The sequence below is a fragment of the Arachis hypogaea genome, chromosome 18 (genome assembly GCF_003086295.3).
Source record: "Arachis hypogaea cultivar Tifrunner chromosome 18, arahy.Tifrunner.gnm2.J5K5, whole genome shotgun sequence".
Taxonomy (NCBI): domain Eukaryota; kingdom Viridiplantae; phylum Streptophyta; class Magnoliopsida; order Fabales; family Fabaceae; genus Arachis; species Arachis hypogaea.
Window position 1 is genome coordinate 27,820,029 of NC_092053.1, and position 70,685 is coordinate 27,890,713.

The following is a 70,685-nucleotide window of genomic DNA, read 5'->3' on the forward strand; positions in this document are numbered from 1 at the left end:
TATGCTCCAATTTGGTGAGTAAGAAATTTTCTTTTGGGTATAATAAAATGCATGTTGGATCCTCATCAAATGCAAAGGTGAAGTCTTTATCAAATTCAAAGGTGGAGCCTAAGGAAAAGAAAGATCCTCCATCCACGCTTAGCTCTTTGGGAACAACTCAGGTGGCTTTCAAGGATCAGAGTACTCATTTTTTTTAAAGCATGGCACAAAAGGCAGCGTCCTATTTCGCTTCAAAACTCACCTACTGAAGCATTGTCAATGGATTCTCGAGTACAAAAGGAGCTTGATAAAGCTAGTGCAACAACAAACTTGGAGAACCAACCTCAACAGAAGAATGATGGTTCTGCGACGCAAGTCCACCAGAAGACAATTGGAGACAGGGGTCCATCAACGTGAGGTAGAATGATTATAAATTCCAATTATTTAATTTATTTTTATGAATTGTGACCATTTAAATATTATTAGTTGGAATGTAAGGGGGCGTCAAATAAGATGTCTCGGTGCACTGTAAGGAGTTAGTACGAAAATTTCAACAAACTTTTTTTATTTTGGTGGAAACTCATATTGGGTTTGAAACTATGAAAGAATTTTGGGGGAGATTAGGCTATTATCCTGTAGGGATTGTAGATGCTGTTGGACATAAGGGAGGAATTTGGTTCCTCTCTGCTAATTTAAAATTTTCTTGTAAAATTCTTTGGGTTATGAATCAATGTGTAACTTTGGAAATTGATGGTGGTGGGCGAAGATGGATTTGCAGTGCGGTTTATGGCAGCCCTCAAGCCACTAATAGAGTAGAATTATGGAGTCATCTGCTTGATATTGGTTTGTGCATTCAGGACCCATGGGTGGTGGTTGGGGATTTTAATGATATTTTGAGTGTTCATGAGGTGAAGGGGGGTAATTACTATTCGACTCGCAGTAGTGTCTTTACAAGTACTCTAGATTCTTGTGGTCTTTTTGATCTGACAACCTCTAGAAGACGGTTTACTTGGTTCCGTAAAATTCAAGGAAACAGAGAAATTGCAAAGAGATTGGATAGAGCTTTCTATACTGCAGAATGACGTCTTCTTTTTCCAGAAACTTTTGTTGAAGTTCTTAACCGTTCCCACTCTGATCATTGTCCCCTACTTATCCGATGTCAAGGAGTTCCTATCAAGAAAGGAAACCGGCCTTTTAGATTCCAAGCGGCATGGGCAACGCATCCTGATTACAAGGCCATTGTTCATAAATCTTGGAATAGTACAGACTTTGGCATCCATAGGAAGTTGTTGGGGGTTCAAGAAGTTTCGTTGGAATTCAACTCTACGGTCTTCGGCAATATTTTTATTAAAAAGAGGAAATTGGAGGCTTATTTGAATTGTATTGAACAGAAAATGGAAGCTGATGATGATCCGATTTTGAAGCACAAAGAGGAAGAATTGAGAGCTGAGTATAATCTAGTTTTGGCCCAGGAAGAATTGCTTTGGTACCAGAAGTTAAGAGATCAATGGGTTCGGTATGGTGGTAGAAATACTAGCTTTTTCCATATGCAAACCATCATTAGAAGAAAATCTAACAAGGTTCATGGGTTGCTGGTCAGTGATGGGTCCTGATCTGATGATCCGGAAGTTTTGCAAAGAGAAGTTGTTCTTTTTTTCAAAAATATTTTTTGCTCTACTGAGCCTGTTGAGGTTAATTGCATGGGAGAAATTCCTATGGCATCTCTTAGCCAGGATGCTTGTGATAATTTGTCTACCCAGTAACAATGTTGGAGGTTAAAGAAGCTCTGGATAATATGAGCTCGTTCAAAGCTCCTGGACCGGATGGTTTTCAAGTTTTTTTCTTCAAGGAATATTGGGATGTGGTGAGTCATGAGGTGTGGCGTACTGTTCAGAAAGCATTCTTAGGGGAGACTTTAAGCCATTCTTTGTTGGAAACTTTGATTGTTCTTATCCCTAAATGCGACCCTCCAACTAGATTGAAGGATTTTCGGCCAATAAGCCTTTGTAATGTAATTTATAAGCTAGTGACTAAAGTGCTGGTTAATAGATTACGACCTTTTTTGGATGAGATTGTTAGCCCAACTCAGGGAGGGTTTATACATGGTAGAGGAGCGCCTGATAATATTATTGTAGTCAAAGAAGTTCTTCACTTTCTTAAGCAGACAAAGTCTAGAAAAGGAGCTATGGCTTTTAAGATTAATTTAGAAAAGGCTTATGATAGAGTTGATTGGAATTTTCTTGAGCACACTCTTGAATCTTTTGGCTTTCCTTCTCTAATTATTCGGCTTGTAATGAATTGTGTTCAGCCTTCAAATCTTTCCATCCTTTGGAATGGGAATAGATTGGACAGCTTCCAACCTCGCAGAGGGCTCAGGCAAGGAGATCCAATTTCTCCTTATTTATTTGTTTTGTGCATGGAGAGATTGGCGTGCTTCATTTCCAAACAAGTTGACAAGGGTATTTGGGATGGTGTGGCTGTTTCTAGAGGAGGACCTAGAGTTTCTCACTTGATGTTTGCAGATGACCTCCTCCTTTTTTGTAAAGCGAAGAAAAATCAAGTTTAGAATGTTGTGCACACCTTGGAGTTGTCCTGCAAAGCTTCAGGTATGAAGGTTAACATTGAAAAATCTAAAGCTATTTGTTCTAGAAATATCTCTAATAGAAGGAAGGAAATGTTGTCTGGTGTTTCTCATATTCCTTTTACTAGTGACCTAGGCAAATACTTGGGGGTGAACCTTAATCATCCTCGAGCTGCTAGGTCTATTTTTTCGGACTCTTTAGAGAAGATCAAGAATAGGCTGGCTAGTTGGAAAGGTCGGCTCCTTAACAGAGCAGGCAGGCTTGCTTAATTAAATCTGTTGCTTCTTCTCTTCCTATTTATCAGATGCAAGTGACTCTTTTTCCTACTTCGGTTTGTCAAAAGATTGATTCTGTGCTTAGACAATTCTTGTGGAAGGGAAAGGTGGGGGAGCGTTGCTTACATTATGTCAAGTGGAGCAAAGTTGTCACTCCAAGAAAATATGGAGGCTTGGGAATTAGAGATACCCAGTGTGTAAATTTTGCTTTATTAGGAAAGCTTGTTTGGCAATTACTGCATAATAATGATAAGCTTTGGGTAAGAATTATGTTGGCAAAATATTTATCTGGGAGGTCTTGCTTTTCACCCAATTTTTTTAATAATGTTTCAAGAACTTGGCGAGCAATTTATAAGACAATAGAAAAGCTTCGTGATGGTTTTAATTGGTGTACAGACAGGATGTCTCAATCCTTTTGGTATCATGCTTGGCGACCATGTGGAACGCTAGCTCCTTTGGTTCCTTTTGTGCACATCTCTGATTCTCACTTGAAGCTAGAAGATGTCTGGTACCATGGACATTGGCGGTGGGATATTCTTTGCACAATGATTCCGGAAGAAGTTAAACTTGATTTGATGCTCTTTGATCCTATCAAGCAGGCAGGAGATAAAACAGGTTGGTTTTGGACAAACTCAAATACTCTCACCTACTCGACTAAAAGCGAGTATGAATGGCTATTGAAGAAGAAATTTGGCTGGAACGATAATGAAAATTGGCTTTGGCTTTGGCGCTTGAGAATACCGGAGAAGATAAAGTGTCTGCTCTGGCTTTGTCTCAACAACGGAGTTCCCACAGCTAGTTACCGGTTTCAAAGAGGTCTTGCTACTTCTGATTTTTGTCAGCGATGTTATCTTGCTCTAGAGGATATTAACCACTACTTTAGGACTTGCCAAAAAGCTCGTCAGATTTGGATTAGCTTAAATTTGGGAATGACCGCTGAGGACTCTAGTTTGGATTTTGTGTCTTGGATTCATTCTAACCTCAACAAAAATGAGTTTCTCTTTGCAGCGGCCTTTTGGTGGATTTGGAGGGACAGGAACAATGACATCTTCCATCAAGATGATCCATGGAATAAGGAGAAAATTGTTCACTTAGTTCAACATGCTGCTCGCGATTTCTCTAAGGTTGTTACCAACCAAAAACATATTATTCCTTCCTCTTTGTAATATAACTGGGAACCACCTCCAATGAATGTCTGTAAAGTGAACTGCGATGCAAGCGTTTTTGAAAATGGGCAATTAGCTGGCTTTGGATGTATTATTAGAGACAGCATGGGAATTTGGATGAAAGGTTGTTCTGCTAGTATACCTCTTTCTAGTGTTCTCTCTTGTGAGCTTCATGCTATTTGGAGAGGGCTTGTTATGGCTTGGGATTGCGAGTGTAAAGAGGTCATATGTGAAACTGATAATCTTGATGCGTTTCTTCTTGTTTCGCGAGGCACAATCAGCATGATTACGAATGACTCTGATCTGCTTGACAAAATCAAAGAGATGCTTCAGCGCAATTGGATAGCCACTTTAGTGCTCATCCAGCGTACAGCAAACAGAGCGGTTGATTTAATGGTTAAGACTGCTGCTTTAAACAAGCAGGTGTACCTGGAGTGGTTACAGCCCCCTAATAATTTAGACATTATTATTAGAGAAGAGTGCTACTCTTTCTCTTAGATGTTTTTTCTTTGTGTTATGTTCAGTCACCAAAAACTCAATGACGAAGCTTATGTGGGACAAATTGGGGCCATGGCTCCAAATTGTTTATAAAAATATTAGTAGTTCTTATGTCAAAGGATAAATTTAGTTCAATTTTTAGTCCTCTTCCTCTCAATTAAGATTTTGATGTGTTCAATTCTCATTTTTTTTATATTTTTTCTATAATTTCTAATTTCAAAGCATTAAAATCTCTTAGATTTGGAAATTGCTTCTCAAAAATTAAAAAAAAAAAACTATTCACTTAGTACCTAAATACACATATTTTTTTTCCTAAATGCAGTGTAACTTTTTTAATGATAGAAATAGCTGCAATAAAATTAGGTATTTTTTATTTATTTAGTTTAGTATTATTATTTAATTTTTTATGAAAGACAATTTTTTGAAAGATAATTTGGTTATTTATATTAAAAGAATTATTAAAAAATTTAATTTTGATTTAATTATTAAAAACTTTAAGTCACTTAAAATTTAAAAAATATTATTATTAATTATTTTATAATTTTTATCTATTTAATTATATTTATTTTTATTTGTTATTTCATCTTTTTTTTTAAAATTTGTTATACTTTTTTTTTTTTTTATTATTTATGCTTATCTTTTTTAATAGAATCGTCTAAAAATTTTAATGTTTTATCTTATTTTAAAATTTAAAATTAATTTAATAATTAATATAAATAAATAGTATTATTCTTTCGCAAGATACCCCAACAATATACAATAAAAATTCAATCTCAGTTTTGAAAGTATAAGACAGGCAATGGACGCTGTTGATTCAGTGTTGGAACCTCTCAAAGAATTCTCCAAGGACAGCGTAAGGCTCGTCAACCGTTGCCATAAACCCGATCGCAAAGAATATTTCAAGGTAGCTGTTAGTACTGCAATCGGAATCATGGTTATGGGATTCGTTGGCTTCTTCGTCAAGCTCATCTTCATTCCCGTTAACAACATCATCGTCGGATCTGGTTAGGATGATGATGACAGCCACAATCACATAAAGAGAGTTTTCAAGCAAATGGTAGCAACAGTTGTTCCCATATCAACTTTTTGTTGATCATAATTATGCCGTATATTACTTTTTATTTTTCCATTCTTCATATCTTTAGGAACATTACAGTTTTAATTTAAATTTAACAATTTTTTTACATGTGTTAGAGTTGGCACCGTTTAATTTAGCACTGATGAGAGAAAAATAGTTGATTGATTTACATGTAACATTAGTGTTATGCTTTTTTGTTTTCACGTTGAAGCTGAAAGTTCAATTTGATAGACAAAATGGTCCGTTACATATTTGATAAAATCCGTTGTGGTACTTAAAAAAAAATTGTTCTCTCATAACATACCATAACAATAACATATAATAAAAATTATTGATTTTTTTTATTTTTGGTGAAAAATTACCATATTTTTTTTTTCAATTCCTCCCACAATAAATAATCAATCTTTTAATTTAATTCAGAATTTAAACGATTTCTGTTACATCCATCCAAGTAAAAATCCTACCTCAATCTTAGTTACCATTGTTCTGACAGAAAACAACTACCATTTATAGAATAGATCATTCACTATAGCCATAATTTCCAAAAAAATAGGAAAAGTATAGGTAACCAATAATATTTTTGAACAATATGTGAACAATGTGAATTAATAGGGTTAAAAGAGTAAATTAATCTTAAATTTGATTAGTAGCATTAAATTAGGGTGTAGTGTATTTTTATTTAATTGGTGGTTGTTCATGTTGTTCAAGATAGTCATTGTTTACCTAGCACTCCCCCAAAAATAAATATGAATTTTTTACCGATAGTTCCGTTTGCACTTCCTCGCAGTTTCGTTTTCGTCTGCGCCTCCTTCCGACAGTTCCGTCTACACCTCCTTCCGACAGTTCCGTTTACGCCTCCTTCTGGTAGTTCAGTCTACGCATCCTTTCCGCAATTCCGTCTGCGGGAAGACAGTTACGCGCTCTATGCGCCTTCTGAAAATTATTCTTATCGCACTCTACGCGCCCTCTGAAGATCACTCTTATCGCGCTTTACGCGCACTCCGAAGATCACTACTTGCTCTTTCTCCGTCAAGCATAGCATCTGCTTCTATGTTTCTGCATCACTTTCATCTTTTCTTTTCTTATCCTTCCGAGTCCAATAGACCCAAAATTATCGTATTCTACGCGCCTTCTATTATCGCGCTCTACACGGCCTCTCTTATTGCGCTCTACGCGCCTTCTAAAGATCGCTGCTTGCTCTCTCTTCCTCAAACACGACATCTCCTTCTATGTTTCTGCATCACCACACCATATGCATTTTCCTCAACTATTTCATCGGAACTTATGAATTATTGACATCTTCTATCCACCAACTTGTGGGAGCATATTAAATTTTTGTATTATTTTTATTTGTTATTTTATTTTTTTCTTCTTATCTTATTTTAAAATTCAAAATCAATTTAATGTGGTTTTATCGAGTCTAAGGTCGGGTAAGAGTCTCAAAAATAGACCCGATGATTATTTCGGATCGGATCTGGGTCAAGACGAACAAAGAAACTAAAAAATATATATATTTTAAATTAATTTCAATATTATGTTATATTAATTATAAGCTTATTGTTTTATTTTTAATCACTCTTATTGAATTAGAAAATAGATCAAAGAAGTATCAAATTAGAATTTATAGACAAATTCAAGTTCAATTATGGATATCAACTTTTCAATAACAAGTTTTTTCTTTATAAATAAGTGCATCATAAATAAGATTTTTTATAAATAAATTTTTTAATAAATTATTGTTAAAGCTTTAAAGATCCGGTTTTCACCTGATTTGGAATCGGTATAGTTGTGGCCCAAAAATATTTAGGTTTCATTGGATCTAAGACCAAATTAGAATCTAAAAAATAGATCCGATGTATATTTAGAATCGAATCTAAGTCAAGATAAACTCGATTTTACCCTATCTATAAACACCTCTACAAAAAGGTTTTGTTTCTAGCAAAGATATGTTACAAAACACCACTAACCTTTGGACTCAAATATTAGGAGCTATGATTCACGGACACGAGACACGACACGATACGAGACACGTTGACACGCGAATTTTAAAATCTTACATGACACGGGGACACGCATATATATAAAATATAAAGTATTTTTTAGATAAATTATAATGATATTTTGATATTTTATTGATATTAAAATATAAAATAAAATTTTTTAATTATTTTTAATGTCTTATTTTAATTATATCAAGTATTTAAAATATTTTTTGTTTTAATAAATAATAATATATACTATATCTAAATTTATTTTAAGAATATATATTAAGAATAAGACTGGACACGCAGACACGTGATGGTATTTAAGTATGTCTAGGCGTGTCCGGAGAAGAATTTTTTATTTTTTATTAAGACACAGTTGGACACAGCAGACACGCGTGTCAAACGAGTGTCGTGTCCAAAATGTGTCTGACACACAGACACGATAACTCAGCGAAGCGTCCGTGCTTCATAGATTAGGAGTGGATACCCCACCAGCCACCACCACGTGTATTATGACACCACTCTTTTGTCATCTAAGGAACTTAAAGATCTTTGTTAGATTTAGATGCACAATATATATTGTGTGTTCATCCAAGCCATATCATAAGATTTGATGTTTCCTTCATTTTTCACATTCAAGTACCATGTTTCGTTGGAACCTAACCAATATGTGTTGGAGATAATTTGCACTCTCTCTCTCTCTCTCTCAAAATTTGAAGGGTGAGATTAAAACTTTCCCCTATATACCATAAGTAGCAACAAAATCCATAACTATAAGGAAATAAAGTAGAGTATATTTTAAGGAAAGATTTTGAAATGATTTTAATGATCTTGATTTTTTTTTAGCATCATTTTACAGCTTGATACAAAATAAATGAATTCAACTAGGAAATTAAATATTTTCCTATCAATATCAGTCCTTTAAAAAAATTACATTTTATTCTAAATTCTAAATCTTTAAACTTAAACCTCCAAAAAGTGAAGTTAAAAAAATAATTTTACAATAAAAAATTAACTAATATTATATATTAATTAAAAATTAATTCTCTATTATATTTATTCAAAAGAAATTTAAGCAGCGTAACAAAAACGAAACTGTTGTACAAACTCTAAAAAGTACGAAAAATTTTTTTGAAATATGTTTCTTTTCATCATACTTACTAATGTTAAAGTATTCTTTTATGGAATTATTTATCACCATTATTTTTATTATATTGTTTAAGTATTAACCTTTTTGTTTTAATTCAATATCAATTCGCTAGTACTATATGAAATACACATGAGGGTTGTTGTAAGACCCACAAGTAGAGGAATAACCAGAAAGCATTAAACACAAAAAGGATAACAGATTCTACAGACGGAACACTATAACATAAAATCAGAGAATGATTTCAGAAGTGTTAGAAGTAAATAAGGATGTAATTTCACAATAATTTTGATGGTAATGTTAAAGAGATTATTGTGAAATTATTGTTTGGTGTTTTTTTTGTGACTGAAATAAACTAAATAAAGAAAAACAAAACAAACAAAATAAGGAACTGCTTAAATAGAGGGACAGTCCCGTTTAAGACTATTCTTAAATTCCTCCTAAGGTGAAAGAAGCTCCACATGTGAAAGTTGTAACTTCATCGCCATCTTTGCCATAGTATCTGCCATCGTGTTTGCATCTCTCATAATCAAACGAAAGTCAATACGCTAATTCCAATGCATGATATCTCTTATTTTGAGCACCAATGGATCAATAAGCCCAAAATCATCTTGAGTAACAAGATTAAATGCTTCCACACAATCTGTCTCACAAATAACATCTCGTTGACCCACATCTCAAGCTAAGAGATATCCTCTCCAAATGGCAAACAATTCTCCTTGAAGAATACTATTACTCTCAATCATTCCCAAACACCCCATTTGCCAACTCCCATTACAATATCTAATAATACAAGCAAAACCAACACTATCACCCGAACCAAAATAACTAGCATCACAATTAATCTTAAAAGTACTAATGGATGGGGGATTCCAAAAACCATTTAGAGTAGAGGGAAGGGACATACGTTGTAATTCAAAAATATTCCTAAACTCCTTTTCTGAAGATAATGTCAGACAAATCACTTTTTTCAGAGGCCAAGTTTCATGAGGATTAAAGATGTCATTATTCCTTGCTCGCCATATCCACCAAAGTCTCGAAAAGAACTTGAACGGATGCTCTCTGCTATGATACAAGAACCAGTTCTTCAAATCCAAAGGATGACAAGAAATATCCAATCTATGCCAGACAAGCTGAGCTTTTGGACAATTCCGAATACAATGTAAAACTGATTCCTGGCTAGAAAGACATCTTGGACACCTATCTGATGACGACATCCCTCTTCTAAAGCGAAAACTTACAGTAGGAAGAGCCTCTTTAAGACACAACCAAGCCAAAAACTTATGCTTTTCTGGAACAAGCTGACGCCAAAGCCAAAGCCAATTCTCCCGCTCCTCCCAACCAAATAGCTGCTTACACAACCACAAGTAACCATTGCGTGAGTCATAGCCTTTGGCAGCAGACCCACACCAATACCAACCCACTTCCGGACCTGCTTGTTCATCTGGATTGTAAGAGACAATATTACCTTTTAGCTTTTGATATAAAGGAGAATAAAGAGTATCCAAATGCCACCTACAAACCGACCAAATATCCTGTATCCGGAGATTCGAATCAGAAATGTGAACATAATCCATCTCATTAGATAACCGTCATTCTCTCCTCCAGCTAGAAAACCAAAAATTCTGGTTCAAATCTCCAATACACCAAGCAAACCCATCATTCAACACTTTCCAAGCCTTGCAAAGACACCTCCAAATGGGAGAGTCCTTGTTCTTAGGATAACTAAAACAGTCATATAGAGATGATCGGTATTTGACATCCAACAATTGGACCCATAGCTTGTTTGACTGCTGGAAAAAAATACAAACTAGCTTCCCAAGAAGAGCAATATTTACACAATAAGGATCTCTAACCCCCAAACCTCCATATTTTTTTGGAGTAACCAGTACCTTCCAACTAACGAGATTCAATCCTCTTCCATCAACTTGTCATTTCCAAAGAAAATTCCTCATCATAGACTCTAATTTACTAATAATTCCTTTGGAAAAATAGAGACCTGCATCTGGTACATGGGAATAACGGCTGCAACAGAATTAACCAAACAGAGTCTACCAGCCCGATTGAGTAAATTCCCTTTCCAGCTTGCTAGCCTACTCCAAATCTTATCCAGGACACCATTGAAAGCTGAACGAGTCACCCTAGAATGGCTAAGGATAACTCCAAGATACCTGCCCAAGTCCTGGACAAATCTGATAGAGGATACCTCAGTGAAAATCTCTTTCCTTATTGCAGAGACATTCTTGGAGCAAAGCGCTTTAGACTTCTCCACATTAATCTTCATCCCAGATGCTTTGCAAAAAGTCTCTAAAACCAACATCACATTTTGCACTTGTCCCTTTGTAGCTTTACATAATAGAAGCAAGTCATCCGCAAACATTAAGTGGGATATTCTTGGTCCCCTTCTAGAAATAGCAACCGGCTCCCACAAGCCAAAATCAACCTGATGACTAATAAAGCATACCAATCGCTCCATACACAGCACAAAAAGATAGGGTGACATAGGGTCTCCTTGTCTAAGACCTCGACTAGGAGTAAAGTCATTCAGACGATTCTCATTCCAAGGAATAGATAAGGAAGAAGCAGTGACACAATTCATAATCAAATTAATTGTAGGAATAGGAAAACCAAAGCTCTTTAGGGTATGAGCTAAAAACCTCCAATCAACTCTGTCATAAGCTTTCTCCAGATCAATCTTAAAGGTCAGTGTGCCTTTCTTTGATTTAGTCTTCTTCATAAAGTGGAGAACTTCTTGAGCAATAATAATGTTGTCAGGAGTTCCTCGTCCCGGAATAAATCCTCCTTGAAGCGGGCCAACAATCTCCGCAAGATGAGGACGAAGCCTATTAACAAGGACCTTCGTGATGATCTTGTAAACTACATTGCAGAGACTAATCGGTCTGAAATCTTTTATAGATACCGGTGATTCAACCTCCGGAATAAGAACCAGTAAAGTCTCCAACATTCTCGAATCAAGAGTAACACCGAAGAATGCTTGCTTAACCATCTTCCAAATATCAAGACTAATGATCTCCCAATATTCTTTGAAGAAGAAAGCTTAAAACCCATCAGGATCCAAAGCTTTAAAAGAGTTCATGTAAAAAATATTGTTTGGTGTTTGAGTATATATGATAGGTTAGGTAAAAATAAAAAACTAATAAAAAATATGTATTACGTATATTTTATTGTTGTTTTTGTATTTGCTATTCGTATTGGAACTTCCTCTTTTTTGGAATCGAAATCTTGCTATAACATCTACGAAACAAAATAATACTAAATGATTTGAAATTTAGATTCTCTAAATTTTGAATTTTTACTTGAGAAGGTAAAATGTGATCTTTCATCCTTGAATGGTTTATCTCTTATATTTTTTCTTGATCCCACCTATAAAATAAATAATGAGAGATCACATTTTATCTTTTAAAGTAAAATTTTTAAAATTTAAAAAATCCAAATCCATTATTTAAAACTAATTTAGAAGAGAATCCGACCTAAACATGTTTAGTCTTAAATCAATATATGCTAATTAATATTCAATATGTACTTCATTCGGTTAGAGCGTTAGTTTTAGGGATGACAATAGATTTCTATAGGAGTGGAGGGTCCTCCCATGCTCTTGCCTCGTTTCTATTTAGTAAAATGTATTTCTTCTCTGTTCTATCTCTATCACCGATCTCGTTTATTTTTTCGCAAAAATTTTAAATTTATTTTAAAAATTAATACAACTATAATAAAATCATATACAATTTAATTAAATATATCAAATCAAATACAATTTAAAAACAAATTTAACATAATAACATATACATAAAATTTTTATCATATAAATTAAAATAAAATGAATTAAAATTACTTACATATATAAGAACATTTAAATAAATTTGTTTTTGGGAGATTTCATGGATCCCTAGAGGGTAGGTACCCATTTATTCGCGGGTGGATCTCCATCTCCGTAAAAATTTTGCGGATCCCCTTTAGCCTCCTGTGTAAAAAATCTCCACAGATATCCCACATATTTGGTTTTTTTTTTTTTTTTTGTCATCCCTAGTTGGTCTTATGGGCGGAAGTTCGCGAGTTCAAGCCTTCCAGGACCAAAACAGATTATTCTTGTGTTGTTATTCCAAGATTTTAATCAATGTTTCCTTGATGATGATATTTCATTTTCAAAAGAGCACAGCTGGGAAATAATCATATAATTAATACCTCCTCACCTCACCTCATCTTTTTCTCTTATTTTCCTCTTGTTATTAATTTCTTGTTTAGACTTCTACTCTTTCAAGAGATCAAACATCTCCTTCAATGTTGTTGGCTTGTCATTGCATTATTGAGCAATTCTATCTATCTCTCTTTTGCTCTCAATTTATGTGTACTCTTGCAATGTATCACTTCTTACTACCCACCATTCATCATCCTCTTCAAGAAAACTCCTGTTTGCTTTTTTTTTTCCCCTTCTCTCTGCTTGGTATGTGCCCCTTAACCATTTCATATCTTTAGCTTTTATCCTTGGCATTCAATATGATTATGATTATTTTTTGTGCCACAAACTTCAGCATGGAATTATTTTCATATTCTAAGGGAATAGGACTCTTTTTTTTTTTTTTGTTACTTGTGTGATTTAGTGTTGTAAATTGTTTCAAGAGTTCTGGGTGCAACATCAAAAGAAATAAACATAGATTGCTGATTTTAATTTGGATATAAATTCCATGGTGTTAATAGAAAAGGCATCTATTATGATGGAATTTCGACAAAATAGTTTTTTCTCATTTAAAATATGCGTCTTGTTTGTATTTTTATTTTTTATTTTCATTTTTAATAATTTTTATTTCTAATATTACATTATTGGATAGCCTCAATTCTCAAGCTTTTACATATTGATAATTTGCATAATACTATGGAAAGGGTTAATGCATCTGATAAGGAAGTTAAGGCTAATTATAAATAAGTAAATAACCAAATAATAATGTTCCTCCATCACACTAATGCATGGATCTATGAAGAAATTTACTATAAGTTGTTGGATGGAATATTACTGTGCAGGTTACTTGTTAAGAAACAGGAATGGGTGCAACGAAAGGCTGTTGGATACTATTCAAACAGAAAAAGAAACCCAAAGAAGATAAATCCCAAGAAGAAAAGGTGATTTCTCCATAATTTTCTCCAAAAATACTATATGTATAAAGAATATCAGTTCTTATGCATTTATATATAAATACATGTGATGATTATTTTCAATATGTATTTATTTTAAAATGTATTCTATACGAATAACTGATTTGGTAGTTGTGTATATGAAGCATTATTGAATTTTTTCTCTTCTATGCACTTTTCGGAATAATTAGTTAACCAAGTTGCACTTAAATCTGTTAAATTTACTATATATATCTTTAAGTAAAAACAACAACTAAGAATTGAAATTTTTAAAATTCCCCTTCAATTAAAATTTTTAACTCTTGATTTCCAAGCCATTGTCAATAAAATCCAGTGAAAATGAAGTAATTTGAATATTGAAGATACATTTAAAAGCGTTTTAAGAACATGGTGTTTTTTGGTTTCTCACCGGTCCTTGAATATAGGTAAATCCTACCGAAGAAAAGATAAACGAAGAATCCTTGAATGGAAAGCAAAGCAGTAATGAAGAGTCAAGTAGCATCATCCCTAATGAAGGTGGTTTGATAATGGACAGAACAGTTCCTTCAAGGTTGATTGATAATATTGCTGCTACAAGGATCCAAAATGCATTTCGCTCTTTTATGGTACAGTTTTAAAATAATCTCATTACGCATAACCCTTTCTAATTGACATCATTAATTTTTTCAATAACAACTGTACTTTATGCAGATATCAAGTGTGTTTAGTGTACGAATGATGTTATTGGTTATAAAGTAGTTAGCAATTTGTTGAGAAACCTAACATATCCAAATCCAAATATAATGGCTTTTCAACGTATCAACTATGCAAAATTGATTTATCCTTGTAAAAAAAAAGCATTTCATGTTGCTTATAATAGTAAACACAAGATCTTGACAAATTGTCACAAATATAATTGCTTGATTTTCAAGGCTAGAAACTTGGCTGCATTTCTCCATGTTTTGATGAAACAAACCTGTTCTTTATAAATTATAATCTTCCTAACAATCAAGTGTACGTGGTTGCTCCCATCAACTAGTTATGAACAAAAGTGAAAATCTAAATAGCACTTCCTTGTTGGTTTCATAGATCAAGTTTAAGTACCATGTAACAATGCACCGAATTGAATTCATATAATTTAGCATAACAATTTGAATCATGGGAGATGAACATAAATCATTATTTAAATTATACCATCAAATTACACTAGAGCATGATGAATCAAATTCAACCTACTACACCAAATAGATGTTGGATTTCCACATATCAACTCCGTCAATCGGACAATGAGTACACCAAATATTTCTCTAAGAACATTAAATGATACCCCTTCTCGCATACTATGCAGGCAAGAAGAACATTAAACCATCTAAAGGGAGCAGAGAAATTTGAAGCTTTGATTCAAGATCACCTGGCCAGAGAGCAAACAGCAACTGCATTAAGCTATATACATTCATGGAGCAGAATACAAGACGAGATTAAAGCTCGCAGAATCTGTATGATAACAGAAGCTCGTGTTAAGCAACGGAGATTGGAAAGCCAGCTAAAACTCGAAGCTAAGATTCATCAGCTAGAGGTACACATTGTTTCAACCATCTTCTCGCAATGACTTGGTTTCTGTCGATTTTGATGGGGTTATCAAAATAGCAGCCATCACTTCTCTCTGTTTCTTGTAATGCTGTTTGGTAAAATGCATGCTAGGTGGAATGGTGCGGCGGTTCAGAAACAATGGAAGAGATAATTTCAAGGTTATATCAGAGAGAAGAAGCCGCAATTAAACGCGAGCGAGCCATGGCATATGCCTTCTCTCATCAGGTACAAACCTTGATCAACTTGCAGCACATCACATACCAATTGTTACAAAGAATTCCACCACATTTTTTCACACCTAAACACTGATTTAGCACATAGAAGAGATGTAACAGAAACATTTCTAAAAGCATGCCTTAATTATTGCAGTGGAGGCCAAACTGTAGCCAATATTTCGGTCAGGCTTCCTATAGTCTCGGTAAGGAAAGCTGGGGTTGGAGCTGGACGGAGCGTTGGGTTGCAGCGCGTCCTTGGGAAATCCGGGTACGAGTTCATACCTCCAAGGTAAAGAAACTCAATAGCCTGCAGCAAAAGTCCAAGTTAGATAAGATGGACGATAACAAGAGCAAAGTTCCCTCAGCTACTCCTGCCCTGTCGAATGGGAAAGGAAAAGAAAACGACACTTGGGAGTTGTCAAAGAACTGTATACCTGAATAGGGTCATTTCTTTGAAGGCCTATACTATTTTTTCGGTTTGTTGTGTTTGTTTAACTATTTGGCTTGGTGAGAATCTACCATTTGGTGTGTACATTGCATTAGTAGAGATGCTATGGTTTTTGCTTCATAATGTATTGCCTAGTATTTCAAGGTTGCACTAAAAGAAGTAGAGAGTTAAATATCAATCATTTCTATTTGAAACCATAAGCACGCAACCAATTTGAACGCACATACTGATTCATAAGTTCTTTAAATGGATTGAGAAATCCTCACTCAAGGAATCAACAAGTTATAACTGAAAAATAATGTATGAATTATAGTCCAAAGAAAATTTCTGAAGCACTAAATGACTTGAGTATAAAGCAAAAAACCATACTAAATTCCCATAATAGTCCTTAGATTCTCTGCTTTCACCAATTTGGTATTGTGGTCCTTGAGATTGACCTACGGACATCATAGTGGTCCGTCGACCTCTTTTTGGCGCTCACTCACCAAAAGCAGTGATGAGTTGACACTCTTTGCCGTGCCAGACTAGTGTAAAACAATTTGACGCCTAATCATGGCCAACATGATAGTATTTTGATTCTTGTGAGCATGTAAACAAAGTCATTTGGGCCATCATTAGGCGCCAAACGAAAATGTCGTCGTTCCGCACTAGTCTAGCAAGGGAGTGCCAGCTCATTGCTGAGTTTGCTAAGTCAGCGACGGAGAGGAGTCGAAGGACCCCTATGGTGCCTGAAGTTCAATATCCGGGACTACAATATTACAAGTAGGATCTCAGGACCAAAACGGTGGAAGTCATGGATCTGAGAACCATTATGGAAATTTAGTCGTAAAAACCATATCAATATGAGCATAGCCACACAATTGCGTCAAAGGGAAAACCACAAAACATTTGATATATGCAACTATGCAAGATCCGCAAAACTGTTAGAGACACATATTCTAGTTTTACTCGAAACACACTAAAAAATGCAAAAACCGAAATTTCCAAGATAAAGTTGTTTGATACAGGTCCAATTAAAGTAAACAAGCAAAACTTTTGGAAAACATTATAAATTTTAAGAAAAGAAAAAAAAAAGATATCTTGGATTGGGATAGCCCGCGTGGCCATCACGGCCCCAGCAAGCAAAGAGAGGGGCTCTGACCGCGGGCAGTCTTCATCGCAGATTCCGACACAGCGGATGGCCGCTCCTCCGTGTCCATCTCTTCTCGGGGCAGAGCCGCCTGCAACTACCTCCAAGGGAGGAAGAAGGGTTGCTCCGCCCCCGCCCCCACATTGGAAGAAGGAAGAGTTGTTCGGAGAAGGCAGTAACAGCCGTGGCGGATCTGCTCAGATAAGATCAAGTAGTGTTAGGGTTTACTGGTTTAGGGTTTCTTAGTTGCCTTTATATATCAACCCTTATTTATATAGTTTTTACCGCATAATTACTTCGCTCCTTCAATTTTTTTATTTTAATAAAAAATATTTGATAAATTGCATGGTTCTGGAAAAACCGAACTGTACTGGCCGGTTAACCAAGAACCGGTCCGATTAACTCAAAGAACCGCTTGACAAAAAATTGGTGAAAAATCAGCCAAATCGACGGTAAACCGCCGGAATCAGCTCGATTTTTGGAGGCTCACCGGTTTGAATCCATACGCCTCAAAATTGCATCGTACACAAATCAGAAAAAAGAAGACCCACCCCACCCCCTTTCCATAAATGTAAAAATCGGTGAACTAAACCTCCAATTAGTTCGGTCTAGTATAAAGACTGTTTAAGGTCAAGAATCGATAAGAACCGGTGAAAATTGGTCAAAATCAATGAAAAATTGATCTAACCAAACCGTTCAAGAGAAAATTCTAAAATTAATAAAGAAGTGGCTTGAACATAAATCTGAACTTTTTCTTTTTAATATTGTATTACTAGAGGTGAAATCCTTTATCATGAACCAAATTGTGTGTTGAACACAACTATGGCCATTTACAAAACGTCAATGACGTTTTGTGTTTCTTCAATTAAAATAATATTTTTCTAACAAAACGTCAGCGACGTTTTGTGTTTTAATAATTAAAATAATATTTTTTTTATTACAAAACGTCAGTGACGTTTTGTTCTTTGATGATTAAAAAAAATTTTTTATTACAAAACGTTAGTAACGTTTTGTGCTACTACCACAACCCTGTAGAACACCAAAATCATCAAATATTTTTGTATTTCACATTAAAATTATCCATATATAAAAATTTTAGCCCATAAATCTTCCTTGTACTTAATACTTCTCTTGCCACTAAACTATTTTATTTCTTAATATTTTATATGCTAATTATTAATTATATAATAAAAGCGCACAATAATTTTTTAGATATTATTTTAATTTTATATTCACTTATATTTAAATTAATTATCTTTTTATTATTCATAATTATTAATATAAATTTTATTAAATATGTAATCAAATATTTCTATTAATTATAATATAATTATTTTTTATGATTATATAATATTTATTAATATTATTTTCAATAAATACATATAGTTTATAAATTATAACAATATAATAAATATAAAAATACTTTAATTAAGGATCGATTTTTTAGCAAGGTATGAAATGTATCATCAAATATTCAATATGATTCCACGATATCTAGTTTCATTCAAGTAACGGATTCTAAAAATAAAATAAAATAAATCTTTATCATAAAAAAATACTAGAATTTTATATACTTATTTAATAATAATCGAATTATAACTTGTTGATTATAATTTGTTGAAACTTAATTGTTTCTAAAATATTAATAAAAATATATATTTTAAAATTTTAACTATTTTATATTTTTTATTTATTTAAGACCGATTCTACCAGTTCAACCAATAACTTATTAATTAAACCAATAAATTAATAAACCAGTAGTATGACCAGTTCAATTCTTACGACCCTTTCTCTCTAGGTCTCTCTCGCTCATAGAAAACCCTAATACCCTTCTTTGAGCAGCCATCATCCCAAACTCATCACCCAAACAGTCAAGGAGGTCACATAACCCTTCTCCTCGTCGTGGGTGCCATCATTGGAAAGGTCTGCTCGACCCTCTTCTCATCATTCGTCTTTTCCTCGCCGTCGCACGAAGGTCCGCGTTGAGCTCTTGGTGTCGCCGTCGCGAAGGTTGCTGGGTCCGTCAGTCATCGTCTCTTCGAGCTCTCTGTCTCTCTTCGAGTTCTTTCTCGCTCTCTTTGTCCGAGCTCACTTTCCTGTTCGAGTTCTCTATCACTCTCTCTGTCCGAGCTCACTTTCCTTCGCCGTCACTTCCTTCCTTCCTCGCCGCCGATAAGCACTTATGGTTCAATTTATTTTTGCTTGTTTTGAGTTGATTCTGTGAGTCAATTTGTTAATAATTCTGATTGTGTGATTCTGAGTTGCTAGGTTTTATGATTATGAGTTTGGATTTTTTTGCTTAGTTTTTATGTTTTTTAATTCTCGACTTTGGATCATGGTTCTGAAAATTAGACCGGACTAATCGGTTGAACCGATCGAACCGTAAACTGACTATTAACGATTTTGTTAACCATGTAAAACTACTAATTAAAAAACCGCTAACAAACTGTGGAACTGGCTGAGAACTGGTCGGTCAGACCAGAACCGGCCGGTTTGGATGAAACTATGTCGTTTTGGTTCCGCACTCACGAGTCATGACCTACCTTTTCCTTCCCTTCCGTCTTCATTCCCCAAATCATAAAGGAAGTTGAAACTTGAAACTAGCATCTCCACCGCCGCAAGGACGGCCGCCATCCGTCGCGCTCAGGCACTACCATCGTCGTCTGGTCGTCCGTGCTTCTTCCTCCTTCAAGAATCGCAGCTTCTTCCTCGAGCTCGGCGTGTCAGTCCCTGGTATTCATCTGCTCCGTCGCGCTCCTGCCGCCGTTCGTCGCGCGGTCAGGCACCATCGTCTTCGTCTGGTCGTCGTTCTCGAAGTCCCCAACCCACCAATTGCAGCTTCTTGCTCGAGCTCGGAGTCTTTGAGTCTGCTCTTCGTTTGCACAGCCGCAGGTTCTTCCAATTCTGAGTCGTGTTCGTCGCCTGGCCTCTGTCTCCGTCGCGCTTCTGCCCCTCTGCTCAGACTGCTCAGAAGAAAAACCCTTCTCCATTCCAATTTCCTTCCTTCGAGTTCAGAGAGCAGAAGCTCAACCAAGAAAAAAACCCGAGACTTCGAAGGTCAGTTCACTGCTAACTTCTTCTGCCTTTTTTATTTATGCCATCTTCAATGATTATTTGATTACTGATTATTTGAATGTTTTGTGTTTTAATTTTTTATTGAATGATTATTTTATTACTAATGAGCTCTGGTTCTGCTGTGTTGCTGTTTTTGTGTGTTGTGATTTTTTATTGAATGAGCTCTGGTTCTGCTGTGTTGCTGTTTTGTGTGTAGCTGTGTTGCTGTTTTGTGTGTACTTTATTTTTTATTCTGTAAGTTAACTACTTGCCCTTTCTCTAGTCTATAGTATCTTGCAATTTCATCTGTTTGTAGAATATGGGGTAGCTGACAACAACAAAGCTTCAAACCAGAATAATATAATATAATAGTGTCTTGTAATGTGAACAATAATTCTGACTCTAAGATGGTCACAATCAAATTTTATGCACAAAAAACATGTAATGTGACACTGTAATGCATCATTTATTCTCTGTTCTGAATTTCTAATTTCTGAATAATCATTGATAAGTTGTGTTGTTGTTGAAATTATTGATAAAAATGGCTTTGCTATGCTGCTGCTGTTTTTTAATTTCTGAGTCTGCTATTTTTGAATTTTTGTTGATAGATTTATTGATTTCAGGGTTTAGGGTAATTATTTGTTGCTGTTTTTTAATTTTTGTTGCTGTTAAACAAAGTGCTTGAACTGAATTGTGTGTTTTGAGGTCCTCTGAATCCTAGATCCCTTTCCAAATTAAAGGTTTTGACATTGAAAAATTGCCCCCTTTTTAAGAACCATTTTTTTGCAATGGGGCTATTCAATATCTCTCAGAGATCCAGAAACTGATTGCTTTAGATTAGAAGAACCTATTCCAGTCACAGAGATCGGTGAGGATGTTCTTCAAAAACTGGAGGTGCTGCTGCTAGCTAACTTGCCAAGACTCAGATTTGTAACCATAGACATGACATTGAGATGGTCCTCTCCAGAGTAAGTAAATATATACAGGTGCCCTTTGTTGAAATCTTTACCATTTTGCAAGGATAAGGAAACAAACTTAAGATCCATGTGGAATGAGTTCAAGTGGAGACACAAAGCTCAATACCAAGATATATTTCTACCCTCGAATGAGCTTACGTTTTAGCCATATTTCTTCATGGTTCACATTAATGTTTTATGAAGAAATAAAAAGCGAGTTGTGCTTGTGCCTGTTGTATTAGGGTGTTTATTTGTAATTTATTTATTATCTTATTCTAAAACGGTTTTTTCGGTTGAATCACGGTTGGACCGGTTAGACCAGTGAACTAATGAACCAGTGACTAAAGCGGTTTGATGACCAGTCCGGTTCTCAGAACCTTGCTTTGGATGATGAGTTTTCTTGAATACTATGGATAACTGTAAATTTGCCAAGCCCTTGAAGTTGATGCTGGAAAATTTTGAATCCAAGGATAATTTTGATGAGGATGCTGTTGTTGATCAACAAAGTGAGATTTTTGAGTTGTAGAACATGGTTAAGGATAGGCTTGCATTGCCATTATTGATTGATTTTTGTGACAAAGTTGGATTGGACTCTCCACCGTGTTTCATGTCCCCATAGAACTTAAGATGATGATTTTGGAGAGTCTTCCTAGTGTTGTTGTGGCTAGGGTGGCTTGCTTGTGTACAGAACTGCGGTACCTGTCTTGGAATAATGACCTCTGGAAGAAGTTTGAGGAGGAGTTTGGGGAAGCTGGGAGTAGAGTGAAGTTCTTTAGGGAATATTTTGCTTTACACTGGGAATCAAAGAAGAGATCAATGCAACTGGATTTTTTATGCATTATTCCCAGCAAGGAGAGATCTTAATCCTTTTGGAAATTTTTTATTTTGTAAGTTTTTAATGATAAAATATGGACAAGTTATTATGCGAAATTACAAAATTTTGAATTTTATTAGTTTAGAAATCATTGAATTTGGATGTTTGAAATTGTATATTGAATTTTTAATAATTTTATTGTATATTTAACTAAACCACTTCGACTACAGTTGGACCATTGAACCATCAATCACTTGACCGGTTCAATGACCGGTTCGGTTCCGACAACCTTGGTTTTCTCTGTTCTGATTCTGATTCTTTCTTTCACAGTGCTTTTACCTGTACGAGGAAGCATCGACGGTGTGGCGCGTGTTTGAAGGAATGGTGCCAACCCGAATAGCTTCTCTGTCTTGTTTTCGCCTTCATCAACACATGGGTACTCTCTTTCACTCCATTTTCAATCTTCCTCCTTTTGCTTCTTTCCATTTCCCCATATTTCACTTTACTTCTATAGTTAGTGCCACAAACCTTGATGATCATGATCATGATTGTGAGAGGAATAGCAAAAGAAACGACTTCAGGAACTTCTTGAGAGACAAGTGTAAGCTTGGTAAACTGAGTAATGTTGGTGAAGCTTTTGACTTGTTTCATTCTATGGCTATGATGAAGCCTTTGCCATCTGTGTTTGACTTCACTTTGTTGTTGGGTGTGATTGTGAGGATGAAGCATTACACAACTGCGATATCTTTGGTTCAATACATGTATTCTTCTTTGGGCATAAAACCTGATTGCTTTACTCTTAATATTGTGATTAATTGCCTTTGTCGAATAAAGTTGACGCCTTTCGGGTTCTCTGTTTTTGCGAGCATGCTCAAGCTTGGATTGGAGCCACCTCTGTCGACTTTCACTGCTCTCATTAATGGGCTTTGCATGCAAGGCGATGTGGCTCGGGCAGTGGGGATGGTTGAAAGTTTGAAAAGCATGGGTTATCAATTGGATGTTTACACTTATGGAGCGTTGATTAATGGATTGTGTAAGATGGGCGACACTAATGCAGCTATTGGGTGGCTACATAAGATGGAAGAAAGAGATTGTAGATCCAATGTTGTAGTTCACAGCACAATTATTGATAGTTTGTGCAAGGATGGATTGGTGTCTGAGGCTTTAAATATGTTCTCAGAAATGTGCAGCAAAGGTATTAAACCAAATATTGTCACATACAGTTGTTTGATTCAAGGTCTTTGCAATTTTGGCAGATGGAAAGATGCTGCTTCCCTGCTGGATGAGATGATGAAAGTGGGGATGATGCCAGATTTGCAAACTCTAAACATTTTAGTGGATGTTTTCTGCAAAGATGGAAAAGTTATGCAGGCTAAGAGTGCAATTGGATTTATGATTCTGATGGGCGAGCGGCCAGATGCCTTTACCTATAATGCATTGATTGATAGACAAAAGGAAATGAATGAGGCCATGAAAATATTTAACTCAATGGTTACTAGGGGCTGTTTACCTGACATTGTAACTTACACATCACTTATACATGGATGGTGTATGATTAAAAACATAAATAAGGCTATGCATCTTTTGAATGAAATGTTCAATGCTGGATTCGTTCCCGATGTTGTCACTTGGACCACTCTTATCGGTGGGTTTTGTCGAGTTGGTCGACCATTGGCTGCAAAAGAACTCTTTTTTAGTATGCACAAACATGGCCAGATGCCCAATCTCCAGACTTGTGCTGTTATGTTGGATGGTCTATGTAAATCCCAGCTTCTTTCCGAGGCAACATCGTTGTTTGAATTAATGGAGAAGAGTGGTCTGGATCTTAACATTGTGATTTATAATATTATGCTTGATGGAATGTGGGCCGCTGGAGAAGTAAACGGGGCATGGAAACTTTTTTCTTCTTTGCCTGCTAAAGGTCTGCAAATTAATTTGTATACTTATAACATTATGGTTAAAGGTCAATGTAAACAAGGTTTAATAGATGAAGCTGAAGACTTACTTACGAACATGGAAGAGAATGGCTGCCCGCCAAACTACTCCACTTACAATGTCTTTGTCCAAGGGTTACTAATTAAAAAGGATTCTTTAAGGTCCATGAAATACCTTCAAATAATGACAGACAAAGGCTTTTCAGTAGATGCTACCACCACAGAATTGATTATCAATTACTTATCCACTAATCAAGGAGACGGTGCATTTCGAGAATTTTTGTTCCCAAAAAGATAGTACATTGAGTCTGGCCTCTTGATTCATCCATGTAAATAACACTAGAAAATCAATATCATTCAAGAGCTTCCAGCTGACAACTTATGCAATTATGAAGTTGATCCTTGATTTAGATCCTCTTAAAATACTCAAAAATTTGGTTTTTCCTATAACTTGTTGGGGATGTTTGTAAATATAATCATTCTTTAGCCACCCAACAATTATAGTATGAGAGTTGGGGTGTGTTTGGTTTAGCGTTAGAGAGGAGAAAAGTGCATTTAAGTTTCTTGAATACTTTTTTTTTTGTGTTTGGTAACTTTTTCTGCTCCGATCGTGATTTTCCATTCTAAATGCGCTTTTCTAAAAAGCATCACTTAATGTGCGTTTACATTTGGTGTTTCTAGTCTTTATTGGTTCCAATAGTTTTTTTCATAAGAATTTTTAAATTTGTATCGGTCACTTCTAAGGTGAATATTTCAAATTTATTTTTATCATTTTTAGTATTTTCTTTTATATTTGGATTTTTTATTTTTTTATTAAATTTCTTATTGTAATTTTATATAACTAGTGTATAAACCTGTGTAATGCACGGGAATAAAAGATATTAAATTTTTGAATAAATAATGTGTTAACAATTTTAATTATATATTTTTTTGAATAAATACAATATTAACACTTCTAATGGTATGAATTGAATCTTAATAAACAATTGAAATGTTTAATTAACAACACATGTTGCTTATGCTATTTGATAAACCATGATGCTTCATTATGGAAATGATTTATCATATACAATAGAAAGAATATTTGTTTTGTGAATATAGATATATACAACTATAATGTAGCTTATATTCATATTTAATCACTAATAACGAAGTTTTGTTGGTTGAATACACTATAAAAGATAATAGGAACAAACTTGTAAAAAAAAAAAATGTAGAAAATAAAAATATTTCTCTAGAAAATATACAATTCATGTCATCAAATATTCAACATCTTACCACACTTTATACAAATGCCTTGGTTTGAGCGTTGAAGATCATCCATCTAGCATGCAAATTTGTGGCACATATATCATTAACATTTTGAATGTTTTTTTTATGTTAAGAAACAACTTAAATCTTCTTTTTTTTTCTCTCTCTCTCTCTCATATGTTAGTCCTAACTCCCAAAACCATTCTTCTTAATTTTTAGTTTTAGTTTTAGGATGTAGCTTAGTTTTAGTTCTTTAAAATCATTTTTTTTCTAATTTTAATGATTAATTTTAGTTTTAGTACATAGCTTGGTTTTAATTCTTGCACTGTGAGATGAAGATTCTAACTTTTGTCTTATAGATTTAAAATTGAGATATTTTGATTTTTATATACATGAAAGTATTCTAATTATTTATCTATTTTTATTTAATTCGTTTAAACTTTCAAAATAAAAAATTTCATCATATAAAAATAAGAATTGTTATGATAAAAAGTCTAAATGTTAATTTTTGTTTTCAAAAATTAAAAAAATTCATTGTCAATTTTTAAAATGAATAATTTCATAAAAAAACGCATTTTAAGTATACAAACTGAAAAACAAAGGGATTTGTATTTTGTAAAGTTCAGATGGAGAGTTTTTGGATGGGAAAAGTATTTTGCATGGATTTGAAAACCGGACCGAATCGATCGGTTCAACCAGAATAACTAGAAACCGATTACTTAGTCGGTCCGAATAATCTCAAAAACCGAATGACAAAGAATCGGTGAAAAACCGGGCGAACCGGAAAAACCGTTCGATTTTTTGCCAGTTTAGTGGTTTGGAAATTCAGATGCCAAACTACGTCGTTTTGGCTTTTTTTTTTAAAAAAAAAAAATAAAAAAAATAGAAAGGGGTACGCGTAACCTAACCTAACCCTAATCCACTTTCTTCCCCCTTCACCCACCAAGGCCACCATTGCCACCGCCCACCAAGCTCCAGATTCCAGAAACCACCGAGCCACCCACAGCCATCCACAGCAGCAGCGCTCCTCATTCGCCACCCAAACCAATCCACAGCAGCCCGACCACCACCGCGTTGAGCCCGCCTCCTCGTCGCCGAAAGTCGCCGAGCTCGCCGAGCCCGCCTCCTCATTCGCCGGTAAGACTCTGTTCTTGTCTTCTTGATTTTGAACTTGCTTCCTTCTGAATTCTGACCTCGCCTGTTCTGTTTGAAAAAAAATAAATAAATAACAGGGTATCTGAGTTAAAAAAAAAACATATGAATCCAGTTAAATATGCTTCAGGTTCAATCTGTTTTTCAAGTCGTGTTGAGTCTCGAACACTTTTATTACCCTTTCAATCTGTTTGCTGCTTCTGAATATGTTCTGATCTTGATTTTTGTTTTTGATTTTCTATGCTGCATGTTCTGTTTGCTGCTTCGGTTTGCTGCTTCATGAATATTTTTGTTGCTTCTGAATGGAAATAGTTTGAAATTTTTATTTTACCTGAATCAGTTGATTTCTGTGACTGTCAAGCTGCATGAACAAATTACATATATTATGAACAGTGTCAATTATCTAGGCAGCAAAATTTATCTTTCATATACATGACCAAATGAAGCTCATATATACCTGTATGTTGACATAATCTTCTGTGTCATCAATATATTCATGCATATACAAACAGTATCATGATCATGATGAATATTTTTTCCTCCAACAACAAGTTCACCTACAACTGCGACAACCACACCTTCAACTTCCTCGTCCATAATGGCTTCATTCGGTTTCTCTGTTTTTCTCTCTAGATCTGTTTCCTCTGATTCAATTTTGTGTATATATATGTATACATTTTTGTGTAAATTGTGTTGTTTTGAATTTGATTTGTTTTGTTTGAATGGTGCAGTACTGAAATTGATCTGGTTTTGAAACTTTAATTAAAATAAAAAAAAAAAAAAGAAACTGATGATCCTCTTCTAAGCTCACTGTCACCACCGTCATTCCTCCCTCGCCATGTCTCCAGTAAGCCGCTGCTTCTTTAGTTTTGATTTCTAAGATTCTGGCTTCTGAGTTGATTTTTTGTACTAGATTCTGAATTGGGATTGTGTTCTGAGTTGGGTTGTTCCTTAATGTGAGTCTGAATTTAATTTGAATTGTTTCACTTAGTTTTCTGTTTCTGGATTTGGAGGTTGAGTTGTCTGTAACTCTGTATTCTGAGTTTTTGTTGTTGAAAAGCATTGAATTTGTTGAATCTAGTTAGGGTTTGGTTAGTTATAAGAGGCTTGTTGCACAATAAGAAATTTCATCAATGTGTTATTCAATTGAATTGTATATTGGCAGCCCAAAAAGGGATAATTGAATTGTATAAGAGAATTGATGTTAAATAATTAGCCTTGGCTTGATAATGTTTAATTTAACTCAATCTGAATATTATCAATGAACTTTTCATCTTCAATTTTTTTTATATCTTAAATTCTATTAAAATTTTTTTACTTAAAAATTCATGAATTTTAATGAATTTAAATATATAAAATTATATATTAAATTTTTAATAATTTTATTTAATATTTAATTAAACCGGTTGAATCCCGGTCGAACCACTGAACCAGTGAACCAGTCGCCTCACCGGTTCATTGACCGGTCCGGTTCTCGCAAACTTGGTTATAGTTTTATTTGATTGTTGTTTTCATGATTAGTATGTTTTTCTAGTTCTTATTTTGTTGGTTTGCTGTAGTTTAAAATTTTAATTGTTCTTGTTATTTTGATTTTCAGTTTTAATTGATCTTATTAACTTGTTAATTTGATAAATTATTGTTTTGGTGTTGTTCTTGACCTTTTGATTGTTATATTGTGTTTTGCTGTTGTTGATTTAATAAATTGTTCATTGAGTGGAAGATGAAAACCTGCCATGATAAACCTACTCCTGCCATGTTAAACCTGTCATGTTAAACCTTAAACCCTTAACCCTTAACCATTGGGCCCCTTCCTCGTGCACTTTGCCTCAAACCTTCACCTTAGTGCCACCGGCACACTGCCTCCGCCTTGACTTCTGCTTCTTCTCCGACCCGCCGCTCTCCTCCACAACACCATCATCTCCCTCTCGTCGCCTCGCCGCTGAGCTACTGCCTACGCTGTCAAGCTGCTGCTCCTGCTCCTGCCTCGGTGTTTCCCCATAGTCTTCAAAGTTTAGTATTCTCTACCTCTCTGTTCCTCTCCCTCGGCATCCACCTTCCTTTGCTTCCATCACCGGTCATACTTTCTCCAGACACTTGTGCCGACGACTAGTTTGACGGCTGAAGGAGGGAGCCGCCGCTGCTACTGTGCGGAGGTCAAGAGAGTGAGATTTTAAAAGGACGAAGATGACGCAGAGAGCTGACGCTGGTGCCAATTTTCATTCTTCTCTGCTTTTCCCACTATGGCAGTTAATTAAGTATGTGTTTTTTCTAAGCTTGGTTATTATTAAACTTTCTATTCTTTGTAGGGAAGAAGAAGAAGTCATCCAAACAGAAACCCAATAATATGAATGTGAATATTCTGCAGACTGATCCTCCTACTTCTAACCTTAAAAGGTAGTAACAGTGTGTATTTTTTCAACTATTTTAATGCTCTATGAAACAACCACATAAGCTAGGATAAATTCATTTACTTTGTTCTAAAGTCTTAGTATTGATTGTTACATTGGTCCATGCATATTTAGTTTACTATCTTATTTAAATGATCAAGCACTTAATCATGCTCATCTGACATTGCCTTTTGTTTGGGATATTTTTATTTTAAAGAAAGGGTTTAAAATTTTTCGTCGCTTTACCCCTATTTTCAGGAAAAGGCAAAAAGTTAAACGTGACGAAATGAAGAAAGAGGCGGAGCTCCCTGCGCATCGGAAGCGGAAGGATGACCATGATGATGAAGAAGGTTTGATTCTGCAATATTTAAAAAAATTATGATTATGTGGAAGGCAAGAACTTTGAGAAGAGTAGAAATAGCAATGTTTTAACTTAAATTTTCGTCAATATTTCTGTTCATTAAGGATTTGTTTCAGTTTTGTAATTAGGGTCTGTACATCCATTTTGTTTTCTGCAATCTCTCTCTGATTTTCAATAGCATAAGATGGTTATTTAATTTCGGGATATCATTTATTGATGTTTGTATTCTTTACTGTCTTAGATTTTAATGATGATTCTCCTAGAAACAGTGACGCGGAAAGGATGTTGCAAGATTCAGATGACAATGATTCTCAATCAACAGGCTCTGAGACTGAATATGATGCTGAGTTTTCTCAGTCAGATGAAGAGGATGTTGGAATTGATGGTCAACCAAATTATGAGGATTCAGTGCACTTAAGGTTTGTTAATATTTTTTGCTTTCTCAGTTTCATTTTTATTTTTATTTTCTAAATAAAATATAGGTGTGGAATGGAGATGGAGAAAGAAAAATATTATCCGAGTAATACCAATGTCTTATGATGTTCTGCAATGAATCTGAAATTGTACCAACTACTTATTTCTTTGTCATTATACATAACTCAAATGAATTTCCTGCTCTTTTCATTCTTTTTATCCTATAGTCTAACATACAATATTTTGTGTCTGTAGTTCTTTTAACCTATATTTGGAACATAATTTAACAAAAGAAGAGATAGACAACCAAAAGGGTTCCAAATTTAAATGGGAGGTACCAGCCATTGGCATGTCGAGTTGCAAATGGATAGGAACTGGAGAAAATATTTTGGAGGTATTTCATGTTTGTTATTTTTTACTACTTTTTTTTTTATTATTTAAAACTATTGGCATATCCAAGATTGAGTAGCTTCTTTGTGGAAGTGCTAAATCTAGTGTAATTATTTTGGCCACAAGCTGAATGGTTGTAATAAAGTAAAGGGGAATCGTAGACATTAGCAGCTGGCCATAGAATTCATTGCTTTTGCCTTCTTGTCTAGAATGATGATACTTCATTCCCCATATGGTTACCTCTTTTTCAAAGTAGATAATGCTATATGTTAGGTGGGGAAAATAATTAGATATTACAGCATTGATGTCAATTTCAATGCTCATCACCTATATGCTTTGTAGTAGAACTACTTGATTTATTGTTTGCATCCTAATCATTTTGTTGGTAAGGCTATGCGAGTTGATGTTAGACTACTAGTATATCAAGTCATGGTATGTTGTGTGCTATTTTCATGGAGATTTTGATTAATAGTCCTTTAAACAAAGGTAAAAAAATATGGAGTAGTTCTTTTCGGATGAAATCAACATTGTTCAACGAAGAATATTTTCCTCTATTGTTATCTTTTCCTTGTCATTGACACTGCCCATTGCTTTATTGTAAGTTTTTCTCTTTGAATCTTAATCCATGTACTAAAAAGGAGAATTGTTTCTGGTAACTTAATTCGTTAAAAACATTATTTGGTGTGTAAATATTTACGGGTATTACATTTTTGTCTCTTGTTTTCTCTTTTAGGATTTGAACTCCAATTCTTTCGATGGTCTGATACCAAGGTTGTATGAGCACTGGATGGATGTCTACAAGACATCTGGGGGCAAGGATTTGAATTCATCTATGCAAAAAATATTTTTCTCCCTTTGTAAGTTCGTTTTCAGTTATAATGAATAAATCATGTTCTAGTCTCATTATTTGCATCTAGCATAATAACTACCCTTGATTTTTATCCTGAAACTAAGGGGTTGTTTAAACAATATCTTCCATTTTTTAGAAGACTTCCAAATTTCTTTTATTTCATGTAAAATTTTCTGAGCTGATAGGGGGTTGTATTGGCTATATTGAAAAATAGCAATAAGCCAAAGGAATCTAAATCCTCTTATGGTAATTTAATTTTTTAATGCTCAACAAGAGAGAATGTAAACCTTCTACTCTTTATGGTCTATGCAGTAAAATTCATGTGGTACACTGGAGTCAGTATAGATACAGCTATAGGATTTAACTTCTTTCTTGAATGGTTAAGTATTATATTTATCCAAAACTTTTAGAATAAATATATCAATGTTTTCTGTAATGTTTTTTGGTCCTATTTGTGCCTCGAATGTTTTTAAAAGTGACCCATTGTTATCTTTATTTAATTCCATCAAAATGCAATAACAAAGGTTGTATATCTTTTCCGGCCCGAAGGTTTTCTGCAATTTGGTAAAAAAGGACCTGATTTTACATATAGACACATGAACACGATGATGATGGGAAGTGGGAAAGAGAACAATTATCTCTTCAATCTCTTATTATAATTTCTTTTTAATTTTAGGATTTTATTTTTACCTTTTTTGTGAATTTATTCACAATGGTCATGTCATTTTATTAGAGCATGCCACTTGCGACATTTGTTGTACACGTCACCATCTCCATTTTATTTGTCGTTTGGTATGATAAATTGATAATTGACACCACAATATGCTGCTTATTTGCACTAAACCACTTTTGAGTGTATTTTGAAATTCTCTTATAGTAGTTATCCAAGTTACACACTCGAGCACTTTTGTTGTTGTTGTTGTTGTTGTTTACTCCCGTTGAGGATGCTTGGTTCCTTTTTGCATAAAGGTTGTGATTTATTTATTTATTTTTCTTCCATCATTATAATGATATTGCCTTCATGTTGACATGTTTCTAGGCAGCAGATACCGGGATATACTGCACTGTAATAAGAAACCATTCTATGTCAAAGGTCTTGAAGATACAAGCATCATGGATGCATACATAATGCATTCTGTAAGCAAATTTCCCTGCCATTTTATTTAAGATTGTGGATTTTGTCAAAATCTTTTGCATGGTGGCAATGTATATTACAGATTATATTACACACCCATGCCTACGCTATATTGATAGCAATGACATAATGGCTATATCGTTCGCAGCTCAATCATGTGTTCAAAACTAAAGATTGTGTGAAAAAGAATGATGCAAAATTATCCAGAGATGGAGAGAGTGCTGGTAGCGACAAATTCCGAGATCAAGGTTTTACTCGTCCAAAGGTAAAGGACCATTAGTCATTTGGGACAGATCTATTACCATTGTTGTGGGGCAAGCGCCTCCACTACAATTTGAAATTTTTTTTCGTAGTACATGATAATAATATTTATTTACCCCCATTAAATTATTGAATTTGACCCCACAATAATTTTTTACTCAACTTTTGGTACTTAATAGTCAATTTAAGAATTTTATATTAGTTGTCTATTAGAATGATTAATTCTCAATTTAAACGAGATTTGGTGTTTTTTCTTAGAAATCGACTCGAAAGAGTATTATTTATTTTCTTTTGAAATTAGCTTTAGTTTTTTCCGCAGCAACTGCATTAATTGTAAGAACTTTTTCAACTATGAATATCAATAAAAGTTGGCTTCTAATTGTATAAGAAGTAAATTTCTAAATAATTGTTACTGATATAGAGATATTTTGATTGTATTGTTAAGAAAAAGATTGCTCAATTTTTTAAAAATATGAAACCTAAAAAATAGACTCTTATATTATATGTTACTATTTAAATTACTACTTTAGTGTTTTAATTTGTAAATTAGATATTTTGAAGACTAATCATATTTACAATAACAAAATATAATTATAACAATAATCATGCTACATGTACATAAAAAATAACCACCTGCATAGAATATATATTAAAATGCAAAATACATATTGAAAATGAATTAAACAACACATGTATTTATACACAAATATATAATGGTTAATAGATAATCTGATAACTGATTTTTGTATACACATAATATTTTTATAATAAAAATTATTATTATATTATATATATTATTTTCCCCCACTATCAAAATTTTTTGGATCCGTTATTGAATCATTTCTATAATGGATTTCTGATTATAATTAAATTTGTCACTTGTCTAATTAGTGTTTTGCTATACTTGTTCTAAACTGCATCTTATTATCTAAATGAATTAGTAGATTTGGTATTTTCGCCTTGTTCTTTTTATTGCTTAATCATGTTCAATTGGTAAGCTTAGTAAAACCTAGAAATGCATGTAGTCTAAGAAGAATCATAGGTATACAAGAAAGTTCTTTTCATGTTAATTTGTTATGTTTCAAACAACGTATATGATCCTTTATTTACTTGTGCTCCAGGTTTTAATTTTATTGCCAATGGCAAGCATCGTGTATCGTGTTGTGAAGAGGCTTATACAACTTACACCTTCAGCTCACAAGGTGCTTTTGTACCTACCTCTCTAGTTGATACTCTTTCCATCTAACCATGGTATTGCCCCTTGAACATGAGCTAAATTATCAATACACATCTAGACTCTGAGGAGTTGCCTCAACTCTTAAGTTTTTTTTTCCCCTCAACTACAGGTTATCTCATAGTAAAGAGTCGGGATATATCGATGAACTCCCCCATCGGACTATTTTTCAGTTTTATCTTTCTATATTTCTCTTATGCGGACTTCTACTTTCTGGTTCATGATTGTGATCCTTCCATTGGGTGGTTAATATTCTGCATGTGTTGGAAAATATCATTTAAAAAGTTGGCTTATGTTGTGTGTTTTCCTTTTGTTTTTGCCGGCTTCTCTCTGTACAATTTGGTTTTCCTTTTAGTTTATTAGTGGTTTCTCAATAGATCCCGTTAACTTTAGGAAACTAAGGTTTTACATGGTTGATGGTTATTATTTGTCATTAGTTTCTTTCTACTGTATGGGTGGTTTCAGTAACTATGTATAATAGGCTTCTTCTGTTATTGTGTATCATTCTTGCAGATGTTAGAAAATTGTGTGCCTCCTTGATTAAAAGGAATACAAGGTTCTGTAAAAGGAAGACCATTCTTTTCCAGATTCAATGCACATTATCAATTCTAATGCTAGTGAAATTCCTAGTTCATTAATCGGTGGATGTCTACAAATGACCTTTAATTTAACATTGTTAGGCTTAAATCATGCTATTACATGTAACTTTCTGCTGCAGTTTCTGATAACTGACTCACTGTTGCAAGTGTTGCTTATTAGTATTATCTAATTTTATTACATTTTTGTTGAGCAAGATAGACAATTCTGTAAGTCCTTTGTGATATTTAAGTGTTTGTTTTCTCAGGTTAATGTTGAGCATATGGATCGTTTTTTAACTAAATTTGGAAGTGAAGAGGGCAATGAGGAAAATGACCATGATTCTGAAAATAAAAAACCTCAAAAAACATCCAAACCATCTGACTATGAAGTACTTTTTGGTGGCAATAATGAGGACGATTTTATGATCGGCATCAAATTTACTAGGTAACAAATTTCACTGCTTGGTGATTAGGATTGCTTATTCTTTATCCTTTCCCAAGACATGCTATGCAATAGTCCACTATCTGTATTTTTTAGTATATTATAATGAATTTTTTTTTTCTTATTCATAAAATTCCTTGCAGGAAGACAATTAAGTTGTTCAGCGATTTCCATACCTCAGACATCATTGTTGCTTCAGCGCTTTCCTTGGTTAATGTAAGTGGGATTTTTCTTTTATGAAAAAGAATCATTCTTGGGTTCTTATTCATATTTGCCTCCTAGATATTTTTTTGCTCACTTTAGATTATATTATCACTCGTGATTTTTCTGTGCAATTTCCCCTTGTGTTTTAGTTTTATTTATTTATTTTTGTTTGACAGTAAAGGTTTATTAATATTAGTATAGAAGACAATTCCAAGTGACAAGCTAGACATCCTTTAAAAGAAACAATAGACTGGAAACAGAAATTTTTATCAAGAAGGCATGAAATGTCATGAGAATGCAATTACTCCGCTAAAAGTTACCAAATGTTATTTGATGTGTTATTTGTTTTTGGAGAGTTTTGTTCTTGTGCTGAAAGCCTGAAACCATTGTCATGTGATGTCACCTTCAACACATTTTACATGATCAAAATCAGATGTCACTTGTTAAGGTGATGGTACATGAAAACAGTCTGGATTGGATTCTTTCCTGAGGTACAGTGATGGAAGTGACTATGCCAAACAAGTTTTCTAGGTCTGATTTTGTAGGAATCAATTTTCTTCACTTGGGCTTTATATAGCCTTAGGATTTAACAATTACAGTCCTAAACCTTCTAGGATAGGTAAAAGGTGTTTAATATTGTTTTTGGGGGGTCAAGAATGTTGGATCAGTAAGTGAAGAATTAAGGGGAGAATGAAAGGAAACAAGAGAAAGTTAGCTTATTCTGGTCCATGTCGCCGGTTCATATAGACTGTGTTGTAGCTACTCACTCTCTCTTCAGTTCGGATAAGGAAAATTTCTGGCATATATTCACTTTTCTTGAATGAGACTAGACTTGGGTATGCAAGTTTTCTGTTTTTTGGGTACAGCCTGCATATATGTTCAATTATAATCTTGATAATATTGTGCAATTTTTAAATTTTGAAGTTCGTAACATGTAGCTGTAAAAATGGTTCCCTTAGTTTGGCTTCAAATTTTTATTTTTATTTTTTATATTAATTCTGGCTTCTAAAAGGCTTACTTTTTAAATCTAGATTTTGCTTGTTGCTGCATTTAAATTGTAACTTACTAAATGAAAAAGAAACTGTTATACTTTACATATTTTGAATTTGAATTGGATTTTTCTTAATATCCTTATCGCAAGTGCCTGACATCAGTGTTGTGAATGTTAGAAAATTGAAGAGGCCGGGTGTAACAAGGAAAAAGATGTAGATTTTCTTTCATCGATCGAGGTAAGTGGCTCTACTTGTTATTTGTTAGACCATGCTTTATAAATTCTATTTGAATATGTAGTTACCCTGTGTATAGGTCATTGGATCATATAGTTTGAAGTTGACAAAGTATATTTTATTATGTTTGAGTAGGTGCTGATTATTGATCATGCTGATGTAATAGCAATGCAGGTTTGTTGTATCTTGTATGTTTCTTTAAATTATAATAATAATTTGAAGGTCACTATAAGTTGGAAGAGTATAAATGTTGGCTATTATTTTTGAAACTTCCAGAATTGGTATCATGTACATACAGTTATTGACCACTTGAACCGTTTACCATCGAAGCAGCCTGGAACTGATGTTATGCGCATTAGACCATGGTACACTTTATGTTGGATTTTTCTTAGATTTTCATTTCTTTCCATTTAGTTGGTGGTTGTTAAATTTGGGGGGAGTGACGTAGTTTTCATTTCCATGAATTGGATATTTGGGAGGGAGTGACCTGCCTTTTTGTACACGATTATTTTTGTTCCATGAACTGCATGTTGCACTCAGGTCATTGAAAGCTAAGGTGTCAGAAATGAGATGCATTTCTGGTTTTTCTACCCTAGAATCTTGAAATCTTAGTTTTTCTTTGTTTAGGTATCTTGATGATAATGCCAGATTTTACAGGCAAACAATTGTTCTGGGGTTTTATTCAAATCCAGGTGATGAACCTTCCTTATTTTGGCCAAGATGTTGAGAACAATCTTGCATTCACATAGTTTTGTCTTTACCTTCTCTATAGAAGGATAGATATTATATGTTTTAACAGACCTTTGTATTCTTCATCCTTTTGTTCTGTTTGATAAATAGGGGATGTTAATTTGCTGGAAGAAAGAATATTTTATTGCTTCAGTATTTCAATTGGGGATTCATCCAATATCCATTCAAAATTTACATAAACAATCATCAAGATAATCTATTTCCAATTATAATACATGGTTAAAATTTGTGTACTTTCCTTGTCCGAAGGACCTTTTTTGATTAACTTATGGTAACCTTTGTTGATGCTGAGTTATAGAGTTTTCTAATGAATCCTTTTTGACTAGCATTATTAAGAAACCACGTTGAGTAATTTACAGCTTATTCATTTCCTTGTTGCAGATATAAATGCTTCATTCAATCATCAGTGCTGTAATTATGAAGGGAAGGTATGCAAAATGTCTGGTTGCACTTTACATTCGTTTAGATGGGCTCAATGTTTGTACCTACGATCACTCCTGGAGGGTTAGAGATACATCATTGCCGAAAGAGTTCTCATGGAAAAATCTCAAGTTTTTGCCATTCTCTTTAATATGGTTTTTATTTTTCTTATATGGACTTAACCCTAGGCATTGTTGATATGCTGTGCCTTATAATGAGATGAGAATCATAAGAAGGTTTTCTTTCTTATTGCTTAAGCAACTACACCAACCAATTATATTCCTTGTATTTGATATCTGCAGGTGAAGCTGGTTTGTGATTATAAAGGTGTTTTACACAAAGTTCTTCCCGAAATAAGACAAGTATGCTTTCTCGGTATTACTTTCTTAAAGTAGAGGTTCAGATGGGAATGAAACCATTTGGGTGTAGATGCATTCTGATAGCGTAATCACAATATCATTGCACTTAAATTTACTTGGATCACTTATGTGATGCATAAAACAATATTCATTGTTGTACTGTTCCTTTGAAAAGTACATTGGGGGGGAGGGGGGAAGCTCATTAGTGAGACTGATCTTTTCTTGTAAGCAGAAACAATAATATTTTTAAAGATGAAAGAGTTTACAGTAGACTTTTGAAAAAGCTACCTCCTGCTCCTCTGACATATTTTGGGATCTTGTGGTGAAGATCTCTAAGGACTTGATAATTGGAAAGTGGCTGATTTTTTATTAGACCTTAAGATTACTCTCATTTTGGCTTGTCTCTCTAGCATTCTTCTCTGCTTGGTATCTTTGTTCATTTGCTGGTAGTGTGGCTAATACAATTTAAAAAATCATGGATAATTTAATTGTATTCTCTTCTGGGTGGAGGTCCTAATGAGCCAATAGATTAGTTGGATGACTGCCATAGTTAAACGAGGCATACAGTTGAAAATGTCTTGATAAACTTTGTTTTAGGCAGTTGTGATATATAATGTATGCTCAACTATTGTATTCTTATTATTAATTCGTTTGACATGCTTGTAGTCCTTAATTATTCTTGAGGTGTTGAGTTATCAAATATTATTCCAAATTATCTTGCCTCGTTTTCCCTTATGCTAATAATTCTCTTGATCACGTGACTTGTAGATCTATGAACGATTTCATGTAGACTCAATAGTAGATGCTGATGATGCTCGCTTTGATTATTTTGTTAAGAAGGTATATGTTTAAGAATTGCAGTTTTGAAATTTTACATGTTGAGTTGAACTATTTTTGAAAAACTAATTATCCAAATATTTTTCTGTGACTTGAATGAAGTCATATGTCAAATAAACATCATTTTTGTAGCTAACTTATGGTCAGTTGGAGTGGCAAATGCTCCTTCTTTTTAATAAGTGAACTTGAGTTTGAGTTCTGTGTATGGAGTAACAAGCATTGGGAGAGTTATGCCCCGTATTGGATTTCAAATGTTGGAATAGGATCTGATTGGAGGATACTTGTGGTTTCAGTTATTAAAAATAAATTATAGTCTTGGAAATCAATGCCAAGCAGTTAGACCTATATTTATCCTGGTTGGCCAATTTTTATCTAGATATTTATGATATCGTAGTCAATATTTAAACAAATATTTATAATATTAGCTAATTAAAAAGACTACTACATCAAGGTATGCTTCAATGTTATCCATTTATTGGATATTTGGGTGCACACTGATTTATCCAACTGCCCAATCTCATTTTGGTAGATGAAAGAAATACTTCTATATTTTATGTGTTATTTTTCTGGGTTTGAAATGCTTCTGTTCAATTTCTTTATATAAATTCCTTAGGACAGTTTAAAATATTTTTTTATTAGGTGAATATTGTTAAAAATTTATGGCAATTTGTAGTCAAATTTATAGATATGATGTCAGTCATTTGTATCTTGCAGGTTTTCCCACGGATCAAAGATTCTGATCAGGTTAGGTTTTTTAGGTAGTTCAATTTCTGATGTGTATGCCTGTGATAAATGAAATTTATATACTAATTATTTTGGTTCTGTTGGATGAAATCTTTGATACAGGGAGGCATTATGATATTTATCAGTTCTTACTCTGAATTTATTCGAATCCGAAATTTTTTGAAGTCACAGAATGCTTCATTTTGTCTTCTTGGGGAGTAAGAAGCCTACTTTTCATCTTTACTTTGAAACTTTGTAGCTGTCAATTATTGCATGTTTTCGGAATATATCTCTAATGTTTGTCTGTAAATCAGAGATGGTATACTTATCCTGATATAATAATTTTTCATAATTATGCATGATTTATGAGTGTTTTTTTTTTTTTTTTCTGGACTAATATAGGTATACGACCCAAAGTGACATTTCTCGTGCACGTAATTGGTTCAATGAAGGAAAAAGGAAGATCATGCTTTACACCGAGAGGTCTCACTTCTACCACCGATACAAGGTTGTATACACTTTTTCTCTTTTTGCCTTTGCCTTTGCTATTTTCTCTAAATTCAAGAGGATTAGTGGATTTTTTTGGGTATACACACACAAAAAGGTTTCTTTTGTTGTTTTTTCAATCACTTGGTGGTCTCACTCCACGTCTCGTATGCAGTTGTGCACTTCCATACCCATCCCGTCTTGATTTTTTTTTCTACCCTCTTTGGAAATCTCTTTGTTTTTCACCTTTCATTTCCCAGCACTTGACCCTTGTGTTCTTCTCTTCACCTTTTGATGTACTCAAAAATCCATAACAAGCTGTCGGGAACCTATGTTGGATGGGCAAGCACTCTCTTGGGATAACTTAGCAGTCAGTACAAAATTTCTAGTTGAAATTTCTTAGCAAGAAAAAAATGATTTGAAAGTTTTTCACCCATTCTTTTGTGTTATAAGTGTTCTCCCGCTTCTTAGAACAACTGTTCGCTAACTGCAATAAGAAACTCAGGTTAAAGAGAAGTCCAAGATGGCTGTACCCTCTTTGTTCTCTATTCCAAATCCATGATCTCCGTGGATCACTTCATACCCATTCCCATCCTTCTCCGCATGTCCTTTTAAGTTCCAAGAAAGTCTGGTTTCCCTACTTTATGCCTTGGATTAAACCTTTTAGATCTTCACGAAGTTTTGTCTTGTAGTGTTCTTTTAAACCGACTTTTGTGCATAGGCACTAATCACAAAGAAGTGCTCCCCCTCAACTGCAAATTTTAGTGTAATGATCCAATCACCCGCATTTTTAACCGCTACCACATCTTTTTCCCAATGCTTATCAAAGGATAACGCCTATCTCATTCCATACCAAGGTTCCAAATTACATTGCCTTCACCTGACTCACTTGACTTTTTACCTGTGCACTCCCACCATTGATTTTCGCTATGATTCATCCACATAGCACGTCGCTTCTTGGTAACAACCTAGCCTTAACACAATTCCATCTTTGATTCATGTCATCGGGATTCAAAAGAATTTTACGTTGGTTGTTTAGCCTAACGCAACCCTCCTCTTTTATTTGGAGTTGGGACAGGCTATGTAAAATGTTTGTAATAAGTTTGATACAGGCAGAGTTATACACAATATTGACAAACATAGCTTATTTCTTGATGGCAGATTCGTGGAGTTCAGAACTTAATCATGTATTCACTACCAGAAAGGAAGGAGTTTTTCCCTGAGGTGAGCAGGCTAATCAAGTAGGTTTTGTTTTTATTTCTTTCAAAGAATTCGTAAGAAAGGAAAGTGTGAAATGGGAGTGTAGGATACAAAGAAACTAGAGAAGGAAGAGAAAACAATAAATAACATAACTCCACAAATCAACTATTCTCTTGGTCTCTAATCTTGACAACCTGGAAAAAGTCAATATGCAAAATATGCCAAGGAATTTAAAACGAGCCCTACCCTTCAAAGTACCTTATTAATTTATTATGCTCTCATTTATTTCAATAGCCTATGCATTTCAGTAATTAGTTCATCACTTCATTGCTTCGTTGTTCTGTTGATAAAATCTTTAATAGGTTCTTATTCTCAGTTTTTCCATACAAGTTGAACATAATATATCTCTTATTTTATTGCTATCCCTTTACATCTTGCAGATTCTGAATATGCTTGATGGGTCTGCCAGTATGGCATGCACTCTTATGTTTTCTTCCCTTGACAAGTTTCGGGTAATACGTTCTCTCCTTGATGTCCCTTTTAGGATATATACAAATTTAAACACCCTCTCCCCACCACCCCACAAAAAAAAAATCATAACCGATTATTATGCTACTTGCTGTCATGTAGTGTGTATGTAATTGTTGGTTGGCTAATTGAAATGCATGGTAGTAATGAGAATTGTACGAGAAAAGGGCTAAATAAGGGAGGATTTACGTAACTGGTTTATGTATCACATAAGAAAAGTGAAACTCAGTAGATTCTAGTTTAGAAAGTGATAAGTTTGGTGCAAGTTTCTTATAAATTATAAATTATTTTTCCGCATTCAACATATTCACTTGAGATATAGCTAAAATCCCCAATTACTTGCACTTCTATCGCTATATTTCTAAAAAAGATGTCTGAAACATCTGTACATCTAACTTTTTCAATGAAACACTTTTCTAGTTCTATTATTTATTTATTTATTTATTTTTGGCTAGCCATTCCTCCTAAAATTTCTTCTAACAGCAACATAATGTAATAATATTATGATATTTGTTTTGCTATGGAAATCACAATTCAGCTGGAAAGAATTGTTGGGACTAATAAAGCAAAAAGGATGGTGACGGCTGAGAAATCTGTATTTGTCTTTTGTCATTAGAAATCTGTAGTATTCCAAAGCCTTTAAGGCATGCTCTTGGATTTTGAGAACGATCCTTTTTGACCAAATGAAGTTGAAAATGACCCTTTTTTTTTTTTCCGTGGTGCGTTGTGAGACTGCCTCAATTTCAGTTTCGGAACACAAATGAAGGGAAGCTTATGCGTTGGGTTGAGTCTCTACTAGTCTTACTATTTTCGAGTTAAATTTAGATTGTGAATACTGAATAGCCATAGTGTAAAAAATATTGCAGTTTGAGAGGGTTGTAATCTTGGTTGTAATCTTATATACTTTTTGGCTTACATGACTATATATATGGAACAAGTATTTTTACGTTGCCTCGATACATAGCGTTATTTAAGCTGTTCTTAAATCATAGGTTTATTAGAATTTAGGTCATAAGTTTGAATAATCTGTTTTCATTATATTATTGTATTGTGGAGGAAGAGGGAAAATTATTATTATTTTGTTGAAAAAGATTCCTATGTTTTTTCCTCCGTTTAAAGTGAAAAATAAAAAGATGTTGGCGCTAAAATAAAGGGATCCTGACGAAGTTGTTGGTAAAAGTGGTAACTTCGTCTGGTGACTAGTGAGTCAATGCAAATGTTATGGTGCGAAGAAGGAAAAATAATTTCACGAAAAAAAGTAATAATATAATAAGATAAGAATTCTATTAGGTAGATAATGAGAAATCTTGATAATGTGTATAATAAATTTTAAATTTAGCCCAATACAAAGAAAAAAACAATCTAAACAGTTATTTTAAAAAATTAACCATTTCAACTCTAATTTACCAATAAAATTTATCTAAATACTATCTCTCTCCAACGGTCAGTTACCACACTTTCATCAATTATCCCATCTCTTCGGTGTTAGAAGCTTCTTACTGGCCATAAAAAACAACTAATTATTAAAATAATCATCCGACTACCTAGTGAAATGACCATCTAGTATTTGTTAATTATATATACTTAAATTGAATTAAAGAAAATAACCATCCAATTAAAAATTAAAATAATCATCTACATACTAGTAAATTGAACATCCAACATTTAAATTCATCAGTCTTCAACCCACTCAAAGCGAAGTACAGCAACAACAACCTGTACACGAAATCCTCAATCCTTTCTCTATCAGCCTCTCTGCAAATCCCCCCCTTCGGAATGGTCAATCCGAATCGTGCTCCCGTGCCGCTGCGCCACCGGCATCATTGCCGGTCGAATAACTGTCATCATGAAGATGACGAACGCCAAGCCGGAGAGGAGAACCCACACGGACACCAAGGGGTTCTTGTGGCTGTCATTGTCGTCAGCCTCTCCGGCGAGTGCTACTGCGTGAGCGAGGAGGATCCAAGCCGCAACGTCCTTGAAGGCGGCGGCTATGGCGGTCTTGGGCTGCGCGACAAACGCAACGTGCGCGAAGGGGGTGTCTTCGTCAAACGTTCTCGGATAGCTGGGCGGCGTTGGGTTATGTTCTGGGTGTCGGATGGGGTGATCTTCACGACATCAGTTCGGAGAGAGTGGAAGAGATGCTGAAGAGGAAGAAACTGCAGCACGTTCTTCGCACACGTAAAATAGAGGAATAGTAACTTTCCATAACTAAATCCTTATGTTTTTAAAATTTAAAATTCAAAATTATTAGAAATTAATTAAATTATTATTAACGGATTATAATTTTAATTTTATCTTTAATGTACACATTGTACACTAAACTCATTGTCTCCTTGTATTTTCTTATAAGGTAAATTACATATGTGATTTTTTAAAATATATGAAGACAAATAAATCTTTTGAAAAATCAAAAAGACTTAAATAATTTGATGTCTTGTATTTAAAAAGTGATATATAAATCTCTTTGTCAAAAGCCAATGAGTTATAACTCAAATGGTATAGTCTTCCCATATTCACCTAAGAGATCGCGAGTTTGAATTTTCTTATCTTTAGTATAAAAAAAATCTCTTTGTCCAAAATATGCAAAGACAAATACGTCTTTTAAAAGGATTTAGATGTCTCACATTTTAAAATATAGAAAACATTATTGTATTTTTAACATAATTATCGAAACCGAACTGTAATTAAACCGGTCAAATTATTGGTTCACTAGTTCAATTAATGATTAACTAGTTGAACCATTTAAATTATAATTAACAAATATAAATTTTAAAAATATAATTTAATTTGTATATGTTAAATATTTAAAAAAAAAAGACAAACGTAATAAGGCCAAGCTGCTGCAAATACAAGAAGATCCAAGTTTGAACTTAAGGAGGAACTTTCTTTTGTTAATTGTTGATTTGTAATTTTATTCTGTTTTCACTTATTCTATTTAGTTTTTATCGATTTTCTTCTTTAAACGATCAAAATGTTAGACTAAACCGATTTAGAATATGATTCACTAATTTTTCAATCGAACAAGTCAATCCGATTCGATTTTAACAATTATAATTTTCAATTAGTCAATCATTTATTTGTTTTTTAGTTAAAAATTTTAAAATTTATTTATCTTTTTCTCAAAAAATAATTAACATATGAACTATGAAGTATTATTGCTGGTAGTATTTAAGAGTATATTTAAAAAGATATAATTAGTGATTTTATTCTGAGACGAGACTCTTTAACTAATATAATTGTTATCCAATAAGTCTTACATTTTTATAAAAAAGGCTAAATCTTAAAAACTATTTTTCTCTTTAAGATTGATTTGGAAAGTATTTATAAAAGAGTCTAATTGAAACATTTTGAAGTTTTGGGCTTTTCTTCCATGCACTGTATTCGTTATTTTTTTTTTCTAATTTTGGAAGGAGAATGGATTAGAATGCTTCAATCTATTTATTTTATGCATTGAATGACTTTGTTGTTTCATAATACAAAAAGTGAGTTCAAGATTATGGGACTTGTTGATGAAGATTTCAAGAGGTGGACCATTCATCTATCATTTTATGTTTGCAATCTCATTCTTCTTTGTAAGGCTAACAAGAGTCAAGTATAGGGTTTGGGGGTATGAAACATGGAATCTTTTTTATTGTGGTGTTTGCGTGTTGGATATATTTTTGGATACGACACTTATCGATATTTATTTGATATGTGTATCTTCTTCTGTGTTTAAACTGTATCATGATAAAAACTAAAAAATTATTTTTCGGATACATTTGGATACACCTAAATACCATTATGTGTCCGTGTGTCCAACTTTACTCTTAATATGTATTTTTAAAATGAGTTTAAACATAGTATATATTATTGATTATTAAAACAAAAAATATTTTAAATATTTTATATAATTAAAAAAGATATTAAAATAATTAAAAAAATTTTATATTTTAATATTAATAAAATACCAAAATATCATTACAATTTATCTAAAAAAATATTTTATATTTTATATATATGTCGTGTTTCCGTGTCTTATAAGAATTTTAAATTCACGTGTTTGCGTGTCCCATGTCGTGTCATGTCTCGTATCCGTGTCAGTGTCCGTGCATCATAGGTTTGGAGACTCTTAATATTTTTTGTAGAGTTTCCAAGATGAGAGTTAATTTTGAGTAAGGGTGTTCATAGATCGGATCCGCATATCTGCAGTATTTATCCGAATCCGATTCGAAAATTGCGGATATAGATCCGATCTGCAAGGCTATCGGATCGGATCCGCACACTAATAGAATCAGATTGCGGATTTTATCCGCATATTCGCATATACGCAAAAATAAATATATAAATAAGTAAATATTTTTTTATGTTTTATTTCAACTAATAATTATTATATATGTTGTATTATTTATTTTTATTATTTAAGAAAAATATGTTTAATATTATTTTAAAAGTAAACATGTTTAAAGGATATTTTATTATTATTTTTAAATAAAAATAAACTTTTAAACAGTAATTTTATGTTTTGTGAATATATTTCGATATCCGATCTGATCTGTGAATATGCGGATGAGATCGGATTCAAGCTAAAAAAAATTGCGAATATTGGATGGATCTGATCCAATAATTTTAGTGCGAATCGGATTGAGCTTTTGGTCATATCCGATACGATCTGCGTTCACCCCTAATTTTCAGAAATTAAGGACTGTCCCTTTGCTTAATGTTTCTAGGCAAAAGAGGGAAAGATTCACAAGCATCTCCTCGATTTGTTTTGTTAATAATTTTGTAATGTGTATTGGTGTTCTGCTTGGATGATAGATTGACCAGAACTACTTATTGTTAAGATTCACCTTAGTGCTTGGAGAAGTAAATTCCTTAATCAAGCTGGTTGTTTATGTTTGACAAATCTATTATTGTTAGTTTTATCCCAGTTTATCAAATGTAAGATGGACTTTATTTTGTCAACAATAGTGAGTGATAAAATAGATAGGCTTGGAAGGCAATTTGTGTAAAGTGGGCAAATAATTTCTCGAGGACTCTCGCTCTGATATCCTAGAAGGTACTAACTTCTCCAAAAAAATTTGGTACTTTAGCTATGTGAAACATAAAATTGGCCAACATAACTCTCTTTGAGAAATTAATTAACAAATATTTTATTATCTTGAGAAATTATAGGTCCAACTCATGACAATAAAGTACTTAAAAGAGATGTTCCATAATCGATTAGGAGCCGCTTTCACTAATGTTTAAAAATCAATTAGAAAATTTTTTGTATCATCTTTGAGAATGTTATGCTTGGTATATGGGTCTTTATCCTGAATTTTTCTGGTTACATCTATGGATGTAGCTTAACAATGTAAAAACTAAGATATTTGATCTCATCTCACAATCTATATATATATATAATGGAAAAAGATGGTGCCTAAATTGACTTTTTACCGTCATTCTTAAAGTTTTGAAGGATGATATTTATGGCTATGATCCCAATAAGCTCACATTGACTTTCGGACCTGGTAGAATTGGAGAGCATTTTCTTCTCATACTTATTCAACTAAGTAATGGATATTTGTGGTTATTTTAGAGTTATCAAAACGAGTCGTGTATGTTGTAAATATTTAAGGCTCACAGTTTTCGCTAATGTTATAAATATTTAAGGCTGACAGTTTTAATAAATAATACAAACTATCTATTATATCTATTCTATATTATCAATTTTATAACTAAAATGTGTCACATATTATTTCATCATTGCAATTAAAATTTTGAAATAAAATATTTCTCTCCAAAATAAAAATTTTTTCTCTTTCTCTCCCTCTTTTTTTCTACCTTTTTCATTTCTTTAGTGACTCAATCTCTATTATATATCATTATTAATAATTAATTATAAATTTGACAATTAAAATATGCAACATGACATTCTCTAATTGCAACCAAAATTGAAATATAATTATATTATATTACTAATTTAACAACCAAAATATGTTATATGATATTTTTTTATTAAAATTGAGATGAAATATTTTCTTCTAAACACTACTAGAAAACTAATTATTACAGATGGATATTTTCGATAGATTTTATCCCACAGAAATACAGACGGAATTTTAAAAAAAAATTTTGTCGAAAAATAAAAAAAAATGAATTAGCATAAATTACAAACAAAAAAAATACATCGATAATCCTATCAAAAAATTAATTTTTGTTATGAAAAATGATTACAGACAAAAAATTTATCTATAATTAAATAAACAAAAATACTATATTTTATTAAATTATTACCGACAAATTTTTCATCTGTAATTTAAAATTTTCCGTCCAGAATTTTTAGTTAAACCTAGCGTTTGCCCGAACTCCATTCACACCACGCAAATCAAAGAAACCCAGCATTCCCCTCTCCGTCAACAGGGCTCCTTCTCCTCTCCGTTGCACGAGCTCCTTCTTCTCCATTCCTCACCTACAGCTCCACCGCCGGCCACCCTAACCGCCGGAGCTACCTTCTCCTTCTTCTCCTCTTTTTTAAACAAAGCAAGCTCCGTGTCTTTCTCGTTCGCAGAACAAAGCAAGCTCAAGCTCCACCACCGCCGTGCCTCTCTCTCTCCTTTTATCCCCCTCAGTTCTGGCTCGCATACCTTCGCGCAAGCCCTAGCTCCGTGGTGACCAAAATCAGTTCCACCAGCCGCGGTTCCACCTCTCTCTTTCCCCCTGTTCGAACCGATAAGGTGCGTGAACTAGGGTTTTGGTTTTGTGGCAGTGGTTGTTCATCTAAGAGCCACTGGCGATGCTCCTATTCTCAAGCAATCTAAATTCAAGGTGATCTTCGTAATGGCAGCATTATATTTTTCCCAGACTTCAACTCAAAATTCATATGATTTTGTTTGCTTATCGTAATCGATGTGCTTTCTCATTGCTTATTGTGATCTATGTGCTTTTTCAGTTTCTTTTTTAGTTTCTAATTCAAACTTTTGAATGAGGACTATGATTTGTTTGAATCTGAATTATAATTGTTTGCAATATTTTGTCAGTATTAGTTTGGGTTAGCCACTTAACTCATCTTAATTGTTACACTGTAATTTGATGATCGACCTTCTATTCGAGTCTGCATTCATGATTTGCTGAAACTGGTGATGAAGTAAACTTAACTTATAACATGAACTCATTATACTATTTTATATTCATTAATTACTGGTAGCTTCCCGCATTAAGTTTGAGCTATTTTATACAAAAACTGGTTGATCAAAGAGAGATGATATTTCTATTTTTTTTTTTTTTGGTTTAACTTCAAGGTTCAGTGCTAGTTTGCTGAGGTCAACGCTGCTTTTGGAGCTTAAGCGGCATCATGGAGATCATCTAGTACTAAGAGAGACTCATGAGAATGAGGTTCTTTTGGAGCTGCATGGAGCGAGTGACTTCATGGTGCTTCATGGGACAGTTCCTCATTTGTGCAATTCTGGTGCTTGACGTGATGCTGAAGGTTTCTGCTAATTCAGAAGGTGAGTTGTGACATTGTGTCCTTTTTCTGTAGGGTATTTTATGTCCATTCCAATTAGACATGTATTTGAAATGAGCATGGTTAACAAAAAAGACTCAACTATGAAACTGTATTAAAGGGTCTCTGACATCATCATCACATCCTAATCATAGAGACCAAGGCTTCTACAAATTAATCTACAAGTGCTTTTATTCTTGCAGACAAAAAAAATGTTTAATTCCATTTGCTTTGTTGTTTATTCTTTTAGCATTGTTTGGCTAATTGGTTCATATTTGTGACTGACCGAATTTGAGCTGAAAATTTTTCTACTCCAATTTATTTAACAATAAGGATGTTGCACCTAAATATTGCTTCTATGATAGGTGATGCCCTGAATTTTTTGAAGAACAGATTGACAGATCCTGCTGGTGTTCTTCAAAGCTGGGATTCCACTCTTGTCAATCCATGTACATGGTTTCATGATACTTGCAGCAATGATAATAGTGTGATCCGTGTGTAAGTTATACATACATCACTTTTACTTTTACTTTTATAGCCGTTTGTGTATGCTTTGATTTACCTTGAATTATGACTCCACTAGGCAGCTTCAAAGTCCTAGATGCTTCACATAAAGAACAATAAATCACATATCACAATACATTAATAATTTTTGTCATTTCACACAAACAAGAAATTAAGAATCAATATGAAGAGAGACAGAAACCTTATAACTTCAGGTTCCTTCATTTCTGGCATAATTAGCGCAGCAAAAGCAAGAGAAGCTTTATAAATCAAATGGTTAATACCCAGAAAATGCAGAACTAGCCTTCTGAAAAATCTTCTCTCTATTATTGCTCTGAGACTATTATTTTCTAAGCCTTTAGGTATAGCACATTTGAGATTTGCATTCTCTATGCACTTGGAATTTTTTTTGTAAGGTTTGAAGCAACTAAATATTATCTGTATCCAAAGGACAAAGCTTATCATGTTTGCTTTTTTTTTCTTTTTTCTTTTATTTTATTATTTCTTGTCTGTATACCTGGATTTTGGCCTCTACTATGGAGGGATAGATAAGGTGCACTCAGGTGAGTTTCTGTATACTACTACACCACCAACAACTTTTGAGGATAACAATATTGTGATGATGATGCTTTTTCTAACCATTCATTCCTTTGGAGTTGGAATTTTTGATTCACCTTGCAGGCCCTAAATCCCTCATACACTATGCCAAGTTTCATAATTATCAGTACAAGTATCCTTGTTTTTGTTTACATCATATATATATATATATACTATAATATATAGTAATTAATTATACAATTCGACCATACCACATGTCACTGGTATTATTGTGGAACGTGGCCAAGTTTTTTTAGTGCTATTTTTTTTAGTCTAATTAATAGCACTTTGATCCGGCCCTCTCCCTTAAAGAATACCAACAATATCGGATAACATACCTACTTATGATTTCTATTCTTGTGATATGTATTTGTACTAGTACTATATTATGATGATTTGTACTTATGATAAAGTACTATATTGTAAACTATATACGTATACTTTTTTGTTTATATTAAGTTAAATCTATAATAAATGCATAGATATTTGTATGGTTTGGTGTAGAGCTTAGTTACTATCCAACAAGATTGTGTGTGTCTCTCGTGTCTCTCTGTATATATATGAAAAACGTTAGGAGTCATTTATTTTTAGTACTTATGCATGCAAATTTTCCCAAAACATATGGCAATTGGCAGTAGGCTCTCCATTAATGCTCATCATTTTTCTTGAGAAAAATCTAGAATTGAGTTTATATTAAGAATATAACATTTTGTATATATAAAACCTTCTAATTTTTACCACTTTTCTTTCAGATTAGAGAGATTCGCCAGAAATATGATATGGTGACCTACCTGTTGGAGTATATTTACTATCCTGACCAAAGTATGTCTTTTCGGAGTTAAAACTCAACTTATTGCACGTTCATATGCTGTGGAGCATAAGTTCTTTTTATTTTTATATTCTTAAGTTGCACTTCATTTCTTTTGTGAGGTTTTGCCTAAAATGTTTTCACGCTTGGCTAAATGCCTCTTTGAAACTTGTGATAAATGTTGTGTAGGAGGAATTGCCTAATAATCTAGTCAGACTAGATATGCTATTTCAAAAGGTAGTGGAGTTTGGAATTGAGATACAGGTCTGTTGTCCTTGTTTTTATTGGATCCCTTCAGTTTCAGTTTTAAGAGAATTTCTGTGATTCACTCCTATTGGAGAAGAAAAGAAGTTTTATGATCATTTATTCTATTAATGGTTTATTGTTATACTTAGATTTTAACAAGAACTAATTGAATGGTGGGAAATCAGTTGCACTTTTAACAAGATCTATCTAAGAGAGATGGTTTCCACAACCTTATTGTGATGCTGATTATTTATCCCAAATGTTCCATTTGATTCTATTTCATTATTCTTATCTCATTGTCAATCATAGCAGTAGTTCAAGTGTGAAACTAGCTTATAGTTTTCAACTAAAAAGATTAAATTTTTGTAAAGCAGGGTGAAGTTTAACAGATCGAAGTCTCTCAACATCCTTCCCAAAATTAGACAAAAGATCAGAATGTATCCTGTGTTGCTGCAGGTAACGCTTCATAAAGTCCCCATAGTTTCGGTTAATCATCCTATAGTACTGCTCTAAATTGCCCCTTGCAACCTCCACTGCTCTTTCTTGAACCATCTGTTCCCTCAAAAGCCTCTCACAATGCTCATTTCTTGAACCATCTGTCTCAATTATTGCATATCATGATGAATTGGTGTTACTATTCTAATGTTGTGAGAAACTTATTTTGTACCTGATGAAAGGCTAATATTACCCAATCTCTTGTTTTAGATAGAGTCAAGGGAAGAGAACTAAACTGGGAGAAGAGATATGACACTATCATTGGGACAGCTGAAGGATTGGTTTACCTGCATGAGAATTCAAAAACTAGGATAATTCAAAGAGATATAAAAGCCAGCAACATCTTATTGGATGCTAAACTTCGCGCCAAAATTATATGTGGTAATAAATCTTGTTTCTTTTTATTTTCTTATGATTATGGAATGTCATAAAATACTAAAGAATTTTTCATCGAGGTGCAGAAGTGTGGCAGCATTCCAATTAAGTCATGGACAGCAATTACTGCATGTTTAAGTCATGAAACAGTATCTATGCACAGATACAAACTGTTTTCTTTTATGTACAAATGAGATTTGAATGAGTTCCTGCAGGAAAGTATTTCCCAAGACAAGAAGAGAAGTCATGCTGGCTTTGTATTTAAAAGACTCCTCAACACTCTTGTCTGTTTCATTTGTTGTTTTCTCTTTTATATTTAGGCTAATTCTGATAGTGGTTAGCTACAAGAGCAGATTGTTTTATACACCTTTAGTGTATGCTACAGTACAGATTTTACAGGCTAATTCCCTGAATGTAGACAACCGCTACCCGAAAGCTATTCGCCTCCGGCAGATGAACCTTGGACGACTGGGATCTTTGGATGCACTGAAGATAGGGAAAGTTGTAAGTAATGCATTAATGGTCAATGTTAATAGTCTGTTTATATATTTTTTTATGCTGTAATTGCCTTCAGTTTGATATAATCTAAACTAAGTCTATATAGGCTAGAGTGGATCCATGACCATGAATTCATTGAGTACTGACTAGTTGGCAGAAACTGAGTTGCAGAAACCGAGTTGCATAGACATTTGACAGCATAACATTTTCATATTGTACTGATCATGGTTAGTCCTTATGCATTCAATTGACATAATTTTCATTAGGATGTTGAGTAATGAGTTTTTTGTGCCATAACAAAGTGAATAACTTTCACTATTGACATTTTTTCATGTATTTTTCACTATTGTATACTTTTACTGACATGCAGTACTTTGAAATAATATTTTCAGGCAAGAAGTGTAGCCCTTTTCCAATTGCATTAAGAGATATAAAGCAACACGACATTACTCAAAGCATGCGCGGGCTACTGGTTCATTGGCTTGTAGAGATTTGCATAATGTAATTTTTTTCATATAATACAATGTTATGAATTATAGCTGATAAATTTAGTACGGTTGAACAATACACTGAGGATTATAGTTGATGTATCAATACATTTTGTTTATATTTTGAATTATATTGACTTGCTTGTTTATAGTACTTTTCTTTAGTTTGATAATACGATGAATTTGTTTATTTTTTGAAATATTATAAATATTCAAATACAAATTAGATAAAAATTTGTATTTATTAAATTTATATTTATTTTGTATGAGAATAGGTTTATTTTGTAGTTAAAAAATCTAAAAAAAATTCTATTTTATCTTACAGATAGATTTACAGACGGATTTTCTGTCTGTATTTAGAGTTTGGAGTGGTTTTTCAAGGCTCTAATTACCGACGGAAAATCCGTCGGAAAGTTTGACCTCTACGGGAAATGGATGGAGAATTTACAGAGGAAAAATTCGTCGGTAACTGGTAAAAATCCGTCGGTAATTTCGTCGGTAACCAAAAATCTGTCTATGATATAGACCAAATCTGTCTGTAAATCTGTCTGTAGTAAACAATTTTTTAATTGTGAAAATTAATAAACTTCATTCTTCCGTTCTTTTATCTACCTCTCTTTTCTTCTCTATTTTTCTCTACCATTTTCGCGCTATATATAACTTATAAGTTATATTTTATATTACAAATTTAACAAATCAAATATAGAGATATTTTTTATTATAATTAAAATAAAATTTTTTTCTTAAAAATTAACAAACTCCACGGAAATGAAGACTACTCTTGTTATTTGAAAAATTGTAATGTTTTTTTAATAGCCTTTGTTATCAATTCTAGGAGACCCCATACTTTGACATTTTTGCATAATGCACCCCAAGACATGGGAATTGTAATCGAAACTCATTGATTGCAATAAAATTAGAATCTTAAAAAAAAGCTCTATCCCTCCTTATTCTTCTTTGTCTTTTTGCTTCTTTTCTCTCTCAATTTCTATCACTTTTTAGTTTTTAATTTTTTTATTCACAAAAAAATAAAATAATATAATTTAAATAAATTCATAAAATTATAAAAACATATTAAATTTATAATTAAAAAATATTCCGTAATATTATTATTATATACACATTTTTTAATTTTTTTTAGTTTCAAATTTTTACCATTTATCTTATTAGTTTATATTTTTAAATATTTATTACATATAATTTGGAGAGAATATTAATATTATAATTAATAATTAGAATCAAGATTTAATTATTTTTAAAAAATAATTTAGATTTAATTTTATAATTATTAATATAAATTTTTTATATTAATATCTAATTATATTTTTATACATATAAAAAAATATTATTTTTAAATAACAAGTATAAAAGTTAATTATTTTTATTTGTGCAATAGATGTAACACCTAAGGGTATATTTGATACAAATCGAAAATTTTTAGGACAAAATTGAAACAAAATAAAACTTAAGGGTATTTTTGAAACTTTTGTCAAACTTCAAGGACAAAAAATATACTTTACCCAATAAAATATATGAAGACAAATAAATCTTTTGAAAAATAAAAAAGACTTAAATAATTTGATATCTTGTATTTAAAAAGTGATATCTAAATCTCTTTGTCAAAAGCTAATGAGTTATAGCTCAAATGACATAGTCTTCCCATATTCACCTAAGAGATCGCGAGTTTGAATTTCCTTATCTTTAGTATATAAAAAAAAATCCCTTTGTCCAAAATATGTAAAGACAAATAGGTCTTTTAAAAGGTGAAGAAAATCTCATGCCCTAAACTGTTCAAGCTGTGATGTTGATGGTTTGATGAACCAGAAGGGATTAAGAGAGGGAGAGAAATAAGTTCTTCTCATGGTTGGAGAGAATGAAAAATCCCCTTAGAAAATATTTGTTTAGTTATTACACCTTATATACTATGTACTTTTTATGTACTCTCACTAAAAAATAATTACAATGGTAAACCTATTATTGATAAAGAAATAATCTAGGTAACACCCTCCCGCAAGCTAGAATTGTGTAAATCTAACAATCCTAGCTTGGAAATATTAGCAAGAAAAAGACCCGGTAGCAGAGTTTTGGTAAGAAAATCAGCAAGTTGATCCTTGGAATGAACTGGCATAAGATGAATGAGACTAGACAAATGCTTTTCACGAACAATGTGGCAGTCCACTTCAATGTGTTTAGTTCTTTCATGAAAGATGGGATTATTGGCAATGTGAATGGCTGACTGGTTGTCACAGAATAGAGTGATAGACTTTTGAAGCGGCAAGCCAATGAAATCCATTAAGAAAGATAACCAACTAGCTTCACAAGTAGTAACAGCAAGAGACCTATATTCAGCTTCTGCAGAGGACTTGGCAACTGTGGTTTGCTTCTTACTCTTCCAGCTAATGAGCGAGTTCCCAAGCATGAAGCAATAACCGGAAATAGAGCGACGAGTATCGGCACAGGTAGCCCAGTTAGCGTCGGCAAATCCAGTGAGATGCAGATTAGAAGTAGAGGAGAAGAAGAGACCAGTTGCAGGTCGGCCTTTTAAATATCGGAGTACACGAAAAGCAGCTTGTAGGTGAAAAGTGGTTGCACAGTCCAAAAATTGGCTCAAACGTCCCACAGCATAAGAGATATCGGGTCTAGTGTTTGTGAGGTAAAGGAGTCGGCCGATGAGCTGTCTGTAAACAGTGTTGTCTGTTAAAATGGTACCTGATTCTTTTGAGAGTTTCTGACTATAATCAAATGGAGTAGAGAGAGGCTTGCAATCTAGATAACTAAAATCTCTGAGAAGGTCCATGGTGTACTTCCACTGATAAATGTGAATTCCAGAGTTAGAGCGTGCTACTTCCATTCCCAAGAAGTATTTGAGATCACCAAGATCCTTTATTTTGAATTTGTCATCCAAATCTTGCTTGATGGAATTGATTTCACCAATGTCATTCTCGGTTAAAACCAAGTCATCAACATATACTAGAATGGCAGTGAAGCTTTCAGATTGTTTCTTGATGAAGAGTGAATGATCATAAAAAAACTGCTTATAACCAGCATCCACAAGAGTCTGAGTGAGCTTAATGTTCCATTGCCTGCTTGCTTGCTTAAGCCCATATAGAGATTTTTGCAATTTACAAACCAAACCTGGTTGTGACACAGCCAAACCGGGTGGTATCTTCATATAAACTTCCTTGTCCAAATCTCCATGAAAGAAGGCAGTGTTGACGTCCAGCTGTTTCAAATGCCATTTCTTTGCCGCTGCTAATGCTAACATTACTCGTAGGGTAGTCATTTTGACAACTGGACTAAAAGTATCACCATAATCTACTCCTTGCACTTGAGTGAATCTTTTTGCAACTAGCCTCGCTTTGTGCCTCTCTATGGTGCCATCAGGATTGAATTTTACCCGAAAAACCCATTTGCAACCAACATCCTTCTTGTCTTTTGGGAGTTCAGTGAGACACCAAGTTCTGTTCTGATCTAGAGCTGTCAATTCATCTTGTATTGCCTTTCTTCAACATTCATGTGCAACCGCTTCCTCATAAGTGCTAGGTTCTTGATTTGAGGTGATGGCTAGAGAAAGTAACTTATATTTTGGGGTTAGTTTATCATATGACAAGTGTTTTGAGATAGGATATAAAGACTTAGAGTTGGCAACGTTGCTAGAGTGAGCTGTGTGGGTTGTCATACAATGATAGTCCTTCAAATAAGCAGGCAGTTTCTTGACTCTTTCAGACTTTCTAGTAATACAATCATGTGTGATGTCAGAGTGTTGTGATGCAGGTGCATTGTTAGTGTGTGGTGTGGTAATGGGTGCAATGGTGTGTGAGGAAATTGGTGAGTGCATTGAGTTTGAGAAATGTTCATTTGAATCTATGAGTGTGGTATGTGTGGATGGTGTATCATATTGAAAAAGATCAATGCATTGTGGAGTACGAATTGGTACCACAGAAATATCAGTGCTAGTGGAATGTAAAAATGGAAAATGAGTTTCATAAAAAATTACATTTCTGGATATGAAAATTTTCTTTGATTTTAAATCAATAAGTCGAAAACCCTTTGTTCCTAATTTAAAACCAAGAAAAGCTGTTTTTCTGGCTCTTGGGTCTAATTTTGTTCTTGAATTTGTTAATGTGGAGGCATATGCAAGAGAACCAAATACTCTTAAATATGAAAGGTCAGGTAAGTTACCATACAAAAGCTTATAAGGACTAGCATTATCCAGGTTAGTGCTGGACAGCCTATTAATTAGGTGAATGGCGTGAGCAACTGCGTATTGCCAAAAACAATGTGGAATTCCTGATTGAAATAGTAGTGCTCTAGCAACACCTAAAATATGCTGGTGTTTTCTCTCTACAATCCCGTTTTGCTCTGGTGTTTCTACACAAGAAGTTTGGTGTAAAATTCCAGTTGATGCAAAAAAGGATTTTAGAATAAACTCTGGCACATTGTCGGTCCTTATACACTTAACTTGTTTTTCAAATTGTACTCTGACAAAATTCACAAAATTAATAACCAATTGTGATGCTTCAGATTTGGTTTTCATAAAAAAAATCCAAGTGAATTTGCTCTTGCCATCCACCACAGTCAAAAAATACCTATGTCCTTCATTGGAAGGGACAGAAATAGGACCCCAGATATCCATATGAACTAAGTCAAAACAATCTTTTATTTTAGTTGTACTAAGATTAAAAAATAATTTCTTTTGTTTTGCAAAATGACATGAATTACAAGGAAATTTTGAAGCAATACAATCTATAAAAGGATAACACTTCTTCAGAAAAATCAATTTATGCATGGGTATGTGTCCTAATCTAAGATGCCAAATGTTGTTGTGCTCACTGTGTGAAGGTGTGGTGGGATGAGTAGTAGTCGTAGTTGCCGCCAATGAAGCTTGCTTTGTTGGAAGAGGGGGAAAGTGAGAGAATTCTGGTTCTCTACTCATTGTATATAACCCTTCTATACACTCAGCAATGCCAATCATTTTTGATGTGGATCTATCTTGTATCTCACAACACTTATCATTGATTAACAGTTGACAATGTAAGTTTGAGGTTAACTTTGACACAGATATCAGTTTAAAATCAAAAGAAGGAATGTATAAAATATTTTTGAGAAATTTTTTTTTAGAGAATGTGATTGTGCCAATGATGGTGCTAACAGTTTTGGTCCCATTTGGCAATATCACATTGATTGGATCAATATTTTGAAAACTTGCAAAATCTTTTAAATCAAAAGTCATATGATCTGTTGCACCAGAATCAATGACCCATAGTGCAGATTTTGGAGTGATAATGCTCATAATTCTCGCATTAAAATGTAATGCAATGGTTTTACCTGGAGTGGAAGTTTGAATGGAATTAGTCAAAATTTGATTTGTATTATGAGGTTGTTGCTGCACATTTTTGTCTTTGATCAACTCTAAGAAGGCAAATCTTTGCTCTGGAGTGAATCCAGATCTTGATATTCCAGTGTTCTCTTGGAGACAATTGAGTTGGGATTGTTTGTCACTGAGTATATCATCATGGCCCTCAGTGATCACGTGATTGATGGTGGTGGTGTTATGTTGCTGCCATTGATAGAAATGAGAAGAGTACCCATGCTTCTTATAGCATACATCTTCTTTGTGGCCTTACTTGTTGCAATGAGAGCAAGCCAATGTAGCTCCACGACCTCTGCAATGGGAGGATCTGTTTGCCATGTTTGCCATTTTAAGAAATAAATGAATCACAGAATAATAGGGATTCAGATCTTCTTCCTTCCAACTCGTTGATCGGAACAGCTATGTTCACCAAGAAAGAATCTTGCGAAATAGCCTCTCATCAAACTCTATTGAATGAGTTTGAAGGAAGAGGTAAGAATGGGGAAAGAAAATGTCGAAAGAAAAATTAGGGATAGAAAGAAAATGGCAAAATTGGATTGATCTCAATTCACAACTTTTTTTTTTAATAATTTGATTCACAACTTGGTTGCTCTCCACGCTCACCGCACCATGAAGAAAATCTCATGCCCTAAGCTGTTCAAGCTGTGATGTTGATGGTTTGATGAACCAGGAGGGATTAAGAGAGGGAGAGAAATAAGTTCTTCTCATTTTTGGAGAGAATGAAAAATCCCCTTAGAAAATATTTGTTTAGTTATTACACCTTATATACTATGTACTTTTTATGTACTCTCACTAAAAAATAATTACAATGGTAAACCTATTATTGATAAAGAAATAATCTAAGTAACAAAAGGATTTAGATGTCTCACATTTTAAAATATAAAAAACATTATTGTATTTTTAACATAATTATCAAAACCGAACTGTAATTAAACCGGTCAAATTATTGATTCACTAGTTCAATCAATGATTAACTAGTTGAACCATTTAAATTATAATTAACAAATATAAATTTTAAAAATATAATTTAATTTGTATATGTTAAATATTTAAAAAAAAAAAGACAAACGTAATAAGGCCAAGCTGCTGCAAATACAAGATGACCCAAGTTTGAACTTAAGGAGGAGCTTTCTTTTGTTAATTGTTGATTTGTAATCTTATTCTATTTTCACTTATTCTATCCAGTTTTTATCGATTTTCTTTTTTAAACGATCAAAATGTTAGACTAAACCGATTTAGAATATGATTCACTAATTTTTCAATTAAACCAGTCAATCCAATTCGATTTTAACAACTATAATTTTCAATTAGTCAATCATTTATTTGTTTTTCAGTTAAAAATTTTAAAATTTATTTATCTTTTTCTCAAAAAATAATTAACATATGAACTATGAAGTATTATTACTGGTAGTATTTAAGAGTATATTTAAAAAGATATAATTGGTGATTTTATTTTGAGATGAGACTCTTTAACTAATATAATTGTTATCCAATAAGTCTTACATTTTTATAAAAGAGGCTAAATCTTAAAAACTATTTTTCTCTTTAAGATTGATTTGGAAAGTATTTATAAAAGAGTCTAATTGAAACATTTTGAAGTTTTGGGCTTTTCTTCCATGCACTGTATTCATTATTTTGTTTTCTAATTTTGGAAGGAGAATCGATTAGAATGCTTCAATTTATTTATTTTATGCATTGAATGACTTTGTTGTTTCATACTACAAAAAGTGAGTTCAAGATTATGGGACTTGATGATGAAGATTTCAAGAAGTGGACCATTCATTTATCATTTTATGTTTGCAATCTCATTCTTCTTTGTAAGGCTAACAAGACTCAAGTATAATGGGTTTGGGGTATGAAACATGGACACTTTTTTATTGTGGTGTTTGTGTGTTGGATATACTTTTAGATACCACACTTATTGATATTTGTTTGATACGTGTATTTTCTTTGTTTAAACTGTATCATGATAAAAAAATAAAAAATTATTTTTCGGATACATTTGGACACACCTAAATACCATTATGTGTCAGTGTGTCCAACCTTACTCTTAATATATATTTTTAAAATGAGTTTAAAGTATATATTATTGATTATTAAAATAAAAAATATTTTAAATATTTTATATAATTAAAAAAGATATTAAAATAATTAAAAAATAATTTATATTTTAATATTAATAAAATACCAAAATATCATTACAATTTATCTAAAAAAAATATTTTATATTTTATATATATGTCGTGTTTCCGTGTCTTATAAGAATATTAAATTCATGTGTTTGCGTGTCCCATGTCATGTCGTATCCCGTATTCGTGTCAGTGTCCGTACATCATAGGTTTGGAGACTCTTAATATTTTTTTGTAGAGCTTCCAAGATGAGAGTTAATTTTGAGTAAGGGTGTTCATAGATCGGATCCGCATATCTGCAGTATTTATCCGAATCCGATCCGAAAATTGCGGATATAGATCCGATCTGCAAGGCTATCGGATCGGATCCGCACACTAATAGAATCAGATTGCGGATTTTATCCGCATATTCGCATATCCGCAAAAATAAATAAATAAATAAGTAAATATTCTTTTTATGTTTTATTTCAACTAATGATTATCATATATGTTGTATTATTTTATTTTTATTATTTAAGAAAAGTATGTTTAATATTATTTTAAAAGTAAACATGTTTAAAGGATATTTTATTATTATTTTTAAATAAAAATAAACTTTTAAAAAGTAATTTTATTTTTTGTGAATATATTCGATATCCGATCCGATCCGTGAATATGCGGATTGAGATCGGATCCAAGTTAAAAAAAATTGCGAATATTAAATGGATCTGATCCAATAATTTTAGTGCGAATTGGATCGAACTTTTGGTCATATCCGATTCGATTTGCGTTCACCCCTAATTTTCTGAAATTAAAGACGGTCCATTTGCTTAATGTTTCTAGGCAAAAGAGGGACGAAAGATTCACAAACATCTCCTCGATTTGTTTTGTTAATAATTTTGTAGTGTGTATTGGTGTTCTGCTTGGGTGATAGATTGACGAGAACTACTTATGGTTAAGATTCACCTTAGTGCATGGAGAAGTAAATTCCTTAATCAAGCTGGTTGTTTATGTTTGGAAAATCTATTATTGCTTAGTTTTATCCCAGTTTATCAAATGCACGATGGACTTTATTTTGCCAACAATAGTGAGTGATTCATAAAATAGATAGGCTTGGAAGGCAATTTGCGTAAAGTGGGCAAATGATTTCTCGAAGACTTGCTCTGATATCTTAGAAGGTGCTAACTTCTCCAAAAAAAATGGTACTTTAGCTGTCTGAAACATAAAATTGGCCAACATAACTCTCCTTGAGAAATTAATTAACAAATTTTTTATTAACTTGAGAAATTATAGGTCCAGCTCATGACAATAAAGTACTTAAAAGAGGGGATGATGTTCCATAATCGATTAGAAGCTGCTTCCACTGATGTTTGAAAATCAATTAGAAAATTTTTTGTATCATCTTTGAGAATGTTATGGTTGGTATATGGGTCTTTATCCTGAATTTTTTCTGGTTTCATCTATGGATGTAGCTTAACAATGTAAAAACTCTTACAATCTCTCTCTCTCTCTCTCTATATATATATATAAAATGAAAAAAGATGGTGCCTAGATTGACTTTTTACCATCATTCTTAAAGTTCTGAAGGATGATATTTATGGCTATGATCCCAACAAGCTCACATTGACTTTCGGACCTGGTAGAAGTGGAGAGCATTTTCTTCTCATACTTGTTCAACTAAGTAATGGATATTTGTGGTTATTTTAGAGTTATCAAAACGAGTCGTGACTTGCGAGTTGATTTCAAATCGCTCGCTAATGTTGTAAATATTTAAGGCTGACAGTTTTAATAAATAATACAAACTATCTATTATATCTATTTTATATTATCAATTTTATAACTCATGTTATTATTATATACACATTTTTTAGTTTTTTTATTTAGTTTCAAATTTTCATCATTTATCTTTTTAGTTTATATTTATTTTTAAATATTTATTACATATAATTTAGAGAGAATATTAATATTATAATTAATAATTAGAATCAAGATTTAATTATTTTTAAAAAATAATTTAGATTTAATTTTATAATTATTAATATAAATTTTTTTATATTAATATCTAATTATATTTTTATATATATAAAAGAGAAAAAAATTATTTTTAAATAACAAGTATAAAAGTTAATTATTTTTATTTGTGCAATAGATATAACACCTAATTAAATATAAAAATATACATATTAATTTTATTTTATGTTAATTTATTGTTTTGAGGCAAAAGTACATAGTACTATCAATTAGTCACTACTCACTGCCATTGTTCCTACAACAAAGTTAAGATGTGATATATATATAATAAATATGTATAATAAATAATAAATTTAAGAAGATTGAGTAATTAACTCATTCATCTATTTAAATTAATGTAAATATTTAAATTTTATTTTTTATATATAATAATTTATTAGTTGATAATAAATCTTTAATAAAAAATGGTTAGAAGATATTGTGATATATATATATATATATATATATATATATATATATATATACTTACAGATTTAAAATGCATTAAGCATATAATATAACCAATGTTCTGAAATCGCTGTTGGACTGTCGAACCGGTGGGGAACTGGTCGGTCGAACCGAACCAGAACTCGACCGATTTTCTGAAATTTGCTTAAAACGGCGCCGTTGGTTTGAGGAACCCTAACCCTTAACCAATACGGAAAACGCGCAGCACCCTCTTGCCCTCTCCTCTCTCACAAAGTCTCACTCAGCTACTCTCCTCCTTCCTCTCATTGAGCTCCTCCTCACTCCCTTACTTCCCTCTCTCTGGCCTCTGAACGACGCAGAGAAGAGAACTCAAACGTAGCTTGGAGGAAGCACCGAAGGAGCCCTCCATCTGGTCGCCGTTCTTCAACGTCCAGCCACCGGTGTCGTCCGCATTGCTAGAGCTTCGGCGCAACGTCGCCGTTGTTCGCCGCGTGTTTGCCTCCTTTTTGGCCAAGCTTCTGCCTCTGTTTTCTGACTGAGCCTTGTTCTGCCCTTTTTGGCCAACCCTTGTTCTGCCTTTGTTCGAGTTGCTTAGCCTTCTGTTCAGCCTTCCGCCGTTGTTCAACCATCTCCGTCGCGTTTTAAAGCTCCTCCCTCTCTCTGTACTGTTTGAATTTCAGAACTGCTCCATCCTAGGGTATTTTTTTCCTTCTTGTTCTCTCTTGTATTAATTATGTAGTTATAGTCATGGTTCTGAAAACCGGACCGGACTGGCCGGTTCAACCAGAATAACTGGGAACCAATTGCCTAGCCGGTCTGGGTAACCTCGAAAACCGAATGACAAAGAACCGGTAAAAAAACCGGTCGAACCGGCGGTTAACCGACAAACCGAAAAAACCGTCCGATTTTTTGGCGGTTTAGTGGTTTGGAAATTCAGATGCCAAACGATGTCGTTTTGGCTTTTTTTTTAAAAAAAAAAATAAAAAAAATAGAAAGGCGTACGCGTAACCTAACCTAACCCTAATCCACTATGCGTCTATGCCACTGACCCCATTACCCCAATCAGCCAATCTCCCCTTTCTTCCCCCTTCACCCACCAAGGCCACTGATGAGCGGATAATTTATACGCTTTTTGACATTGTTTTTAGTATGTTTTTAGTAGGATCTAGTTACTTTTAGGGATGTTTTCATTAGTTTTTATGTTAAATTCACATTTCTGGACTTTACTATGAGTTTGTGTGTTTTTCTGTGATTTCAGGTATTTTCTGGCTGAAATTGAGGGACTTGAGCAGAAATCAGATTCAGAGGTTGAAGAAGGACTGCTGATGCTGTTGGATTCTGACCTCCCTGCACTCAAAGTGGATTTTCTGGAGCTACAGAACTCAAAATGGTGCGCTTTCAATTGCGTTGGAAAGTAGACATCCAGGGCTTTCCAGCAATATATAATAGTCCATACTTTGGCCAAGAATAGATGACATAAACTGGCGTTCAACGCCAGCTTCCTACCCAAATCTGGCGTCCAGCGCCAGAAAAGGAGCCAAAACCAGAGTTGAACGCCCAAACTGGCACTAAAACTGGCGTTCTACTCCAAGGAGGACTTCTACACGTGCCACACTTAAGCTCAGTCCAAACACACACCAAGTGAGCCCCGGAAGTGGATTTATACATCAATTACTTACTCATGTAAACCCTAGTGACTAGTTTATTATAAATAGGACCTTTTACTAGTCTTTTTGACCATCCTGGATTGTATTTTGATCCTGTGATCTCGTTTAGGGGGCTGGCCATATCGGCCATGCCTGGACCCTTCACTTATGTATTTTTAACGGTAGAGTTTCTACACTCCATAGATTAAGGTGTGGAGCTCTGCTGTTCCTCAAAGATTAATGCAAAGTACTACTGTTTTCTATTCAATTCTTCTTATTTCGCTTCTAAGATATCCATTCGCACCCAAGAACGTGATGAAGGTGATGATTATGTGTGACGCTCATCATCCTTCTCCCTTATGAACGCGTGCCTGACAAACACTTCCGTTCTACATGAAATAAGCTAGAATGAGTATCTCTTAGATCTCCTAACCAGAATCTTCGTGGCGTAAGCTAGAATGATGGCGGCATTCAAGAGAATCCGAAAGGTCTAAACCTTGTCTGTGGTATTCCAAGTAGGATTCAATGATTGAATGACTGTGACGAGCTCCTAACTCGCGATTGCAGGGCGTTAGTGACAGACGCAAAAGGATAGTAAATCCTATTCCAGCATGATCGAGAACCGACAGATGAATAGCCGTGCCGTGACAGGGTGCGTGAGCATATTATTCACTGAGAGGATAAGATGAAGCCATTGACAAGGGTGATGCCTCCAGACGATTAGCCATGCCGTGATAGGGCATTGGATCATTTTCCCGAGAGATGACCGAAAGTAGCCGTTGACAGTGGTGATGTATCACATAAAGCCAGCCATGGAAAGGAGTAAGACTGATTGGATGAAGATAGCAGGAAAGCAGAGGTTCAGAGGAACGAAAAGCATCTCCATTCGCTTATCTGAAATTCCTACCAATGATTTACATAAGTATCTCTATCCCTATTCTATTATTTAGTATTCGAAAACATCATTATCAATTTATATCTGCCTGACTGAGATTTGCAAGGTGACCATAGCTTGCTTCATACCAACAATCTCTGTGGGATTCGACCCTTACTCACGTAAGGTATTACTTGGACGACCCAGTGCACTTGCTGGTTAGTTGTATCGAAGTTGTGAACTATGATATTGGCACCATGTTCTTGGCGCCATTGCCAGGGAAAGAAAGAGCCATGAATTCTACATAATCAAAGCGTAATCACGATTGCGCGTACCAAGTTGCTCACGTTGCCAGGGATTGTTTGATCCTGGACATCACAATTTCGTGCACCAAGTTTTTGGCGCCGTTGCCGGGGATTGTTTGAGTTTGGACAACTGACGGCCCATCTTGTTGCTCAGATTAGGTAATTTTCTTTTCATTTTGTTTTCAAAAAAATCTTTCAAAAATAACTTCTAAAATTTTCTCATCTGTTTTCGAAAAAAAAAAAAATTTTAAAAATATTTTCAAAAATTTTATTCAAGATTTTTAAGAATGAATTCTAGTGTTTCATGAAGCATGTGAAGCCTGGCTGGTTGTAAAGCCATGTCTAAATTCTTTTGGACTGAGGCTTCCAAACCATCAGAGGTAAGTTACATACTTGATAAATGATGAGCAGCAATTTGTTATCAAGAGCAATATACTCTGGTGTTAAATGCTGAAGCTTGGCTGGCCATTGGCCATGTCTAGTGTTTTGGACTGGAGCTTTCTTTGAAAGCTTGGCTGGCTAGTGAGCCATGTCTAATTCCTGGACTGAAGCTTTAGACTAAGAATGCAAGATTCCTGGAATTCATATTAAAAATTTTGGAATCCTTATTTTCCCTTTTCAATAAATTTTCGAAAAAATCCAAAAAAATTAGAAAATCATAAAAATCAAAAATATTTTCTGTTTCTTGTTTGAGTCTTGAGTCATATCATAAGTTTGGTGTCACTTGCATATGCATCTTGCATTTTTTCGAAAATATCATGCATTCATAGTGTTCTTCATGATCTTCAAGTTGTTCTTGGTAAGTCTTCTTGTTTGATCTTGATGATTTTTTGTTTTGTGTCTTTTCATGTTTATCATATGCATTCTTGAATTCTTAGTGCGTAAGCATTAAAGAATTCTAAGTTTGGTGTCTTGCATGTTTTCTTTGCATTAAAAATTTTTCAAAAATATGTTCTTGGTGTTCATCTTGACATTCATAGTGTTCTTGGTGTTCATCTTGACATTCATATCATTCATGCATGCATTCATTGTTTTTATCTAAAAATTTCATGCATTGCATAATTTTCATGTTTTTCATAAAAATTTCAAAAATAAAAAAATATCTTTCCCTTTTTCTCTCATCAAATTCGAAAATTGGATTGACTTTTTCAAAAATTTTTAAAATCAAATTGTTTCTCATGAGTCAAATCAAGTTTTCAATTTGAAAATCTTATCTTTTTCAAAATCTTTTTCAAAAATCAAATCTTTTTCAAAACTCTTAGTTATTTTCGAAAATTCCAAAAATATTTTTCAAAAATCTTTTTCTTATTTTTATACCAAAATTTCGAAAATAACATAAACAATTAATGTTTTGATTCAAAAATTTGAAGTTTGTTACTTGCTTGTTAAGAAAGATTCAAACTTTAAGTTCTAGAATCATATCTTATGAATTCTTATGAATCAAGTCATTAATTGAGATTTTAAAAAATCAAATCTTTTTCAAAACTAATTCCTATCATATCTTTTTAAAAATATCTTCTTATCTTATCTTTTTCAAAAATTTGATTTCAAAATATCTTCTCTAACTTCCTAACTTCCTATCTTTTCAAAATTTGTTTCAACTAACTAACTAACTTTTTGTTTGTTTCTTAACTTTTTCAAAACTACCTAACTAACTCTCTCTCTCTCATTTTCGAAAATATCTTCCCCCTTTTTCAAAATTTCTTTTTTAATTTATTAATTATTTTATTTTTTTTTTAAATCTTAATTTTCGAAAATCACTAACATTTTTCAAAAACTATTTTCAAAAATCACTAACTCCTTTTCAAAATTAATTTTCGAAAAATTCCCTCCTTCTCTCTCATCTTATTTTATTTATTTATTCATCTACTAACATCTCTTCCCCACATCATGACCAAATTCGAACCCCCTCTTCTATCTGTGTTCGAATTTCTTCTTCTTTTCTTCTACTAACAATAAGGAACCTCTTTACTGTGACATAGAGGATTCCTCTCCTTTTCTTTTTCTCTCCTCTTTCTTATGAGCAGGGACAGAGAAAAAGGCATTCTTGTTGAAGCTGATCCAGAACCTGAAAGGACTCTGAAGAGAAAATTAAGAGAAGCTAAATTACAACAATCCAGAGACAACTTGATTGAAAATTTCGAACAAGTAAAGGAAATGGCAGCCGAACCCAACAACAATGCAAGGAGAATGCTTGGTGACTTTACTGCACCTAATTCCAATTTACATGGAAGAAGCATCTCCATTCCTGCCATTGGAGTAAACAACTTTGAGCTAAAACCTCAATTAGTTTCTCTGATGCAGCAGAACTGCAAGTTTCACGGACTTCCATCTGAAGATCCTTTTCAGTTCTTAACTGAATTCTTGCAGATATGTGATACTGTTAAGACTAATGGAGTAGATCCTGAAGTCTACAGGCTCATGCTTTTCCCTTTTGCTGTAAGAGACAGAGCTAGATTATGGTTGGATTCTCAACCCAAAGACAGCCTGAACTCTTGGGATAAGCTGGTCACGGCTTTCTTAGCCAAGTACTTTCCTCCTCAAAAGCTGAGCAAGCTTAGAGATGATGTTCAAACCTTCAGACAGAAAGAAGGTGAATCCCTCTATGAAGCTTGGGAAAGATACAAACAGTTGACCAAAAAGTGTCCTTCTGACATGCTTTCAGAATGGACCATCCTGGATATATTCTATGATGGTTTATCTGAGCTATCAAAGATGTCACTGGACACTTCTGCAGGTGGATCCATTCACCTAAAGAAAACGCCTGCAGAAGCTCAAGAACTCATTGACATGGTTGCTAATAACCAGTTCATGTACACTTCTGAAAGGAATCCTGTGAATAATGGGACGCCTATGAAGAAGGGAGTTCTTGAAGTTGATACTCTGAATGCCATATTGGCTCAGAATAAAATATTGACTCAGCAAGTCAATATGATCTCTCAGAGTCTGCATGGAATGCAAGCTGCATCCAACAGTACTCAAGAGGCTTCTTATGAAGAAGAAGCTTATGATCCTGAGAACCCTGCAATAGCAGAGGTGAATTACTTAAGTGAACCTTATGGGAACACCTATAACTCATCATGGAGAAATCATCCAAATTTCTCATGGAAGGATCAAAAGCCTCAACAAGGCTTTAATTATGGTGGAAGAAACAGGTTTAACACTAATAAACCTTTTCCATCATCCACTCAGCAACAGACAGAGAACTCTGAACAAAATGCTTCTAATTTAGCAAACTTAGTCTTTGATCTATCCAAGGCCACTGTAAGTTTCATGAATGAAACAAGGTCTTCCATTAGAAATCTGGAAGCACAAGTGGGTCAGCTGAGTAAAAGGATCACTGAAATCCCTCATAGTACTCTCCCAAGCAATACAGAAGAGAACCCAAAAGGAGAGTGCAAGGCCATTGACATAAGCACCATGGCCGAACCTACAAGGGGAGTGGAGGACGTGAATCCCAAGGAGGAAGACCTCCTGGGACCATAGTTGTAAGAACCGGACCGGACCGGCCGGTTCGACCGGAAAACCGGTGAACCGGACCTATAACCGGTCCGGTTGAGTGCTGTAACCGGATAAGGAAGAGAGCCGTTTCGAACCGGGTTGAACCGGCCGGTTTTGATAAAAACCGGAAAACCGGCGGTTTCTGGTTAACCGACCGGTTCGGAAATGTTTTTTTTTTATTTTTTTTTCTTTTCCAAAACGACGTCGTTTTGGTTTATTTTAAAAAAAAAAAAAAAAAAAAAAAAGAAAAGTCCTACGGCGCCTAAGCCCCCCACCCCAGTTTTCAGTTTTCACTTTCCCCTTTTCCCCCCAAGGCCCCAACCCTAACGGCGCCTAAGCCCCCCTCAGTCCCTCACCTCACTCACCCAGCCCCCAGCCCCCAGCCGCCCGCCGTCATCCTCGTCGTCTCACCGCCGGGCGCCGGTCTGAACTCTGAAGGAACCAACTCAACCAAGGGAGTAGGAACAGGACAGAGACAGAGACAGATACAGACCCGCGACGGCGCCACCCGCGAACTCGCCGTTGCCGCGAAGTCGCCGTTGCCGCCCAGTCGAAGTCGCCGTTCCATCGCCGTCGCCCTCGCCCAGTCGAACTCGCCGTTCCAGCGCCGTCGCCCTCGCCCAGTCGCAGTCGCCGTTCCAGCGCCGTCGCCCTCGCCCAGTCGAAGTCGCCGTTCCAGCGCCGTCGCCCTCGCCCAGTCGCCGTTGCTTTTCCGGTCGAACTCGCCGTTGCCTCACCCTTCTGCTCTGTGACTCTGTGAAACAGGTAAGCTCCAGTTGATTGTTCTGTAATATGCTTCTGCTAATCTGCTCTGTTCTGTAATATTTCTGTAATATTTCTGTAATATGCTTCTGCTCTGTTCTGCGCTAGAAGTTTAATGATTGTTTCTGTGAAAAATGCATTACACCCGCTCTGTTCTGTGAAAAACTTACTTTGTTTCTACACTTCTTGCTGACTTGCTGTTATGAATATGAATATGCTTGTTGAAATTGTTAAGCTGAATATCCTTGTTGAAACTTGAAAGCTTGAAATATGAAATTGTTGAATATGCTTATTGAAATTGTTAAGCTGAATATCGTTGCTGACTTGTAAGTTGTAAATTTGTTGTTTACTTGTTTTGTTGATTTGTACTGGAAATATGAAACTGTTGAATTATATGCTTGATTTGAAATTTGAATCTATGAAATATGAATATGTTTGTCTTGCTGAATAGGGAATTTAACTATTTAAGCATTTAAGGTTGCTGTCTTGGTGAATAGGGAATAGGAACTAGGGAATTTACTAATTTAGGATTGTTATTGTTTTATAATTTTGCGGTTTTGCTACTCCATATTCTTTTAGAATGTCTGCTGCGAATACACCATCAGAAACACCATCTTCGCAAGAACAAGGATCAACTGCTGATGCATCAATCGGAACCCAAAAAAACAATAATAGAGCAAAAAACGATCCTGCATGGGGTCATTGTAAACAAGTTGTGGAGTCTGGAAAAACAATTCTGCTATGCATATATTGTGAGAAGCTTATTAGGGGTGGAGGAATTCATCGGTTTAAGCTTCATTTGGCTGGAAAAGGAGGAGATGTTGAGTCTTGTCGAAAGGTGCCAGCTGCAGTGAGACACCAATTCCATGAAAGTATTGAAGAGCTTCGAAGAAAGAAAAGAAAAACTCAAGAACAATATGCCGAAAGTTATAATGCTTGTGATGATGTTGAAAGAGAATTTGACGAGATCGAACGTAATGAGATGCAACAACAACAAAAATCCAGGGTTCCAACACCTAACTCTAGAAAAGGAAA

At 33.9% G+C, this 70,685-nt stretch overlaps 6 protein-coding genes, 2 long non-coding RNA genes and 1 other non-coding gene across 69 annotated transcripts in view; 6 read left to right on the top strand and 3 right to left on the bottom strand.

Moving 5' to 3' along the window:
* The first annotated feature begins 5,281 nt into the window (after window positions 1-5,281).
* LOC112772049 (protein transport protein Sec61 subunit gamma-like) lies at window positions 5,282-5,684 on the top strand. Its single transcript, XM_025816936.3, has one exon. It carries the CDS (start codon window positions 5,300-5,302, stop codon window positions 5,507-5,509), a length of 210 nt encoding a protein of 69 aa, XP_025672721.1. The 5' UTR covers window positions 5,282-5,299; the 3' UTR covers window positions 5,510-5,684.
* Window positions 5,685-12,599: 6,915 nt separating this feature from the next.
* LOC112770859 (protein IQ-DOMAIN 10) lies at window positions 12,600-16,268 on the top strand. Its single transcript, XM_025815331.3, has 6 exons — window positions 12,600-13,172; window positions 13,748-13,846; window positions 14,284-14,463; window positions 15,186-15,413; window positions 15,539-15,652; window positions 15,797-16,268. Exons 2-6 carry the CDS (start codon window positions 13,769-13,771, stop codon window positions 16,082-16,084), a joined length of 888 nt encoding a protein of 295 aa, XP_025671116.1. The 5' UTR covers window positions 12,600-13,172; window positions 13,748-13,768; the 3' UTR covers window positions 16,085-16,268.
* On the bottom strand, window positions 14,997-17,461 carry LOC112770861 (uncharacterized). Its single transcript, XR_003186772.3, has 2 exons — window positions 16,077-17,461; window positions 14,997-15,949 (listed from the first exon to the last, which is right to left on the bottom strand). It is a non-coding gene; the product is annotated as an uncharacterized lncRNA (long non-coding RNA).
* A 1,662-nt stretch (window positions 17,462-19,123) lies between these two features.
* LOC112771004 (uncharacterized) lies at window positions 19,124-24,364 on the top strand. 2 transcript variants are annotated; one of them, XM_025815539.3, is made up of 3 exons: window positions 19,785-20,276; window positions 21,047-21,241; window positions 22,374-24,364. In XM_025815539.3, exons 2-3 carry the CDS (start codon window positions 21,227-21,229, stop codon window positions 24,273-24,275), a joined length of 1,917 nt encoding a protein of 638 aa, XP_025671324.1. In that variant the 5' UTR covers window positions 19,785-20,276; window positions 21,047-21,226; the 3' UTR covers window positions 24,276-24,364. The 2 variants fall into 2 exon arrangements, with proteins under 2 accessions (XP_025671325.1, XP_025671324.1); XM_025815540.3 differs by lacking the exon at window positions 21,047-21,241 and having other exon boundaries at window positions 19,124-20,276.
* A 1,746-nt stretch (window positions 24,365-26,110) lies between these two features.
* LOC112769287 (protein NUCLEOLAR FACTOR 1) lies at window positions 26,111-42,122 on the top strand. Of its 10 annotated transcripts, none has more exons than XM_072225156.1 (27): window positions 26,134-26,365; window positions 26,893-26,991; window positions 27,112-27,227; window positions 28,101-28,586; window positions 28,687-28,774; window positions 29,026-29,117; window positions 29,398-29,547; window positions 29,798-29,936; window positions 30,666-30,789; window positions 31,822-31,919; window positions 32,066-32,182; window positions 33,300-33,380; window positions 34,257-34,435; window positions 34,576-34,648; window positions 35,806-35,865; window positions 35,998-36,036; window positions 36,139-36,227; window positions 36,490-36,554; window positions 36,994-37,040; window positions 37,335-37,394; window positions 38,160-38,231; window positions 38,943-38,972; window positions 39,075-39,169; window positions 39,354-39,459; window positions 40,599-40,661; window positions 41,078-41,149; window positions 41,704-42,122. In XM_072225156.1, exons 7-27 carry the CDS (start codon window positions 29,411-29,413, stop codon window positions 41,779-41,781), a joined length of 1,824 nt encoding a protein of 607 aa, XP_072081257.1. In that variant the 5' UTR covers window positions 26,134-26,365; window positions 26,893-26,991; window positions 27,112-27,227; window positions 28,101-28,586; window positions 28,687-28,774; window positions 29,026-29,117; window positions 29,398-29,410; the 3' UTR covers window positions 41,782-42,122. The 10 variants fall into 10 exon arrangements, with proteins under 10 accessions (XP_072081255.1, XP_072081256.1, XP_072081254.1 ...); XM_072225148.1 differs by having other exon boundaries at window positions 26,146-26,365; window positions 28,095-28,586; window positions 29,370-29,547; XM_072225149.1 differs by having other exon boundaries at window positions 26,163-26,365; window positions 29,370-29,547.
* LOC140181514 (uncharacterized) lies at window positions 26,292-27,104 on the bottom strand. 2 transcript variants are annotated; one of them, XR_011876189.1, is made up of 3 exons: window positions 26,838-26,972; window positions 26,559-26,741; window positions 26,292-26,426 (listed from the first exon to the last, which is right to left on the bottom strand). It is a non-coding gene; the product is annotated as an uncharacterized lncRNA (long non-coding RNA). The 2 variants fall into 2 exon arrangements; XR_011876190.1 differs by having other exon boundaries at window positions 26,295-26,431; window positions 26,838-27,104.
* Window positions 42,123-47,442: 5,320 nt separating the features above from the next.
* On the top strand, window positions 47,443-52,790 carry LOC112770799 (leucine-rich repeat protein 1-like). 50 transcript variants are annotated; one of them, XM_072223878.1, is made up of 10 exons: window positions 47,443-47,954; window positions 48,428-48,634; window positions 48,996-49,128; window positions 50,484-50,553; window positions 50,729-50,803; window positions 51,160-51,241; window positions 51,491-51,661; window positions 52,074-52,159; window positions 52,260-52,380; window positions 52,546-52,790. In XM_072223878.1, exons 2-4 carry the CDS (start codon window positions 48,511-48,513, stop codon window positions 50,515-50,517), a joined length of 291 nt encoding a protein of 96 aa, XP_072079979.1. In that variant the 5' UTR covers window positions 47,443-47,954; window positions 48,428-48,510; the 3' UTR covers window positions 50,518-50,553; window positions 50,729-50,803; window positions 51,160-51,241; window positions 51,491-51,661; window positions 52,074-52,159; window positions 52,260-52,380; window positions 52,546-52,790. The 50 variants fall into 50 exon arrangements, with proteins under 50 accessions (XP_072079979.1, XP_072079980.1, XP_072079964.1 ...); XM_072223879.1 differs by having other exon boundaries at window positions 52,311-52,380; XM_072223904.1 differs by having other exon boundaries at window positions 47,503-47,954; window positions 52,041-52,159.
* A 15,150-nt stretch (window positions 52,791-67,940) lies between these two features.
* On the bottom strand, window positions 67,941-68,048 carry LOC112774776 (small nucleolar RNA R71). The gene has a single exon (XR_003189237.1). It is a non-coding gene; the product is annotated as a small nucleolar RNA R71 (small nucleolar RNA).
* Window positions 68,049-70,230: 2,182 nt separating this feature from the next.
* Window positions 70,231-70,685, top strand: part of LOC112769834 (uncharacterized) — a 2,628-nt gene continuing 2,173 nt past the window's right edge. The window contains exon 1 of the mRNA XM_025814297.1: window positions 70,231-70,685. This exon is cut by the window's right edge and continues 1,358 nt beyond it. Within this exon, the coding sequence (XP_025670082.1) occupies window positions 70,231-70,685 (455 nt within the window).

Excerpts from the sequence above, each read along its gene's own strand:
- LOC112772049 (XM_025816936.3), top strand. The coding sequence starts at position 5,300 with ATGGACGCTGTTGATTCAGTGTTGGAACCTCTCAAAGAATTCTCCAAG.
- LOC112770859 (XM_025815331.3), top strand. The coding sequence starts at position 13,769 with ATGGGTGCAACGAAAGGCTGTTGGATACTATTCAAACAGAAAAAGAAA. Across the intron at positions 13,847-14,283 it reads ATAAATCCCAAGAAGAAAAG|GTAAATCCTACCGAAGAAAA; the intron begins GTGATTTCTCCA and ends CCTTGAATATAG. Across the intron at positions 15,414-15,538 it reads CTAAGATTCATCAGCTAGAG|GTGGAATGGTGCGGCGGTTC; the intron begins GTACACATTGTT and ends AATGCATGCTAG.
- LOC112769287 (XM_072225150.1), top strand. The coding sequence starts at position 28,565 with ATGACGCAGAGAGCTGACGCTG. Across the intron at positions 35,866-35,997 it reads ATTTTCTTTCATCGATCGAG|GTGCTGATTATTGATCATGC; the intron begins GTAAGTGGCTCT and ends ATGTTTGAGTAG. Across the intron at positions 40,662-41,077 it reads GGAAGGAGTTTTTCCCTGAG|ATTCTGAATATGCTTGATGG; the intron begins GTGAGCAGGCTA and ends TACATCTTGCAG.
- LOC112770799 (XM_072223863.1), top strand. The coding sequence starts at position 48,511 with ATGAGAATGAGGTTCTTTTGGAGCTGCATGGAGCGAGTGACTTCATGG. Across the intron at positions 48,635-48,995 it reads GGTTTCTGCTAATTCAGAAG|GTGATGCCCTGAATTTTTTG; the intron begins GTGAGTTGTGAC and ends CTTCTATGATAG. Across the intron at positions 49,129-50,483 it reads GATAATAGTGTGATCCGTGT|ATTAGAGAGATTCGCCAGAA; the intron begins GTAAGTTATACA and ends CTTTTCTTTCAG.